This window comes from Pinus tabuliformis, chromosome 1_1, assembly GCF_031772625.1.
Source record: "Pinus tabuliformis cultivar Carrire ecotype Pingquan chromosome 1_1, CPIR1, whole genome shotgun sequence".
NCBI lineage: Eukaryota > Viridiplantae > Streptophyta > Pinopsida > Pinales > Pinaceae > Pinus > Pinus tabuliformis.
This window is the reverse complement of record NC_142297.1, coordinates 825,919,499-825,991,587: the sequence shown is the minus strand read 5'-3', so window position 1 is coordinate 825,991,587 and position 72,089 is coordinate 825,919,499. Positions and strand designations below refer to the sequence as shown.

The 72,089-nt window shown below is 37.1% G+C and overlaps 1 pseudogene; it reads left to right on the top strand.

Moving 5' to 3' along the window:
- The first annotated feature begins 19,272 nt into the window (after nt 1–19,272).
- LOC149216652 (non-structural maintenance of chromosomes element 4 homolog A pseudogene) lies at nt 19,273–47,309 on the top strand (annotated as a pseudogene).
- Nucleotides 47,310–72,089: the final 24,780 nt, after the last annotated feature.

Below are 72,089 nucleotides of genomic sequence, written 5' to 3'. Positions count from 1 at the left end.
GAGGCAAAGGACTTTCCACAGATTTCTTGAATCAAACACTGGATCAATAAGTCATCTATACCTTGTGTTTTAAAGTTTTCTTTGTTTCTTATATCATCTATGTTTCATATCTGAATGATAAACAAAAATGAGTAATTCGGAATATGCTTGATTGCACTCTGTTTTCAAAAGTTATCATTCTCTATGTTTTCATCTGAAATAGAATAAACAGTGAAACCTTGATTGCTCCTGTTTTCTATTTCTTTCACTTTGATTATTACTTGAAGAATACTTAACTGCTCTTTATTGGTAATCAATTCAAGTTCCCTTTTTCAGATAGGTTGAAGGATTCTTAATTGCTCTTCATCCATTGTGAAACCATTCCATTTATTCCAACCCTTTGTTTGTTCTCTGTTTGACCATCTTGCTCTGTAAAACCATCCTTTGTTAAGAAACCAAGTCCAGTTAAGCCATCTTCCTTGACTCCATTAGCCCAATGGCCTAAACTAGCCAGTCCTACCCCTCTGCTATTGAATCTCACCACCCAAATTCAAACAAAACTCCTAAACTTCACAACTAGCCTAATATCTTTCAAAACAAAGCTAAAACTTAAAGAGAGAGCCCTCTCTGGATACAGATTGGATAGAATCTGTATTTAAAAGAATGGTTTGTGGTTACCTCGGACTCCTTTCCCCTTCTTACAATTTCTGGGAAAACCTGAGTGATAACATAATGGTGACTCCACTGGGGACCTGAATAATTTGTTTGTTACGATTGTCTACTTTCTAAGCTATAGACGGAGCCTGAAGTTAGCCAGGTAGCCTTTGAAATGCTTTTGCTTTGCAATTGCAGAAGTAAATGAATGCTGCTTCAGTCTATCTCCAGTCTAGGTTATAGAGTAGACATTTGGTTTCAAACTCTTGATCAGTCCCTCTTTCAAATAAGTCTTTAAGAAAGTTCAAAACCCACATCTGAAACCTCTTAAAGAAATTGTTGAAGTTGTATTGTCAAAACCATTTAGAGAAAAACCCAAAAATATACCTGGAAACCTGGCTTCAGAAAGGATTCGTTACACAAGATCTAATCTTGATCCAAATCCACCACCTGTGTTTGAAAATCCTAATCTGATTCCTAGGATTCTTAGGAGGCAAGAGAGCCAAGACAGTTTTGCTAGTTCTCGGCCTCTATACAGATCAAGATCCTATCCTGTGAAGTGGATTTACCTTGAGGACGAACCTTTTGATGAGTGGTTTGAAACCCATTTATTTGTAACCTTTTCGGAATTTGGGTTAGCCAACACAGTTCATGATCCAATATTTATTGAAAATTTGCAACTTGAAGTTGTTACTTCACACCTTGACAGACATTTGCATAACTCCATTCAATCAGAGCTTACCTCTGAAGGAACACCAAACCTTTCTGTGATCACTACTGCTCCTCCAAGTCCATCATCAACACCTCAGACTTCCCAACCTCAAGCTACCCCTTCCACTCCTCCATCCACAACCCATATTCCCATTGTTATCCCAACCACACCAGTTGTTACATCTATTCCTACAGCCATGGCAAACAGATACACTCCCCTGAACTTACCTGCCAACTTGGGTGCTATGCCCCAAGACTATCAGAGTAAGATTACCCCATTTGATGGCACTGGCACTTATACAGCTCAACAGCATACTAAGAAAATGACCGATTATTTTGAAATATATGAGGTTGATGCTGATGATGTTAGAATGAGAGTATTTGTCCAAAGTTTGACCAGAGAAGTTAGAACATGGTTTAGAGCCCTCCCTGCAAACAGTATCAATGACCTACAAGCTCTTTACCAAACATTCTTGGATAGATGGGAAAAGAAGAAAGATCCTCTCCATATTTTATCAGAATATGAAATCCTGAAAAGAGGCACCCAAGAAACTGTCCAAGATTACTGTACCAGGTTCAATAATGTTTACAATGCTATTCCTCAAAATTTAAGGCCTCCTCCAGATTTGGCCTTAAACAAGTTCCCGGATGGATTTGATTATGATATGGCATACCAACTTAGGGAAAGAGCTCCTCGAACCTTAGAAGAAATGCAAAGTATAGCTAATAGTGTTGAAGCCAACCTAATATCTAAACGAGCTAGAGCCAGAGCTAAAAGGAGGATACCTTTCAAAGATGAACCTTCTACCCTTGAATAGAAATTAGATGCTATTATTAAAGGAATGGATAGGCTTGCTGATAGAGTAGAAACAATTGAGAGAAAATCCCCTTAGGATGGTCAACCAAGAAATATTGAGCGAAATCCAAACTTCAGGAAGAACCAAAACCCTAATACTGGAAAGACTGGGCCTAACCAAAACATTAGGCCCCCATTCCAGGAAAATTATGTTGAAGCCTCAACTTCTGATGAACCAACAAAAGACACTCAAATTAACTTAATGGGACTCAATAATGAACAACAAGTTTTCTTGACCCAAGAGGATCAAGAAGCCCACAGGCTTAAACAATTCCATACTCAGTCAGGTGAATCATTTGACTTTAGGGAGGGATATGATACAGCCATTTATGAAGTCCACAAGCAATATAATCTGAGGAGCAGAAGAATAGATGTTCCTGAAACCAACAAACAGAAAGATACCAAACAACCCAACAAAGGTAAGATCAATACTACTCCTGTACATATTCTTTCCAGAACAAACCCTAATCCAAATAACCCAATTATTGAAGATGTATCCGATAATCAACCACATCACAGACAATCTTCCACTTCTATTCCTCCCAAAGGAAACGTAGAAGAACCTCCAGAAATTGATTTGGAAACAACTTCAGCCCATAACCCCACTCCTGAAAAGGAGAGAAACACAGATAATACAAAAAAAGAGAATCCAACTGTCCGAAATACAAGATCTCAAACTGAAAAACCTTTTAATCTTGAAATTGAAGTAGGAAAATTAAAGATAGTTGTTCCATTGTCAGAGTTAGCTATGCATGATGTCTACAGAGGTCAAATCAGTAGATCACTCCAAATTTTTGTGAATGAAGATTCAGTAAATGTTTTTGATGACCAGCCTGAATTGATTTTTGGCCCTGAGGTAAATGGAAAATCAGTAGATGGGGGGGTTTCTCCTTTCTATGTAAGTCTGAACATACATGATAAAATACTTCATAATGTCTTGTTTGATTCTGGTGCTTCCCATAACTTAATGCCTAAATCTGTAATGGAGAAACTAGAACTAGACATTACTATGCCATACAAAGACCTATTTTCTTTTGATTCAAGCCAGGTTAGATGTCTAGGATTGATCAAAGACTTATGTGTATCACTAGTTCAATACCCTGCCAAAACCATTTTAATGGACATAGTAGTAGCTGATATTCCACCAAAGTATGGCATGTTATTGTCTAGATCTTGGGGTGCAAAGCTTCAAGGATCTCTACAATTGGACATGTCTTATGCTACTATTTCAGTGTTTGGCCAACCTAAGAAACTGTACCGAGAAACTTTAATGAAATATGTGGTAAATAGCCAGGAGAAACCTCAGAATTTCCCTATCTACTCCATTCACTCTGATATGGATTCTTTCATTCTCTACAATGCTGAAATTGATCCTCCAACTAAAGTAAAAGTTTTAGCAATTGAACAAGAAGAAACTACAAATGAAAAGTCTAGTGTTCAAATTCAAGAAATTTCTGAGAACAATGATACATCAGATACTCAAGAGAAACCAGATGAAACTAAAGAACCAGATCTTCCTATTAAACAAATCCCTAAGACTCCTGATACTAACTATGAACATAAGATTCTTTGGTACTTAGAATTTGATGGTTCAGTTAATAAATTAGGAGCAGGAGCAGGAATTTGGGTGCACAATCTTGAAAATGATCATGTTGAAGGTCATGCCTATAGATTAAACTTTAGATGCACTAATAATATGGCTGAATATGAGGCTCTGTTGCTAGGACTTAAACTGGTCAAAAGTTTAGGTGCAATTAGGGTATCAGTTCTAGAAGATTCTGATTTAATCATTCAACAAATAAAAGGGAAATTTCTCACAAATGATCCCAGATTAAGATCTTATAGAGGAACAGTGATTGAGATTCTCAATACATTTCTAGAAACTCAGCTTGCCAAATTCCCAAGAAAACATAATTTGCATGCTCATAGTCTTGCAATGTTTTCCAGCACCTGTAAATTACCATTTGAGCCCAATCATCAGTTCACAGCTGAGATTAGACACAGGCCAGCCATACCTGACAATGTAAAGAACTGGCAAGTGTTTGACAATGATATTCAAATTAACAATTTCTTAACCCTAGAGGAAGAGTTTTCTAGCACTAATATAGATATAGATATTGTTAGTGAGTTTAATCAAATAGATCAAATAGAAACAGACATTTCAGCAGAAAGTGCAACTCAAATGCTTCACCCAACAAAATTTGCCAATAAAGAAATGCAGGATCTTAAAGAAATGGACGTTGATGAAATTATTGAAGGAGAATCTGAAGTTATTAATTTGAAAGATAATCAGTTGCCTAAAGGATTAACTCCTTTGGAAGATCTCTTTGATTTCAATGATATTCCAAAGAAACCCAAGATGCAACCTCTAAAATCAGATATCGAAGACTATAACTTGGGAACTGAAGAAAATCCCAAAATGGTAAAATTATCCAAATCTTTGCCCCTTGAACAAAAACTCAAATATGTTGAATTAATGAGAGAATTTCAAGATGTTTTTGCCTGGAGCTATGAAGACCTAACATCTTATGATACCTCTATAATTCAACATACAATACCTTTAAAGGAAAATAAAAAACCATTCAAACAAAAGCTTAGAAGAATTAACCTTGTTCTGCTTCCCTTAATTGAAAAATAAATCAAACGAATGTATGAATCAGGGATAATTGCTCCTATCAGGTTTTCAGAGTGGGTGTCTAATTTAGTACCTACTAGGAAGAAAACTGGAGAAATCAGATTATGTGTTGATTTAAGGAATGTAAATAAGGTTTCTTTGAAGGACAATTACCCTTTACCTAAGATGGATCACATTTTACAAAGGGTAGTAGGTGCCTCTAGGATTTCACTTTTGGATGGGTTCTCAGGCTACAACCAGATTCTGGTTCATCCTGATGACCAGGAAAAAACTGCTTTTACAACACCATGGGGAACATTCAAGTATGTTAAAATGCCATTTGGACTTAAGAATGCAGGGGCAACTTTCCAACGAGCAATGGACATAGCTTTTGCAAAAGAAATTCATGATTTCTTGGTTATATATCTAGATGACCTGACTGTTTTTTCAAAATCAGATCAACAACATTTAGATCATCTAAAACAAGTATTTTTAAAATGCAGGCAATATGGCATTTCCCTAAATCCTAAAAAGTCCCTATTTGGTCTAGAAGAAGGCAAACTCTTGGGCCATATCATCTCCAAAGATGGCATTAGAATTGATCCTGCTAGAGTAGAAGCCATTCTGCAAATACCCCACCCCAGAAATGTCAAAGAACTTCAAGCTTTCCTAGGAAAGATTAACTTTTTAAGAAGGTTTATATCTAACTTAGCTGAATTAATTAGATTGCTTAATAATATGTTGAAAAAGGATGCAAAAGTTAAATGGACAGTAGAAGCCAAACAAGCATTTGAAGAAATTAAAATGGCTTTGACTAGAGCACCGGTCTTGACAAGTCCAAAGTTTGATAGAGACTTCATAATATTTTCATTTGTATCAGAACACACCATTGTTGTTGTTTTACTACAAAAAGATGATCAAGGATGTGAGAAACCCATAGCCTTTTTTAGTAAAGCACTTAGGGATGCACCATTAAAGTACAAAATCATGGAAAAACAAGTTTATTCACTTGTGAAAGCTATTAAAGACTTTAGAGTCTACATTTTATACTCCCATGTAATAGCTTATGTGCTAAATGTTGTTGTCAAAGACATATTGACCCAGGATGGAATTGAAGGCAAACGAGGTAAATAGATTGCTACTATATTGGAGTATGATATTGAAATAAAACCCACAAAGCTTATAAAAGGACAGGGATTGGCCAAACTCATGACTGAAACAAATTGCCAAGCCCTTGATATTAATGAACTGGATAATGAACAGGAGATGGCGACTCCACAAATCAGCCAAGCCTTCTTAGATTCACAGTGGTATGCTGATATAATTTATGTATTATTAAACCTGCAGGCCCCTCCAGGGTTATCCAGAACAAAGAAAAGGTTTTTAAAGATGAAAGCTTCAAAATTTTTTATTTTAGATAATGCTTTCTTTTGGAAAAATCATGAAGGTATTCTATTAAATTTTTTAGTAAAAGAAGAAGCTGACAAGGTTCTCAAAGAATTTCATGCAGGAGACTGTGGTGGACACCTTTACTGGAAATCAACTGCAGACAAAATCCTCAGAGCTGGATTTTACTGGCCAACCTTGTTCACTAATGTAAAGAAATTTGTCACTGCTTGCCACAAATGTCAAATTTTTGAAGGCAAGAGGAAACTGTTACCCTTACCCCTGAGACCAATTTCCACTGAAAAGCCCTTCCAACAATGGGGTCTGGACTTCATTGGAGAAATCCACCCTCCCTCTTCTGGCCAACATAAATGGATTCTAACTGCCACAGACTATTTCACCAAATGGATAGAAGCCATTCCTTCCAGACAAGCCAATGACACAGTCATTATAGGATTCTTAGAAACCAACATACTATCTAGATTTGGCTGTCCTGAAAAGATCATCACTGATAATGCTGCTGCCTTCAAATCCAAGAAAATGATAAGTTTTTGTAACAAATACCATATCACTTTAGGCCATTCCACAGCCTATTACCCTCAAGGTAATGGTCTAGCTGAGTCTTCCAATAAAAGCCTAATTAACATCATCAAGAAATTATTGGAAGAGAACAAGAAAAATTAGCACAAGAAACTTACTAATGCATTATGGGCAGACAGACTCACTACAAAGAAATCTATTGGAACTAGTCCTTATGAACTAGTCTATGGCATGGAGGCTGTATTTCCTTCATCTCTAGGAGTTCCAGTAATGAAATTACTTCAGGAAGCTCAAGTGGAGCCCAATGATATTCAAAGGAGAATAAACCAAACCATCCATTTGCAGCAGACCAGAGAAGAAGTGTATCAAAGATCCCAAGTAGTACAAGAGAAACTTAAGAAATTTTTTGACAAAAGAACCAAGGCAGAAGATTTCTACCTCGGAGACAGTTTTATGATGGGATTCCAGGAGAGAGAAAAAAGGAAAACATGGGAAGTTTGACTTCTTATGGAAGGGACCTTTCATTATCCAAGCCTTACAAGGGAACAATACTTATTTTCTGAAGAACCTAGATAGTACAGAAACTGAAGAAGGGCCAGTTAATGGTCGGATGTTGAAACACTACTTTGATCCAACTTTTTAATGTATTCTTACTTTAACATGTACATACTTATCCTTGGTAATGTCACAGTTTGGATTGGATAGTAACTTGTTGAAGTTGAAGCCCGAAGATAAGGCTCTAAGCTTCAAAAGTGTTATTGTTATACATATAATAAAGCAACCAGCAGAAAGAGATTTCAGAGCACAGTCAAACTCATTTAGAAGGCCATCTAACCTACTATTCTTGACTTGTCACCAGGAAAGCCATCCCCAAGTGGAGCCAGTGTTATGCTCCTATACCAATAGGTGTCATTTCATGATTGACTTGATGAGCTCTGTAATATGTTCATATCTTTTCTTGTTGCAAAGGTTTTCCATATTGTCAAAAAATCAAAAAAATTAAAAAATGTAAAGAGGGTATACCCTAAAAGAAAAATCGAAGGGTAAAAAGAATAAACTGGTCAAAAAAATGAAAGAAATGAACCCCAAACAAAGAAAGACCAGGAAAGTGTGCAAGTCTAAATGCCACTACTATTTCATTTTCTATAATAAGTAATTTTGTGCAGCTTGTTAAACTTATGCCACAATTGATGAAGAGTCAAACTGCTTAAACTTGGCTTATTCATCTTTCAATTTCATGTTTCAGAGATAGAGAATAAATATTTGACCAAACAGTGTAAACTTGGCAGATGAGTAGATAGGTAGAGTAAATAAAAGGAGCTCAATAGTTTAATCTGAGCCCTTGGATGTAATAAGTGCAGACTTAGGTAGGCTTGCCATGTAAAAGAAAAAGAAGATTGATAAGCGTTTGCCAGTCTAAGTGCACCCAAATAAAGAAGAAAAAATGTCACGCTAAAGTAGGTAGGGTAGGTAGATGGTGTTGTATAATAATATCTATGATGAATCATGTCTCTAAATGTGTTAATCTTTACTTTTTCCACAAGTGCAAGGCAGATATCACACTTGATGCAGTTCAAGCAAGACCAGGTTAAATAACTAACTTCCATTCACATTTTTCCCTAAAGATTTCACTAATTTTCCCCTAAGTATTAAGGTCTTTGAAAATCAAAGGGGCTCAGAGCATTTCTCTGACTTCTGAAGGGACCGGACCCTCGGCCCAATGATCTAAAAGCCCAAGTACTCATAAATCATCCATAAGTCATTCATTTCATTTCATAAAATTTGCCTAAGTGAAAAAACCTATTTTACTTAGGAAATGCATAATATCACTTGGAAACCCCTTTTCCCACTTTAGCCTAAGTTTTAATGTGAACTTTTAACATTTGCTTAGCGCTTATTTTCATTTTATCTCATATTAACTTTTAACTATTATTATATAACTCCCAAAGAAATTTTAACCCTTCCCATATTATGTAATTATATGTAAAACCCCGACATTTTATATAATTCCCGCCCCAGTTAAATATAACCATAAACACTGCTTAACAGGGATTAATAAATTTATCTGAAATTTATTAATAACCTTTCCCCACCGCATTACATGGGATTAATTAACCCTTTAGGTTAATTAATAACCAACCCCAACTAATAGAATTTACCCCGATATGATTAAACACTGATAAATACGTCAGGCCCGCCACAAATTAACTCCCCACCATCTCCAACGCCTGTCAGTCGTCCGATCTCTACCTTTTCATCCAACGGTTGACGGCGATATTGTGCCCCCCATGGTGACCGCGCTTTAACTCGTGATCACCAGGTTGTTTTCCGCCCGTACCTCCGCCACGCGTCGCGCTGCCAATATGCTCACTCACCTCCGGCCCGAAACCACCCAGCCTCAAAAGCGGTGCGATGCAAACCGCTTACCACCCTCCGCGTAACGACAAAACGTCACATTCCGCTTACGTCATCTGCCCAATAAATGCAAAAAAGACCCACCAAACTGAATTTTGTTAAATAAACAATAAAATGTCATTTTCGCTATAGTTTTCTGTGTCCAGCTCCCATGCAAACTAACGACCAAGTCCACTGTTCCAGCTTTTCAACCGCCACCTGACCAGAAAGACTACAGCAACGAGCTCCGCAGCCTGCCAACCAACCTGTCATTGTACGGTTTTCCTCCTTCATACAGGTATTTACCCAGTTTACCCGGCAACCCTGCAATTTCTATTTTTTACTGAGAATTCTACCAGAGAAGGCCAAATTCAAGTTAAAGAACAGTTTGTAATTGCCATAAAAAGACCCTAAACCTGTTGTTTAGTCCATTTTTCCACAAAAAGCCTGAATTCCAGTTTGAATACACAAGAACCAAATATGGAAGCCTCTATAGCCCTGAATGTCGCGCCCATGAATGCACCCCATAAAGACTTAGAATATCTACCCCTGGCTGACAAAGATTTCCAAATAAAAGATCTATCTGGTGATAGGGACCATCTTCAGGCCTTCTGTCAAGTCAGAGATAGCTTTCTAAACAAGTCTGACATTTTTGGAATGTGGGAATCTAACCTTCCCATGTATTTCCTCCCCTCAGTCCATGTTTTCCCAGACATCATTCATCAATGTTGTGCCAATTATCACCCTGTCCATAGAGCAGTTATGTCCCCATTCCAAACTGTGCTTTTTCCCATTACTGCTAAATCCATTAATGAGATGATACAGTTCCATTCCACTTAGCCACTTGCTCCTCTTTCCATAGGATACCTTCTTGAAAAAGCATCTCAATTACACAAATCAGAGATAAGCCGTATTGTTCAAACCTTCATGTTACCAAAGTACCAGCCTAAAGGTCCACCTCCTTATCTGCAGACCTTTTTCACTGAAACTGGCAGACTCATTGTTGACATGATATCTCTAATCATGGGATTTAACTTCAGTGAATATGTTGATGATATTACCCTAATTCTATTATCAATATTTACTCCAGGACAACCCCCTGCTTTTAGATATGACTATGCCACTTTTATTGCCAACAAAATCCATGATCAATTCACAAATTTGGATAGAGAATGCGTTTTCAAATACACTTCTTTTATATACCATATGTTGTTATATCATCAGCCAGACAACTTTCCTTTCCCCATCAGGAAATTGGACTCAAAAGGAAATCGAAGGTTTGTGATCTTTTGGAGTTCAGTCTTTCATAATACCTGTGAGTTACCTTATACCTATAATGAATTCATTGACTTATTTGTACATCCAACATCCACTCTGTTGATAGGAGTTTCCCCTCCTAGGATTATTGGTGATATGAAGAAGATTCTTCAGCTTTCTAAGCAGTATAGGATAGGTGACTGGTACCTGTACAAAAATCACACAGAGATCAGAATGTATGGGTGTGAACTTTGCCCTTTCAAGTTACCTAAGTATGAGCCCATGAGATTATTTGCACTAGAATATTTCAGACAGATCATCAATGCAGACTTAGTCCATTTTTGTAGTGCAAAGAAAAAGGCTCAGCTAAGAATCAAGAACCAGCTAGGCCCTTTTGTCATAAATTCTAGGGATGCATGGCAAGAAGCTGAAAAGATTTTAGAAGACCACCTTAGATTAAGAAAAAAAAATTGGTGGGTGCCATATGACCCAAACAGTTTTATATGTGACAGAAGAACAAAGAACAGGCTATCAGTTTATATACACCATAGGATCCCAGAAATTGAGCAGTTTGCAAATCAGGATGAATGGGTAGAAGGGACCCTAATAGAAGATATTAGTGAATAGGAAAAAATGGAAAATGCTATGAAAGATCTTGAAAAGACCCTTGACCTGAACTCTTTTGGACAGGTATCATTCAAGCTACCTCAAAGATCAGAAATTGGTACATCCTCTGCTGGAACTTCTCAGCAGCCTGCACAGGAAACCAACATACCAGTTACAAGAACTTCCAAAGGCAAAGAAGTAGAGACCACAGAGCAGCCTACAATGACAGATCAGCCTGGAATGTCCAAAGAATAGAGTCAAGTACAAATTCCTCCAGCCCGAGCTAAAGCAGCAGAAATTCCAGCATTGCAAACTCCTCTAAATGAGGAAAGAAACAAGAAGAGAGACAAAGAAACCACCACACCTATCAGTGGACCTACAGAACAACCTGGAGCAAAGAGACAAAGACTGAATCCTCTTTCAGAAGAGGAAATCATTGAGGAAACTACAGATAGTCTAAGAGCTAAAAGAGCAACTAGTCAGCAAACTCCCCCATTGGGAGGAACATCCACTAGCTCACCAAGGCAGGAGCTAGAAAGACAACACAGTGTAGAAGTATCATCCACCAGGCCACAAAGCAAACAAGCCTTAGACATTAAGAAGACATTTACAGAGATAAAATCCAGAAATGATCCTATAAGACTACAAATTTACAGTCAGTATTTGAAAGTATCCCCTACAAACCAGTAGAGATTAATGTCAGCCTATGACATTAAAGAAGTCAAAATGTTAATGAGTTATTTTAAACCAAAGGTGCAGCAACCCCAGTCGGCAGCAGATTACATTAGAACAAACTTGGAGGTCCTAGCCAAAGATATGCATCCTATGGACCAAATTGAACTTCACAAGGAGACTAGGGAAATGGTCTATTCCACACTGGAAGACAAAGCAATGTTGGCTCATAAGTTACAAAATTCCTTGGATAATACAACTGCTCAATTACATTTGGAGAAAGCCTCTTCTCTGGCCAAGGATAATAGAATCAAATCATCAGAAGAAATCATCATTGGATTGGGACATGATCCCAAAGATGTTAAAGGCATAGAGGCACTAATCAAGAAGAAAGAAGATGACATTGCTGCCTTGAGGAAACAGCTGAAACTACCTCCTTCAAGGCATCCACAGACTGTAGAAGTTATACAACAGAAATCTGAAGAGGAAATGATGGACTTGCTCTTGAAACTTAATGAAAGATTGAATGATACAGAGCAGGCATTAGAAAAAGCACTAAAGGAAAAGCAGGGAGAGTCGAACTCTCAACCTCCTGAGGTAATCCCCCTAGTCTCAACTGTAGTCCCCTCCACACTTGGAACAGCATTAGCTCCAAATGTCCCAGTTGCCACAGCAGAGGTAATCACAAGTACATCAATAGCAGGAACAACACTAGGCAGCGCTACTAATTTGAGCACAGAAGAGTTGATAAAGGCCATAGAAGAAATGAGATTACAAGTTACAGAGTTGAAACAGGTAAAAGAGCAATTGGCTAAGGTAGAAAGAAATTATGATATCTCCAAAATAAGTGTTGTAGAGAAAACCAGGGAGATTAAAGCCTTAGAAAGTAAAGTGAAAACATTAGAACAAGAGCTCACTTTTGATAAGCCCTTGGTAGAAATCAGGAAAATACTTTGGGCTAACATCATTCAGTCTATAAATGATTTGTGGCCATCTATCCAAGTGATCTATGAGTAGATCGACTTAGTGAAAACAGCCCATGGAGCAATTCAGCAAACAAGAGCACAATTAGGTAAAATGCCAGAGGAAGCCAATCGGCTTATACATTTTTTGAATAACAGAGAACAGCTGGAGGAACTTGGCATCTCAGACAGGACAGACACCATTTTGGAAATCAAAAGGGTTCTAACCAAGAGAACCTTGATGCAGAACTTAGAGAGAAGATGCCAAGATATGCAAGTAGAAATCAATTCTTTTATGGAAAAATTCACAGTTTTGCATAGTAAAGGGCTACCAAGTCCTTTGGTCATTAATGATAAGTTAATGAAACACATTGATTATGTAGATAAATTGAATAAGTATGCTGGCAATCAAGCTAGCTCATCATCAAGTGCATCAGAAGTAAAAGCACTTCCCACAGACTGAGTTCTCTATGGCAGCTTAGAGAACTTATTCTACATTGAGCATGAAGTAAAACACTTATTCACCAATTAGCCTAACTTTTTTAGATATACAGAGACTGATAAAACCTCAGAAAACTTCAAAAGCACAAATTGCCAGAACATAAATGGTGGGAAGACATGTTGGAAATTTTGTAAATTTATCCTTGGTAAAAGATAAATTTTGGGCCATTTACCATGGTGAGATAAACAGAGATGAATGGGGGTCAAACAGGTCAAAGTGTATCAGAGCAAGTAAAGAGTATCAGTTAAAACAGGGCAACCAGCGCGAAGTTACCATAGAAGACAGCAGCAAGCCAAATTCTAGGGCCTGCCTCCAGCACACTCAGAAAGAAAAGGAACAGCACAACATCAGTTTACCTTTCTCCTATCTTCGAGACTAGTTGTCTCTATTTTCTTGTAAAAAATGATTAGTCATCACTAGAATATATCTCACTCTGTTATGAGATATTTGTGTAAAATATTTTGTATAAATACCCCCTCAATTAGAGTATTGAGGGTGGATTCATATACATTGCTGTAATATTGGTTTTTTGGAATAAAAGTGCTGATTGGATCAAATTTTCGTATGGCTTGCTGGATAAAGAATTGAGGCAAAGGACTTTCCATAGATTTCTTGAATCAAACACCGGATCAATAAGTCATCTATACCTTGTGTTTTAAAGTTTTCTTTGTTTCTTATATCATCTATGTTTCATATCTGAATGATAAACAAAAATGAGTAATTCGGAATATGCTTGATTGCACTCTGTTTTCAAAAGTTATCATTCTCTATGTTTTCATCTAAAATAGAATAAACAATGAAACTTTGACTGCTCTTGTTTTCTATTTCTTTCACTTTGATTATTATTTGAAGAATACTTAATTGCTCTTTATTGGTAATCAATTCAAGTTCCCTTTTTCAGATAGGTTGAAGGATTCGTAATTGCTCTTCATCCATTGTGAAACCATTCCATTTATTCCAACCCTTTGTTTGTTCTCTGTTTGACCATCTTGCCCTGTAAAACCATCCTTTGTTAAGAAACCAAGTCCAATTAAGCCATCTTCCTTGATTCCATTAGCCCAATGGCATAAACTAGCCAGTCCTACCCCTCTGCTATTGAATCTCTCCACCCAAATTCAAACAAAACTTATAAACTTTACAACTAGCCTAATATCTTTCAAAACAAAGCTAAAAATTAAAGAGAGAACCCTCTCTGGATACAGATTGGCTAGAATCTGTATCTAAAAGATTGGTTTGTGGTTACCTCAGACTCCTTTCCCCTTCTTACAACTTCTGGGAAAACCTGAGTGATAACAGGTACAAATCTCTCTGATACAGATAATCTTCCATCTGCATCTTCCACATCTGGTAGTTTTGGCCATTGAATTTTTCGACCCTAAACCTACCATCTTCCGCCATTGCTCCCACTTGAACCAGGAACCCTTCTCTCCTACGAGTTTATCAGCCAAATAGACCTTCGGCTCTGATACTAGTTGTTAGGAAAATTATATATTACAGATCTACATAGACACAATACAATTCCCTCATATATAGTGAGGGGTTGCTTTCTAGAGAAAAAAACCATAAATTAAACCTAACTTCTATCGTCAGATCTCCGCTTAATGAACAGCCCAGATTGACTAGAAATTACTATACTTTTACAAGGCAATTTTACATCTATTCTTAGCTTCGGGGGCAGCGGGGAGGGGGGGGGCTCCCCAAAGGTAGCATCCCCCCCCCCCCCCCCCCCCGGGACCCCCCTGCAGCAAATATTTTACGGGTGGCATTGCCTCCCCATTTCGCACTAGGGTCCAATGCGGCGATACCTTTGAATACAGAAGATAATCAGGCTCCACACCCAACAAGAAATCACAGAAATAGATGACAAGGAATGGATCGATGATGAAGATGTTATTCAGCCTATATTTACTATATCATAAATTAGTGAAGATAGTCAAATTTTGAACACATTGGAAAATTTTGAAACATCTTCAGAATATGATCATGCACAATTCCAAGAAAAATCTAATGTTGAATACTTGTCATCTAGGCAGATGTCTCTTTATTCTATGGAAGAGTTTGGTAGCTCTACAATTGAAATTTTTCCAGGTAGGACATTGAATGTAAACAAAAACTTGGAGAAACTACAACAAGAAGAGCTAACCAAAATATTACAAAAACATTCTGCTGCATTTGCATGGGAGTATACTGACATGAAAGGTATTGATCCTAAGACTTGTATCCATCATATCTATATTGAGGAAAATAGTAGACCAATTAGACAACCTCAAAGAAGGATGAATCCAAATCTTAGGGAGATTGTGAAGGAAGAGCTCCAAAAATTACTCAATGTAAACTTCATTTACCCAATTTCAGATAGCCAATGGGTTTCTCCTTTGGTCATTGTGCCTAAAAAGAATGGGAAATGGAGGGTGTGCATTGATTACCGAGAATTGAATAAAGCAACCTTGAAAGATCACTTTCCTTTGCCCTTCATAGATCAAGTATTAGATACATTAGCAGGTAAAAAGTATTTCTCATTCTTGGATGGTTTTAGTGGTTATAATCAAATTCAGGTAGCACTTGAGGATCAGGATAAAACCACATTTACTTGTCCATGGGGAACTTTTGCCTACCAAGTGCTTCCTTTTGGGTTATGTAATGCACCAACAACATTCCAAAGAGCAGTACTAGGAATTTTTTCTCATCTAATACATGATTGTGTAGAGGTATATATGGATGATTTTATAGTCTATGGTAACACATTTGAAGAAGCTTTGGAAAATTTGGAAAAAGTCCTTAAAAGATGCAAAGAGACAAACCTTTCACTAAGCCATGAAAAATGCTTTATGATGTTTACAGAAGGTATTGTTTTAGGACATCACATCTCAGGAGATGGGATTAAAGTGGAAAAATCAAAAGTTGAAGTCATCTCTAATTTACCAATTCCAAATTGCCAAAAAGATGTTAGAAGTTTTCTAGGATTTACAGGATATTATAAAAGGTTTATAGAAAACTTTACGAAAGTAGCATCTCCACTCTTCAAATTTCTTACAAAAGATTGTGAATTCAAGTGGAATCCTGATTGCCAATTAGAATTTGAAACCTTGAAAGCAAAAATATCTGAAGCACCTATCTTAAGAGGACCAAATTGGAAACTTCCTTTCCATATTTCTACAGATGCTTCAGATACAGCTCTAGGAGCTGTATTGGGACAAAAATATTTGATTCCTTATGCCATTTACTACACAAGTAAAATTTTGACTCCCACTGAGTTGAATTATACTGTGATTGAAAAAGAATTCTTAGTTGTTGTTCATGTAATTAACAAGTTTAGACACTACATAACAGGCTATGAAACTTTTGTTCATACAGATCACTCTGCAATTAGATATTTGATGAATAAACCTATTACTAATGGCATAGTTACAAGATGGTTTTTACTTTTGCAAGAATTCAACATTACTGTGCTAGATAGACCTGGAAAACAAAACACAGTTGCTGATTTCTTGTCTCGGATTCAGAATATCAAAGAAGATTGTCCGGTTGAGGATAAGTTTCTTGATGAATATTTATTTGCAATAACTACTCAAACTTCTTGGTTTGCAGATGTTGGTAACTACTTGGTCACAGGGAAGTTACCTTCACATTTATTTCCTAGAGAGAAAAAAAAGATTATTCAAAATAGTGCAAGATATTCATGGATCACTAACGAATTGTATAAAACAGGACCAGATCTTATGATCAGAAGGTGTGTCAGGGAAGATGAAATGCTTGATATTCTCAAAGCATGTCATGATGAGCCATGTGGTGGTCACTTTGCTGACAAGAGGACAACCTATAAAATCCTTTATTTAGGATATTATTGGCCATCCATCTTCATAGATGCTAAAGAATATGTCAAAAGGTGCGACAACTGCCAAAGGGTAGGGAGACCTGCCCCCTCAAATGAAATTCCATTACAACCTCAGGTACTTATCAAACCCTTTGAAAAATGAGCTTTAGACTTTATTGGACCTATTAATCTTCCATCCAAGTAGAAAAAGTATATATTGGTATGCACTGATTATGTCACCAAATGGGTAGAAGCCAAAGCATTACTTTTTGCTAACGAAAAATCTGTAGTTAGTTTTCTTTTTTAGGATATTTTTACTCGCTTTGGTGTTCCAAAAGAAATTGTGATAGATCAGGGAACTCAATTCACATTCAACATGATGGAGAGACTTATGGAAGAGTACAAGATCAAGCATAGGAAATCCACTCCCTATCATCCATAAGCACATAGTCAAGTGGAGTCTATAAATAAAGTGATTGAATGAATCCTCACCAAGACTGTGCATCTACATAGAAGAGATTGGGTAGAAAGACTTCCTGAAGCCTTGTGGGCCTATAGAACTACATGGAGGAACACAACAGAACATACACCCTATGAACTTGTTTATGGGAAGCAAGCCCTGTTCCCCATAGAGTTCCAAGTCAAAACTTTCAAGATGGCAGTCCACATGGGGATGGATTTATCAGAAGCTCAAAAGCATAGACCGAAGCAGTTGAAAGAACTTGATGAAATCAGACAAGACGTTGTTCAAAGGACTGGTTTAGTTCAGCAACAGAGGGCTAAGTGGCATGAAAAGTACATCAAGGACAAAAGGTTTCAAGAGGGAGATTGGGCATTATTATTTGATTTAAAGTTTAAGTTTTCAAGGAAAGTTTCAAACTCATTAGCTTGGGCCATATGAGATTGAAAAAGTTTTCAGTAATGGAGTAATAAGAATCAAAACAATAGATGAGAATCAAACTCCTCTCCTTGTGAATGGTCATAGGTTGAAAATTTATCAAAAACCAATCTCAAAGGAGGAGTTCATCAAGATCTTTCAAAATAATTCTGAAATGAAGTTGGTGAAGAAGAATCCTTCTTCTCCACCAACTTAGTCTTTGTTCTTTTCATCATATCAAAAAAAAAAAAAAAAAATTGTATAAGGTTGAAAACCAATCACTGATTGGCATGCTTATATAGAAAATACAGGGTGAAAATCAGAAGACTCTGACACCCTATATTTTCCAAAAAAAATGGTGACTCATTATGCATTTTGAAAATTCATTGTTTTACTTCATTTCATTCTGTTTTACTTTTGCAAGTTTCACTCCACTCCACCACCATATTCCACCAATAAATTTTTCTTCTTCAGCATTTCTTCCATCTCCATTTTTCATTTCCATTTTGTCATATTTTCATCTACACAGTCATCTCCATTTCATTCATTCATAAAGTCACATTTTATTCTCTGTTTTACATTTCGTAGTTGTTCTCGTTCCGCAGATGTTCCAGTTCCATAGTTGACCCTGTTCTACAGCCAATCTGACTCTGCAGTAACAGTTTGATCATTAGTTCAAGAATAAAGAGGCCAATTCATAATAAATTTCATATGCAGGTAATGGAGGAGAAAACAACTTTTGAAGACATATCAACATCTAAGCACCTGAAGAAGAAAACAACAAAAGGTTAGCGAGCGGAAAGGTATGGTTCTAGAGGTAAGAACAAAAACTTATTTCAAATAGCAATACAAAACATAAGTTGTATAACTCGTATAATCACACTACTCCTTGACTTGTCATCATGAGATTTGATTGCCATGATTATTCCCCCATGCCTTCCGACTTAAATGCCTAACAGTCTCATAATTTGATCTCCGTTTTTAACTCATACTTCACTGTACTTCTCAAGAACACCTATTTAACGGCTAGATACATGACATAACCCAATTGGATATGGCTCTTCACAACCCTATTGTTCCTTTATTACATCGAGTTCCACGCTTATACTTCTGCAGCCTTCTTGTGTATACAAGCACTCGGATACATTGAGCACACAATCATTCATTCTGTTTCTGATTCTCTCTGTGTATAGTAGTACTCTGTTTTCCACACAGTTTACAGCCACTCCATTCCATATATCTTCTGCACTATTTCACGCATACAGCTTCTCTGTTTCATATACCCTATATGTTTTATCTCCTACTCATAGTCGTTTTCCTTCCACATACTCTGTTATTTCATCCCCATATCTATAACTATTTTTGCTTCCATATACCACTGCCATATACACAGTCTTCTTCACACAGACAGTGAAGGTAAATTTGAAGAAAAGCAGAGAATAGGAGTGATGGGTCTCATTGTTAGAACAGAACCTATAGGAGTGAAATATATGGAAGGCTATCCTCAGTTGAAAGGAATGTTGAAGAAAGTTGGTTGGCTGAGTTTCATTGAGAAATTCGATGGTCACCATAAAGAGATCACCAAGTCATTTGCTAGATCATTTGATGGGATGGACATGGATATTGGTGACATAAAGTTTACAGTGACCGAGTCTTTTATTGCTGCAGCAATCGAGCTACTAAAGGTTGGAGAGAGGTGGTTCAAGAATAAAGAATTCCATGATGAAACTTGGAAAGTCATTGTCCAAAATCCAGGTATGCACACTTCAGTTTTTAAGAGAGGAATTCCCATCTCTGCACTTAAGGGTAAATGGAGTAGCATGTTATTAATTGTACAAAAATTTATTACATGCGAGGGTAGATTCGGTTCCATGTGTATGTATCACATAAGACTATTGATGAATTTTCTTGAAAATAGAACCATCAATCTCCCATTCTTCCTGTTGAATAGTTTGAGGAGAATGGCCATTACTGTTTAGAAGAAAATGGAAGCCATAGAAACTAATCTTTATCACCATGGTCTCATAAAAATTCTAGTTGAATATCACTTAAAGATTGTAGAAGACAAATGGGAGAACTTTCTAATCATAAACTTTTTCCAAGATGCACCAGAATTACCTGAAGGAAGTTCTGTGAAAAGGAGTAGGAGAAGGAAAACCAGTCTTACAATTCAAAACACTCCTACAACTTCAGCACAGAAAAGTAGTGAAGAAGAGCCCATCTTTGAAACATTAATAAAGATTAGAAATCAGACAAAACGAAGAAGAAAGATGAAAGGAAAAGTTGAGGAAATCCATAGAAACACTCCTGAACCTCCACCAGAAGATGAACAATTACTTTCTGAAAGATTATTCAACATCAGGGATCAGTACAAGAAAGAGAAGGAGAAGGGGAAAAGAAGACAGGTTATGGAGGAAGAGATCATAGGCTCCCAAAGTTTGAAGAGAAGTTCTAGACTCAAGGGCAGAATGAAGAAAGAAAAATCAAAAAAGGCCCAGTTCATAGATTTGGGAGAAGAAACTCCAACTCAGTCCCAAGACAATATCTCATTTGAGCAAAGCCCACATCACTCTCCTCAAAAAAACTTTGAAAGAATCCCAAAGAGAGTCTCTCCAGGGATTGACCCAATCCAACAGTAGATTTATGATTATATTGAGTCATTGGAGCAAAAGAATACATCAGTAGATCAAGGGACTTCATCCAATCCTGGGCAGCTAGCTACATCACAAGAGACTTTGACTAGCTCACTTAAGCAGGAAATCTATGAGCTAGAGGTTTTAAATAGGCATATTCAGAAGGAAAATGAAGCCTTAAAAGAACAAAACAAGCTGGATAAAATTATCCATGATAACACTATGCTTCATTTGGGTCTGTGGCATAAGAAGAATAGAAAATTAAAGAGGAAAAACAAGAAGCTAAACAGGGCTCTCATTAACCTCAAGTATAGATTCCTCATGAGGAAGCCTAGGATGGCAGTTGTAGCAAAGAGAAGCAAGAAGAGGTTGGATGTTTTGGCTGAAGTCTCAGAGAAAATGCAGTGAAAGGAGGGTATTTACAATTTTTATTGCATGGGGACATGCAATAGTCTCGCAGTGGGGGTATGTTGAGTTCCAAAACTACCTCTCTCTTAAGCAACTTTCTCATCCTTCTTCCTTTGCTTTTCCATGAAAAATGCATCCTTAATCATCAAAATCCATTGCACATTTCCTCAAGGAGTATATTTCAGTGATTTACAAGTTATATTGTTATGTTTGTTATTTGAATAAGTTTTTGTCTTTCAGCTATAGAACGCAGCCACATTCCACAGCTAATCAGCTGTTCCGCAACCATCTCCACGCTTTTGTATGTTACAAGTGTCAATAGAGGAAAGGGACCACATGGGTACCTTGGAAAATGTCAGAGCATGGATTGCATCCTATCCATTTGGCCTAGATCGATGAGGAGGACTCCAGTCAAAGGGAAGTCAACTATAAGAAACCTATGGAAAGTAGGACTATGTTTTTCACACGATTCTCAGTGATGGATCCGAGGTAGTCTCCTGAAGCCAAGGACTTCATCTTCCACCTGCACAAATAAAATCCAATAGCCACTATTAGAAGATTTATGTTTCAAGGCAACCGAAGACAAGAATTCTGCATACATTACCTGTCTACGTGTTTTGCTGTAGCTGATTTCTCTCTTCAAATAGTTGTATATTTTTTCCTATAAATAACAGTGTAGAATACATAACAAGTTCAAGTTTTTGCTTATGTAATAGTGCAAATTTCCGCTTTGTAGTGTGAAAAAACCAGCTCTCTGTTTTAATATAAATGCTCTATTTTCAATGGATACCTGAAGCGCTTGTGAAGTGTCGATTCCATGTTGATAATCCGAGACCTTGCAGAGGGCCCCTGCGTGGTCAAGGGTACATTTCATTTTTGTTTTGTATTTGATAGTTTAGTTGTACATTCATTGTGTTTTTCATTATGTTTATAATTTTTTTCTAACTCTGTTTGTAAATGCAGCTTGTGTTATCTTTTCACTAACTCAGAGTAGTTGTATTCCAGTGTAGAATAGTCCTTTGATTTTCATTGCTCTCTAGTTTCTTATCAGTAGTTTTAAGTTGATTTTAGTAGCATAAATTAGTTCATTTTATTTGCTCTTCATTAGTTTCTAGATTTTAAATTAAGTTGTTCAAATGCCATTTTCTTATTAGTGTAGTAACTCATGATATAAATGAATATTTCCAAAAGCCTTTCAGTTGATGGTTAATCCTAAAACTAAGTGGTGAAATGTTGCATTTATGAATGAGTCTTTCATTACAATTATTGTTCATTAGTTTTTGAGTTAAGTTGTTCAATGCCATTTTCTTATCAGTTTAGTAACTCATGATATAAATGGATATTTCCAAAAACCCTTTCAGTTGATGGATAATCCTAAAACTAAGTGGTGAAATGTTTTTTTTTATGAATGAGTCTTTCCTTGCATTTTCATGTTTACTTTTCTTAGAATTATGAAGAATGAAAACTCTCAAATTGCTATCATAAGGAGGTAGTTCTCCCTAAATTATGTAGCAGAGTGACAACAATACTTCATTTAGCCTTGCTTTCATGATAGAATAGTTGCAATTTCATTTTTAGTTTTTCACTTAGTTTAGCTGCAGTTCCATCTTCAGTTGTTCATTAAGCTTTAATTCTACACTAGATTAGAAAGTAGAGGTAATCTTATTTCCAGTATTTCATTTTTGGTTTATCATAGATAGCTGCAATCTCATTTTCTCATTTAAGCTTTGGTTTTGTAATTGGGTAGATAGTAGTTTTAAGTCCTTTCAGTTCATGTTTTGGAAACAATCATAATAGCAAGAAAAGAAGCTTTGTTTTCATTTTCTTGTTTACAAACTTTACTTCCAAATTTGGCCTAAAAGAACTTTTAGATCTCATTTCATTTTTCTAGCTTCTTAGCAGCAGTAGATTAAGATTTTGTAGACTACATTGCAGAACATTAGGAATCAAAAGTAAAAAACCCCAAAACAATCCTAAAACTCAAAAACAGTGAGGTAAGAGGGTCATCTAGCACATATAGTGCACTACACTTCATCAGTTGACGACACCCAGATTGATAATTTATGTAGCAATTTAGGACAATAAATTGACTGAACACCCTCCTTACTCCATTTTTGTCCTCAGTGGGTTCTTCACCTTCTAAAAAGTATTTCCTTTTTGCCACCTCACTGTCTCCTTTGTCTTCTTTTCTGCATGGAATTCTTAGGGGAAGCGTGTTGACTCTGCTAATGAGCTCTGGGGTGAGATCTATAGCGAGGCCCCTTACTACAACAGTGGCATGGATTCTGTTGTGTGGAGTAAGAGAGTGAGAAAATTCTTGAGCCACTTCATCATCATACCATGTGAATTTTTCGAAAAACCCCATCCAGTTTTGTCTTGTAAAGATTTCAAGCACATGGGGGTGTTGTTGGATTCTCACAGTGTTTGTGGGCTCTCTCCTATTAAACTCTCCTGTCATCTTGCTGGTGAAGCTTGAGGAGAAAATGAAAGGGTTGACACAATTTTTCAAATGTAGGAGCAAAACAGAGTTGACTGTGTATGTAATTCACTTCTCGCAGTTGCTAAATTCACTAAATTTTAGAGTATCCCTGGTTCATTTGTTTGCAAAGGGGGATGAAATTTTAGAGCCTACCTCTTTAGAATGGTTGCAGTGGCCAATTCCCGTGATATCCCCTCTTGAAATCTTCTCTTCCTATCTTGTAGACTGTCTCTATGCATCCTATAGACAGTCTCTATGTATCCTGTAGACTGTATCCTGTAGGAATTCTTGTGCATGCTCCTGTAGGAATTCTTGTGCAGAATGATGGATCTTTGCTTCTAGTGGGTGGCTTGGGTTATGAGAGCGACTTGAGTGAGGGAGTTTCGAGGAGGTGAAATGCATGAATGCATGGGAATGATGTTTTATTTCCTCTTATGGTGATTCGGGGTGAGGTGTTGTGCTGGCAGCAAAGGTACGTTGCCATTTTTTGGACCATTGGTCCCCACTACCACCTCATCATTTCCCAATCCTCGTAATCAGTTTCCACCTCGTAGATCTGTATTTTAACCACTTTTTTTCCTACTCCTTCTCTGTATTTGAGTTGACTGTAGCCACGTGTGAGAGGACACCTGGTTCTGCATGTGCTGATTGAACGAAGGTGACTAAGTTAGCTGGCCACGTTTTCACTTATAAACCAAATATCTCGTAACCCTTACAAATTTTGACTACATGATGCATATGAGTGAGCGAGCGGGATACTTACTTGTGGTTTCGATGCCATGTTACAGTTGTCGAAGACCAGAGGTGTTGCGTTGTTTATTTGTTGCATGCCATTCTTCTTCCTCCTCTTGTTGTTTGCTAATGGTTTCTTTGCTTTTGTAGGTATCTGTGGCTAAAGATATAACGTTGTTGCTGCTATGGAGCTCCTGGATCATCCTAGTGAAGACCTACTACTGGTGTGATTGGCATTCTGTGGGATAGGCTGCTATAGGATTTCCTACAGGATGTCCTGTAGTTGCTTCTCCCTCAGAATTATTTAATCATGTTGTTGGCTGGGGCTGTGAGGATGGTGTAGTGAATGGAAAGGAGTAGAAGTGTGTAGAGCAAAGGATACTCAGGTAATGCTCTTACTCCTCTCTATTTTCCCTTTTTTTTAAGACTGGCAAAAACTGTTGAAACTGATTTTTTTTTTTAATGATGAGTGTAGGGATGATGATGGTGGATGAGGTGAGGTGCTAGATCATGCATAAGGTGAATTTTAGGGACCTAAAAAACCTATCATGTGCCTTTAGATTTCTTCTTGTAGGTTTTTTGGGTCACTGTAATTCCTACAGGATCATCCTATAGGTTTTCAGGTGATCCTATAGGAATATAGGGGATCCTGTAGAAAACACAGTCTTTGCATAAATTGAAGCAATGGAGTGGAAAAATGATAGAAATGATGGAGGGATGCATGGCAAGGAGTGGAGGAGATGAATATGTGAGAGGCAAGCTTCCCTTTGGATCCTCTTTTGCTCCTTGACTGTCTTTCTCACCCACCTGCAAATGAAAATTATATATTTTTCTCTTTTGTTTTGTTTTGTTTTTTTTTTTTTTTAAACAACTAGGCCACCTCAGAGAGGCTTTCACCCTAGTTGTTTTCCCTGGGCGCCTCAAGGAAGGTTATCACCCAGGGATCTTCTTATTCTTTTTTCTTGTCCTTTTTCTCTTTTTTCTTTTTCATCTTCATCATTGGGCCACCTCACAAGGTTTTCAACCCAAAGATGGGACTCAGGCACCTCATGGAGGTTTTCACCGGAGTCCTTATTATTTTTTATTTTTTTATTTTTTATTTTTCAGTGACTTGATGAGAGAGGAGCTGGAACTTTCTCCGCCATCATCACTATTTTATTGATATTATAAATGAACTCTTGTTTTGATAAAGGTCTCTTGTAAATTTTCAATCGGTGTTCATTAACAGGCAAAGGAATGGCTTCTTCATCTATAGTTCTGATTTGTGCTGAACCATTATCATGGCATCTTTCCACAACATAAGGTTCAAGCCATCTTGTCCTTAACTTGCCCTTGAAGTCTTTATACCTAGAATCATATAACAATAACCAATTTCCCTCCTGAAATTGCTTCTCCTTAATATGTTTATCATGCCATATCTTCCTCTGAAGTTGAACTATCTTTGTATGTAGGAGGGCCTGCACTCTGAATTCATCCAAGCCATTTAATTAGAACAATATCTCTTTCTGTGCATTACTGAGATCCAAATCTAGTTGGACTGCCATCCTTAATGTGTTATATTCAAACTCAATGGAAAACAAGGCCTTTTTCCCATAGACCAACTCATAGGGTGTGAATCCAGTGGTGGTCTTCCATGTGGTATTATAGGCCCAAGTGGCCTCAACTAGTCTTTCTGCCCAATCCTTCCTGCTGTTGTTGACTACCTTGGTTAAGATGCCCTCCAGTACCCTATTGGTCACCTCCACTTGTCCATTAGCTTGTGGATGATAGGGAGTGGAGGTCCTATGCTTGATCTTGTGATGGCTGAGCAGATCTTCAATCATGTTGGAGGTAAACTGGCTACCTTGGTCTATGACTAGCTCTCTAGGGTACCCAAACTTGTAGAATACATTCTCCCTTAGGAACTGTTATCACTCAAAACTTTTCCGTAGAAGTTTCCAGAAGAAGGAAAGGATCGAGGTAACCACAAACCAACTTTTAAGCACAGGCTCTAGCCAACCTATGGCTCAAAGACGGCTCTCTCCATATGATTTAGCTTTGTTTGCTGGGATTTTAGGCTAGTTCTGAAAGTTCAGGGGGTTTTTTATTTGTATTGAAGGTTGGATGGTGGAATCCTTAACACAAATGGATAGAATGATGTTTTTGGACCATTGGGATATGGAGTCAAAGAAAGGCAACAGAACTGGAATCAACTCACTAAAGGGAGTGTTCAAAGGGCAAGCTAGTAGAGTACAATGCAGGTCTTTGGGCCAGATGGGTGAAATGGTCTTAACCAGGGTGAGAGAGAATTTAAGAATTCTCGGACCAGGATCAGAATGAGGAACAGAGGATAATCAGAAACAAAGGGCAATTAAGAATCCTTTGTTATAGATTACAGGGAGACAACCTAAACTAAGGAGCAATCAAGAATTCCTTAACTTAGATAATTAGCAGAAAACATTTAAATGCATAATAGTTAAAACAGAGTGCGATGAAGAAAATTCTGAGATATCATTCCACATTATAGCATTCAGATTTCAGAGATACATTAAAGATTATGGAAAAACTTCAAGAAAGATAACAACACAAGAGAAAATACTTGTCTGCACTTCGCATTACACATGAATCCTATGAAATGTCTTGTCTTTATTCATTAATCCAGCTTGCTGGTCCAATCAATGATACAATACCTTACAGTCTTTTGATAAAAAAGGTCTATAGAAATTTCTAAGAATCCACCCCTCATACTTCGAATTATGAAGTATTTATACATAAACTATTATGAAATATCTCAAACTAACTTGAGATTTAATCTAGGAAATACAAATATCTTCTTACAAAAAGATAGAGACAGCTATTGAACTGTTTCATGTTGTCCCTTTTATTGTGGTGTTGCTGGCTTTTATGGTTGGATTTGTAGCCCTTTATGCTAGCTTGTTGTTGTGGTCTCTTACGCTGGAATCTTCTTTAACTTTTATCTTTCACCTGATACTCTTTGACACTGATACACTTTATACATGATGACCTGTTTTCATCTGTTTACCTGGTTGTTTTACTTTTACTATGTAGTAACCTTTTTTTTTTACTGTAAATTTCTTACAGTAAATCAACCATCTTTTCCCACCATTCTGCATCAGGTAATTTAACATTCATAATCTGCCTATATGTCTCTTCAGCCTCAGTATATTTGGCAAAATTGGGTTTAGTGATGAACAAGTGTTTTATCTCATGCTGGAGAAAAAATAAGTTCTCAACTGTATTATACAAAACTTTGCCTATTGCCAGTGCTTTTATAGCTAAAGTGCTAGCTTGTTCTTTAGCCAACTACCTGAGTCTATTATCATAGTCTAGCTATGTCATAAGTTTTTCATTAATGACCAATGGACTAGGCAATCCTTTCTCCCTCAAAATTTGGAATTTATCCATGAATCTATCAATGGCTACCTGCATGTTGTGGCACTTTTCTTCCAAGTTTAGCATTAGGTTCCTCTTGGAAAGGACCTTCTTTATTTCCAAAATGGTTTCAGTCATGTCTTCTATATCTAGCTCGTGAAGCTCATACCTGTTTTTGCTGTTAAGGAAATGGATGAGTCTATTGGCATCCTCAAGCATGTCTCCCAATTCCTCCTTGACCTTTTGGATAGCTTGTGTAGCTACTTTTATCAATTCTATCTGCTCAAAAATAACTTGAATAGATGGCCAAATATCATTGATGGAGTCAATGATATTGGCCCATAACAGTTCCTTGGCTTTCCCAAGGGGTTTTTCCAATGCTAAGTCTTTCTCCATAGCTTTGAGCCTTTCACTCATTCTATTGGCCTTTTGTGCCTCCTCCTTTTGCATAATTTGGGCAAGTTTGTAGTCAGTTTCTAAACTTGCCACCTTTTCTTTCAGTCTGTTCATTTATGTAGCCTGAATAGACATCTCTTGCATGGCTCTAACAAACTTTTCTGCTTTTTCTCCTGATGCACCTGCTATTGTGGACTTTGTTGTGACTGGCAATGCTGTAGCAAGTGGAGTTGTAGGTGCTAGTGAAGCTGCTAGTGTAGAAGGGATTGTTGTAGATACTGTAGGGATGACATTTGTGGAAGTTGTGGCTATGTCAGTTTGTTTTAATTGGATCAAGCTGTCCAATTCTTTCTCTGTCTCCCTTAGTTGATCATTGAGTTTCAGGACCAGGTCCATCAATTCCTCATGTCTAGTTTGGCTCTCTATGACTTCAAGTGTTTGAGGATGTTGCAGCTAGGGTATTTTTAATTGCTTCTTAAGTGCAGCAATATCATCGTTATTCTTCTTAATGAGCTGATCGGTAGCCTTTATATCTTTGTGATGATGTCCCAACTCTATAACTAAGTCTTCCAAAGACTTAATCCTGGTATCCTTGGCTTGTGAGGAGGCCTTCTCTAACTGAAACTGTGCGGAGATGTTGTTCAATGAGTTTTGTAGCTGATGGGCAGCTATGGCTTTACCTGTTAGGGTGGAGTATATCATCTCTCCAGCCTATTTATGCAGTTCTATCTGGTCTATGGGATGAATATCCGTTGCCAACACTTTAAAGTCACCCTCTTGAAGTCTGAAGATGTCTTGGGCTGCTGTGCTGTATGTTTGACAAAGGACATTTGAAGTTTTCCCTCCTTGATGTCAAAAGCTGACATTAGTCTTGTTTGATTTGTGGGAGTGAGCTTCAGATATTGTGCATATGTTTGAGCTTTGAGCTTCTCATTCCTCATTTTAATGTCTTTGTACCTATTCTTTATATCTTGGTCTTTGTCAGCAGGTCTACTCAATGAAGACACTTCCACACTTAGCTGCCTTTCCAACATCTGAGTCTGTGATGTGGACGGCTCTTGTATGTCTCCAGATGGAGTTGTGGGCCTGCTTCTGTCTACCTCTGTGTTGGTCACCTGTGCTGATCCTTCTGTATCTTCCTTTTTAGAGGCAGGATTTAGCCTTGGCCTCTTGCTTTGGCTTGTTTCTTGCTGCAGATTAGAGGTGTCTATTCCTGAAGTGGAAGCTCCCTCTCTATTTCTTTTCAGATTTTTCTCCTCATTCTAAGGAGTCTGCATGATAAGAGGGGTACTCATGGTGGCTTCTAGTTGTTCAGGTACCTACAGAAATGAATTCTCATCAAGTTGTCTCTCCAAATCAATCAAGGTATTCTCAATTTCTTCCTTTGTACTATCTCTATCTACAAGAGTGTTCTCCAACCACTCAGATTGATTGGCATAAGCTTCTATTTCAGGTATGGGGTGATGAATGTTAGGCCCCAATTTGGCCTTTTTCCTAAGTCTGGTCATGAATCCCTAGGGGTCATATCTCCACATGAAACTCTTTGGGTATTTCATCTCTTGAAATATGTGATATGCTTCCTCCCCTGCTTCTCTTGAATTACAGATGAAAGGGCCCAATTGATCTTTGACTTTAAATTGGGTCTTCTTGGCTGAAACAAAATTTACTTCATCTGAGTTCACTATTTGCCTATAATACTCCAAAGCAAATAACCTCATGGGGAGGTATTTGGGTAGTTTATATGGTGCAAGCTGGCACCCATAGATCCTTATCTCTGTGTGGTTTTGGTACAGGTACCAATCTCCTACTTTGGTTTGTTTGGATAGCTGGAGGACCCTTTTTATTTCTGGACTTATCCTAGGTGGAGGATTTCCTGTAAGCATAGCCATGATTGGATGTACAAAAGAGTCTATAAAATCTAAATAAGTGTATGGTGATCCAAATTTGTGGAATAATGGGGTCCAAAAAATGACAGACCTGGGCTGGCCCTTGGTATCAAGCTTCTGGAGAGTGAAAGGAAATCTGTCTGGTTGGTAGTACAAGAACATATGATAGAGGACAGAGGAGTATTTAAACACTCTTTCATTGCTCATTCTAGTAAACTTCTCATGCATCCTATCAGCTATAAACTCAGCATAATTGTACAAAATAGCAGGAGGTTGTCCTGGGGTATAAATGGACATGAAGGAAAGTATAAGCTCATCAATGTATTCACTTGTAGTGTAGCCCAAAATGCATGATATCATGGTCACAATCTGCTTGCCCCTTGTAGAGAAAATGGCTGACATATATGGAGGGGGATCTTTAGGAAGGTGTTTTTCTTCTACAATGAAAGTTTGGAGTAACTGGGCCAATCTAGATGGATTTAACTTGGTGTACTAGTCTATCAGATCCCCAATTGAGAGTGGGGTTAGATTGGGTCCTGGTTGAAAATGTAAGATTTCATTTATGGATTCATCTATGATGGTAAACAAAACCTTTTGGTCATGAGACATGATAGTTCTATGGCTAGGGACGTAGCATGCATGGCACATGTGGACAATTTCTGGGAAGACATGCACTTGGGGGAACTGATATCTGGGTAAATTGGACTCCCAGAGGCTAATATCATCTGAATGGTTTAGGTAGTTGTCTCTGCTCAAGCAATGAATTTTGAGCAGGAGGTCTGATGCACTGGTATCTTTTATTTGGAAGTCCTTGTTAGCCAGGGGAAGGTGGTCTAGGTCCAAATGTGGAGTTGTCACAGGTCGGACGTCCATGGCAACAAGGGTAGCCCTTATTCAGTTCTTGTGGATTTGAATTAGGCATTGGGGGTTTATTCAAAGGTTTTCAATGAAAGGTGGAAACTTATCAGAGGGTTTGGCTACATGTTTCTTTGAATTTAAGGTATTTTCAATAAATTTGACTTAATGAAAATACTTAACAAGCCGATTTTTTTTCAAATGTGAACAGGGAGTGGTATTCTATGGTGAAATACCTGGATTTGGGTGGATTAGCTTCGAATCAGTGTTTCGCGGTAGCTGTAGAGGTTTGTACGCTTTTGGTACGGACAGGGAGGACAGTCGGGTTGTTTGCAATGTCTTCTGTAGCGAATTTGGATGTCTGTTGGTCAATTCAGTGTTTGCAGAAGTCGCAAAGGTTTTACAGTTTTGCAGAGAAAATGAGTGAAAAGGTTGAAAAGAGGGATTTTCGGCCTTTTATAAAATAACAATTTCTTTTTGGCAGGTTAATTTACAAATGAACAGTTGGTAGTTTTTTCGATTAAGCAGGGAAGCAGTATTGGAGGGTCGTCGCACCGCTTTTATGGCGATGGTGCTTTTTAGGAGGGGTTACTCGATGTGCTTTAGAGCGTGACACATAGAATTCGGGGGGTCAGGGAAAACTGCTTTATCAGGCGGGTAAAGGTCGGCGATTGGGTTCGGCCAATATGGATGTAGGCTGTCGGATGATGGAGGCAATGATCATACAGTAGTCAGGTGGAGAAGATGCGCGGAGGAAATGAACGGGAATTGAGGGGTGGCCCAGGGGTTTTAATCACAATGGTTTGGGATTAATTTAGGAATTAATCCTAGGTTAAGTGATCGGGCGCTGCTTGATGACTGGTTTAGGCGATCAGGCGGGGTTAAAGACGATATTAATAACTTTTGTCCAGATATGGGGTAGAGTGTATAGCTTATAACTAAACTAGGGGTTGGGTTATTTACATAAAGGAATTAATTAATATGGGATAATGGAATTTCGAGAATTTATATAATAAAATTAGAAATTAATATGAAATCTAATGGGCGGAGTGGGTTTTTCCTAAGTAAAAAGGTAAAACATAAGATTTTTGCGCACTTTACATACATTCAATACTTAGGATAAAATTCTTTTGTGGGTTTATTGAATAAAATAGAATTTGCATGGTGGTCTTTACTTTCCCTAGGAAAATGAAGTTTTTCCTTAGGAAAAGGGATTTTATTGAGCTAATGAGGGGAAATGAAGGGGATTCTAACACTTTTTGTCCATAAGTCATCAAGTCGAGGCTCCGGTCCCTCCAAAAGTCAAAGAAATGCTCTGAGCCTCTTTGACTTAATGGATTTAAGTACTTAGAACTTATTTATGGGAAATTAGTAAGTAGAGGGGTGAAATGACTGAGGGGATGTTAAATAAACCAAGTTGTAAGCCATTGTCCTTGCTTTGTTTACTGCTTATGCCCACTTGAAAGATGTATTTAAACATGACACAAGTGCTTTTTTGTAATCACTTGATATTTCTGCAACCTTTCTTCTACTTACCCTACCATTTTTTCTTCATTTTATTTGGGTGCATTTAGGCTAGCAAACCCTTATCAATCCTTTTCTTTTACAAAGTAAACTATCTAATTCTAACCTTATATCATCCAAGGGCTCAGATTCAACTGATGAGCTCCTTTTATTTTATCTACCTATCTAATGATCTGCAAAGATTAAACTGTTTGGTCAGATTTTATTCTCTAACTATAAACATAAAATTCAAAGCATGGTATAATCAAGATTAAACAATTTGATTTCCATGAATTGTGGCATAAATAACAGGCTGCACACAATCATTATTATGCATAAAAGTAAATAGTAGTGGCATTTTGACTTGCACACTTTCATGGTCTCTTTTGTTTTTGGGGTTCATATATTTTCATTTTTTGACCTTTTCTTATTCTTTTTGTCCTTTGATAATTCTTTTAGGACACACCCTCTTTACATTTTTTAATTTTTTAATATGGAAAACATTTGCAGAAAGAATAGGCATGTACAATATTATAAGGCCTAACCTTAGTCATTAAAAATTATGACTCCTATTGGTATAGGAACCTAACAGTGGCTCCACTTGGGGATGGCATTTTCTAGTGAAATGTCAAGAACTTTCAATATTAGTGGCCTTTGAATGGTTGTTGATATTACCTTGCAAAGTGTTCCTCTATGCATCTGCATTATTGATACTTATGACAGTAAATCTCTAAATCTTAGGGCCTTCTCTTCGAGCTTCAACATCAAAAATCACCATCCAATCCAAACTAGACTTTTGAAAATAGAATATGTACAAATGGGAAGTGACAATTAGTAACTAGGTTCAAAGTAGTGTTTTAGCATTCAACCATTCACTGGCCCACCTTCTACTTCTGTACCATCAATTTCTCTTAAAAAGAAAGCATTATTTCCTTTGTAAGCATAGATGACATAAGGACCTTTCCATAGGAAATCAAATTTCCCATGTTTACCTTTGTCTTCCCTCCTTGAATCCCACTTGAGCACCTTGTCACCAAGGTAGAAATCTTCAATCTTGGTTCTCTTATCAAAAATATTTTTAACCTTTCCTGCACAACTTGAGACCTGATATAGACCTCTTCCTTGGTTTTTTGAAGGTTAATAGTTTGATTGATTCTTCTTTGGACACTATTTGGTTCAACCTGCAATTCTTGAAGTATCTTCATTACTGGTACTCCCAAAGAGGATGGAAAGACAGATTCCATCCCATAAACTAGTTGATAGGGAGAAGTACCAATTGATTTCTTAGTAGTCAATCTATTTTCCCATAAGGCATTGACTAATTTCTTGTTCCAAGTTTTCTTATTGTCCTCTAGTAACTTCTTGATGATGTTTACCAGGCTCTTGTTTGAGGATTCTGCCAATCCATTTCCTTGAGGGTAATAGGCTGTAGAATGGCCCAAGGTGATAAGATACTTATTGTAGAAATCTATCATTCTTTTGGATTTAAAGGCTGCTGCATTATCAGTAATGAGATTAGTTGGACATCCAAATCTTGATAGAATATTGGTTTCAAGGAAGGTTATGATAACAGTGTCTGTGGCTTGCCTTGAAGGTATGGCCTCTATCCATTTTGTGAAGTAGTTTTTGGCTGTGAGGATCCATTTGTGTTGGGCAGAGGAGAGTCGGTGAATTTCACCAATGAAGTCTAAACCCCATTGTTGAAAAGGTATTTCAGCAGAGATTGGCTAGAGGGGTAAAGGTAAGAGCTTTTTCTTCCCCTCAAAAATCTGACATTTGTGACAAGAGGTCACATATTTTTTGACATCAACAAACAATGTAGGCTAGTAGAAACCAGCTCTAAGGATTTTATCTGCAGTGGTCTTTCAGTAAAGACGTCCTCCACAGTCACCTGCATGAAACTCTTGCAAAACTTTGTCAGATTCATCTTTTAATAAGAAATTAAGAAGAATACCTTCATGATCTCTCCAAAACAGAGCATTGTCTAATATAGAGAATTTCAAGGATTTCATCTTTAGAAACCTGCTTTTAGTCCTAGACAATTTAGGAGGATCTTGTAAGTTCTAAAAAACATAACTAATATTAGCATACCAAGGTGATTCAATAAAGGCCTGGCTGATTTGTGGAGTCACCATCTCCTCTTCATTATCTATTTCTGCAATAAAGTTTATGTCCAAGGCCTGACATTTTGATTCAGCCATGAGCTTGGCTAAACCTTGGCCCTTGATTAACTTAGTAGGCTTGATTTCTATATCATACTCCAAGATAGTAGCAATCCACTTTCCCTTCTTTCCATCAGGACCCTCCTAAGTTAGGATGTCTATGACTACTAAATTTGGAACGTAGGCTACTATATGAGAATATAAGATGTATACCCTGAAGTCCTTAATGGCTTTGACTAAAGTCAATGCTTGTTTTTCCATTATATTGTATTTCAAGGGGGCATCTCTTAGGGATTTGCTAAAGAAAGAATTGGGCTGTTCATAGCCCTGGTCATTTTTCTGCAATAGAATGACAGCAATTGTGTGCTCAGAAGCAAAGAAAAACGAGATGAAATCTCTGTCAAAGTTAGGACTGATTAACACAGGTGTTTTAGTTAAGGCCAATTTAATGTCTTCAAAGGATTTTTTAGCCTCAATAGTCCATTTTATGGTCAAATATTTTTTCAGCATATTGTTTAGTGATCTGATTAATTATGCCAAATTAGATATAAATCTTCTAAGAAAATTAATTTTTCCTAAAAAAGCTTGTAACTCTCTAATGTTCATAGGGTGTTGTATTTGCAAGATGGCTTCTATTCTTGCAGGGTCTATTATTATACCATCTTTTGAAATTATATGTCCTAACAACTTTCCTTCTTCTAACCCAAACAAAGACTTCTTGGGGTTCAAGGAGATTCCAAATTTCCTGCATTTAATAAAAACTTGTCTTAGATGATCCAAATGTTGACTGTCAGATTTTGAAAATACAGTAATATCATCTAGATATATCACAAGGAAATCATGAATTTCTTTTGCAAAGGCTATATCCATAGCCCTATAGAAAGTGGCTCCTGCATTCATTAGCCCAAAGGCATTTTCACATACATGAATGTGCCCCAAGGATTAGTAAAGGCAGTTTTGGGTTGGTCATCAGGATGAACCAAGATTTGATTATAACCAGAGAACCCATCCAATAATGAGATTCTGGTTGATCCAACTACTCTCTGTAAAATGTGGTCCATTTTTGGGAGAGGGTAATTATGTTTTAGTGATACTTTGTTGAGGTTTCTGAGATCCACACAGAGTTTGATCTCACCAGTTTTCTTTCTAGTTGGCACCAGGTTTGAGACCCTATCAGAAAATCTGATTGGTGCAATTATTTTGGCATCATACATTCTCTGAACTTCTATTTCAATTGAAGGTAATAAGACGGGATTAATCCTTCTGAGTTTTTGTCTAAAAGGCTTTTGATTTTCTTTAATAAGAATTGTGTGTTGGATGATGTTGGTGTCATAGGATTTGAGGTCCTCATAACTCCAAGAAAAGACATCTTGAAACTCTTTCAATAACTCAATGTATTGTTGGGTTGTGTTATATTCTTTCCATGACTAGCCCACGTAGTTAACTGGGGGGTTAGAGGGGGGGTGTAGCCCACCTTCGTTGTGTCGATTGTGTAGCGGGGGGGGGGGGTCATAGGGGGTTTGAGGTGTACTCGTAACCCCACTTAGGGGGGTCATAGAGGGTTTGTGGGACAAGTTAGGGACTTTGTACCAATCTAAGTCTCTGGTGAATAAACTATTCCTGCGGAAAAAGCTGTATAACTTGAGGATGAAAGATGGAGACTCGGTGACAGAGCATCTGAACACATTTAGTACTCTAGTAAGTCAGTTAGCATATGTTTATATTAAAATTTCAGATGAAGATAAGTGCATCAGTTTGTTGTGTTCTCTACTAGATTCGTGGGATAGTCTGGTTATTGCAATAGGTAGCAATGCAATTGCCTTGTAGTTTGATGAAATAGTCTCATCCTTGCTGAAGAAGGAGATGAGACGGAAAAATATGGAGAGCTAGAATGGTGATGCCTTGTATGTACGAGGACAGTCCCAAAACATAAACAAAAATAAGTCATCGAGTGGGAGATCTAAATCTAGAGGGAGATCTAAATCTCTAGGAAAACCTATAAAGGTGGTGTGCTGGAAATGTAGAAAGGAAGGGCACTACAAAAGGGATTGTAAATCTAAAGCTCCTGATAAAGGAAAGGGATCTGATGATGCTCCTTCCGCAGAGGCAAAAACCACCTCAGATGAAGGTGAGGATGTGTACTTGGCCTCTTCAAGTACACATGTAGATCATGAGGCATGGTTGATTGACTCAGGTGCATCCTTTCACTTCACTCCCCATAGAGAGTGGTTCTGCAAGTATGAGAAATACGATGGTGGTGATGTCTTCTTAGGGGATGATAGGAAGGCTAGAATCATTGGTCGCGGAAAAGTAAAGTTGAAGTTGCAAGGTGGAAGGGTTAGAACACTTTCGGGTGTTCTGCATATTCCTGCATTGGCTAGAAATCTGATTTCTGTAAGTAAGCTAGATGATGCAGGTGTAAAAACAGTGTTCGAGAAGGATACCTGCAAAATGGTTCGGGGAGCACTAGTATTGATGCGGGGAGTTTGAATTGGAACTCTGTACAAGCTGCAAGGTAGCACTGTTATTGATGGGTGCAACAGTTCTGTGGTTCATGAAAGTGGAGCAGAAAATCTAGTGGTCTCTAGAGAGAAGACCATGTTGTGGCATGAAAGGCTTGGACATATTGGAGAGAAGGGCCTTCGAATACTTCATGGTAAAGGTATGGTAGAAGGTATGAGTAATAGCTCTCTGGATTTTGATTTCTGTGAAAATTGTGTATATGGGAAGCAGAATTGGGTGAGTTTCCCCTCTGGTAGTAAGAGGGCGAAACAGACATTAGAACTTGTTCACAATGATGTGTTTGGACCTGTGAAGGTTCCATCACTGGGTAAGTCTGTGTACTATGTATCATTTATAGATGACTTCTCAAGGAATACATGGATATGTTTCCTTAAGAAGAAATCTGAAGCCTTTGATAGGTTTAAATAATTTAAGGCTCTCGTGGAAAATCAGACAGAGAAAAAGATAAAGGTGTTGAGGACAGATAATGGTGGAGAGTTTTGCAGCAAGGAATTTGAAGAATTTTGTAAGAAGTGTGGTATAGCACGATAGAAGACTATTCCATATACACCTCAGAAAAATGGAGTTGCAAAAAGAATGAATAAGACATTGATGGAAAGGGAAAGAAGCATGCTCATTGGTGCCGGGTTAGGACAAGAATTCTGGGCAGAGGCAGTGGATACTGCATGTTACCTGGTCAACAGGTCACCTTCATCAATGTTGGAGGATAAGACTCCACAAGAGGTACGGATTGGTAAGAAACCCTCTCTTTCACATCTGAGGGTATTTGGATGTGATGCATATGTACATGTTCCAAAGGAGAAACGAACCAAGTTGGATAGTAAATCTGAAAGGTGCATCTTTATTGAGTATAAGGATGGTTTAAAGGGATATAAGCTTTGGAACCCAATCACATGGAAGGTTGTGTACAGCTGAGATGTGGTGTTCAGAGAGGTAAAAGATGTTATTAAACATGAATTCCAACCAAAGGAACTTGAGAAGATAGAGTTTGAGCTTAAGGAGGAAGAATTAGACTCTACAGTAGAGGAGGAATCAGAAGATGAAGAGCCACAAACTCCGGGTGTGAGAAGATCAGTTCGAGAAAGAAGGCAGCTAGAAAGGTATAGTCCATCTGCTTTTTGTTCAAATTTTTCTTTATCTATTACTGATGATGATCCTAGAACTATGAAGGAAGCAGTAGATTTAGAGGATGGAAAACTCTAGAAAGAGGCCATGGTTGATGAAATGGAATCTTTGCACAAAAATGAGGCTTGGGATCTAGTGGAGTTGCCGGCTGGAAGGAAACCCATTGGCAGCAAATGGGTGTTCAAGAAGAAGACAAATGCAGAAGGAAAGGTGGAGAAATACAAAGCTCGGTTGGTAGCAAAAGGTTATTCCCATGTGCCGAGAATTGATTTTGGTGATATTTTTTCTCATGTTGCCAAGGTAACTTCTATTAGATTACTTTTATCTGTTGTTGCTGCTTTTGATTTTGAGGTAGAATAGATGGATGTGAAGACAAAATTTCTTCACGGGGATCTGGAAGAGGAAATATACATGAAGCAACCTGAAGGCTTTGCGGTGAAGGGTAAGAAAGAACTGGTATGCAAGTTAAAGAAGTCTCTATATGGGTTAAAACAGTCACCAAGGATGTGGTATCAGAAATTTGATACATTTATACGGGGACTTGGCTTCACCAGAAGCAAAGCAGATCACTATGCGTATTTTAAATTAATTGGTGATCGTGTTATTTATCTAGTATTGTATGTGTATGATATGTTGCTGGTTGGAAATGACAAAGAAATTATCCAAGATTTGAAGATCCAATTGTCCTCCAAATTTGACATGAAAGATCTTGGTGCTGCAAACTATATTTTGGGCATGGAAATTAAAAGAGATCGGGGAAAGAGGAAGCTCTGGTTAAACCAGAGGAAGTATGTCGAGACAATACTGCAGAGGTTTAATATGCAGGATAGAAAACTGATGAAGGTTCCTATCCCTGTAGGTGTGAGGTTATCTGCTGAATAGTGTCCCAAGACACAAGAAGAGGAAGAGGACATGTCCTGTGTTCCATATGCAAGTGCAGTCAGTAGACATTGCACATGCAGTGGGAGTACTGAGCAGGTTTATGTCAAAACTAGGGAAGGAGCACTGGACAACAGTGAAGCGGGTTTTTAGGTATTTGCGTGGCACTAATGATTATGGTTTGTGCTACCAAGGAAGATCAGGATTGGATAGAATGTTGGATATTCATGGCTTTGCTGATGCAGATTGGGCTGGAGATCTGGATTAGAGAAGATCTACAAGTGGGTATGTGTTTAACCTATTTGGAGGTGCAGTTAGTTGGATGAGTAAGAAACAATTTGCAGTGGCACTATCAACTACAGAGGCAGAATACATGGCAGCCACTCATGCAAGAAAGGAAGTAGTTTGGTTGCAGAGATTGTGTTCAAGTATGGGGTTAGTACAGGAAGCTATAAGGATAGATTGTGACAGCCAAAGTGAAATTTTCTTGGCAAAGAACCCTGCATATCATTTAAAGATAAAGTACATTGATGTTCAGTATCACTTTGTGAGGGATATGTTAGAAGACAAAAAGGTGTTGCTGGTAAAGGTGGACACTTTGAAGAATACTGTAGATGCATTGACAAAATCTGTGAGCTCTGAGAAGTTCTCTTGGTGTAGAGAGACAATGGGCATTTGAGGGCTGGAAAAATGACTAAGCTCTCTTGTGGCCCCTTGTGGAAAGAAAACAACAAGTGGGAGAATGTTGGGTTGTGTTATATTCTTTCCAGGACTAGCCCACGTAGTTAACCAGGGGGTTAGAGGGGGTTGGAGCCCCCCTTCATTGTGGCAATTGTGTAGCGGGGGGGGAGGGGGTCACAGGGGGTTTGAGGTGTACCCATAACCCCACTTTATGGGGTCTGGGGTAGCGCCCCGGAAAATTTTGGTTTTGGATCCTATGTTAGGTTGGGCGGACCCACCTATGGTTTTGTGCATGATTTTCGCACATGTTTTTTGGACGCGATGGTTTTCGGTCCATGGTATTGGACGCGATGGTTTTTTGTCCATGGTATTGGATGCTTCGGCATGTATAAATATGTATTATAACATTGAAAGGAACATAATGAAAAATCAAGTTGGTAGTCCCGGTTTTGGGATCCAGGGGAAATATCTGTGTATATGTGTTTTATGTGTTATGCTCTCGCATTGTTTATTTTCCATGTTTTAGAATTTGTATGTAGGTAATTTCTGTACAGGGTTAAAACCTACATGTATTTCACTTTTTCAGTTGGAGGTAATGATTTTGAAAGTTTGAACAATTTAGGATTTTCATCAATGCCTATTTTACATTCCTCTATATCGGACTTCAAAGGTTCCATTTTAGGTTTCCTAGGAACATCATTTGAATTAAATAAATCTTCCAGAGGGGTTAATCCCTTAGGTAAGAAATTATCTTTGAGATTAATTACTTCGGTTTCTTCACTGATTATTTCATCAATCTCAACTTGCTCTAAGTTATCTACATCTAACTTAGTGAATTTAGTAGGGTTAAATCTATCTATTTCTTCACCTTCTATCTCATTTATTTTGATTTCACTCTTAGTGTCAAGATCTATTGATGTGTCAGTATCTATATTGTTATTTACAAACTCTTCTTCTGAAATTAAAAAGTTATTTATCTGTTTGTCATTGGAAAATATTTGCCAATTCTTCAAATTATCTGGAATTGCAGGTCTGTGCCTAACTTCAGCAGTGTATTGATGGTTAGGTTGGAAGGGTAATTTGCAGGTACTGGAAAACATTGCTAAACTATGAGCTTGCATATTATGTTTTCTAGGGATTACTGCAAGCTTTGTTTCTAGGAAAGTATTAAGTATTTCTACAATAGATCCTCTGTAACAGCTTAATCTAGGGTCCTTTGTCATATATACAACATCTATTTGTTTTATAATCAGTTCAGAGTCTCCCATGACAGAGACTCTTTTTTCTCCTAGATTCTTAACTAACTTAAGACCTAAAATCAATTCTTCATATTCGACCATATTATTGGTACATTTAAAATTCAATCTATATGCATGGCCTTCTGAGTGATTATTCTCCAAATTATATATCCACACTCCTGCTCCTACTCCAAACTTATTGATTGACCCATCAAATTCAAGATGCCATAATATCTCATGCTCATAATTTTCACTATTAGGTGCAACAAACTTTTCATCATTTATAGCAATTTGACCATCTTATTCATTGAAAAGTTTTGAAGTTTGGCTAGTTTCATTTTGTTTAGAAATTGCAATTTATTTTGGTTGTGTATTAATACTATCTAAAATTTCTTCTGGTGTTTGATCAACGTTATACAGGTTAAAATAATTGATATCTGAGTGTATGGAGTAGATGGGAAAGTTTTGAGGCCAATCCTGGCTACTGACCATATATTTCATTAAGGTTTCTCAGTATAGTTTCTTAGGTTGTCCAAACACAGAGATTGTTACATATGACATATCTAGTTGTAAGGATCCTTGAAGTTTGGCTCCCCATGATCTGGATAAAAACATGCCATACTTTGGTGGGATGTTAGCAACTACAATATCCATAAGGATGATTTTCGCAGGATATTGAACTAAAGTAACACACGGATCTTTAATCAATCCTAGACATTTTACTTGACTGGAGTCAAATGAGAATAAGTCTTTGTAAGGCATTTTAATGTCTAGGTTTAATTTCTCCATTACTGATTTGGGCATTAAGTTGTGGGAGGCCTGGGAGGCCCCATAATCCAACATTGCATTGTGTAGAATTTTATCATGGATACTAAGACTGATGTAAAAAGGTGGAACTCCTCCTTCCAATGGTTTACAATTAACATCTCGACCAAAATGAGTTCTGGTTGGTCATAAAACAGGTTGACTGAATCGTCATTTTCAGCAACGTTTAAGGTCTGGTTTATTTGTGATTTGTAAGTTTCATTCTTGATTAGTTCTGTTAAGGGAACTGAAACCTTTAGCTTTGCTATCTCTGCTCCCAGATTAAATGGCAAAGAGGCTTTTTCTGTTTGAAGGTTTTCAACTTTTGCAGTAGGGACTTGAGTGGACTTGTCTTCTTTTCCTTTAATGGGGATCTCCTTAGACGGATTTTCAAATCTAATGTTTTGAGCTTGGTCCAATGGTTCCTTGGGTGGAATTGAAGTGGATGGTTGATCAGTAGAATATTGATCTGAGCTTATATCTACAATGGTCGGACCAAAAGGATTTGGGTTCTGCCTAGGGAGAATTTGGAGGATCTTTGAAACAGGGGCTTCTTTTATTTTCTTGGGTTGATTTTTTACCATTCTCTTGGTTTGGTCAGGGACATCAACATTGTTTTTTCTTCTTAGGTTATACTATTTATGTACATCAAAGATGGAAAAATCATACCCTTGTTTATAATCAAATGACTCTCCAGAGTGGATTTGTAATTGCTGCAACATATCTAATTCTTGCTCATCTTGAGTTAGAAAAACAGTTTCCTCATCATTTAATCCCATTAGGTTAATCTGTGTATCTTGTTCTAGATCTTTTGGCTGGGATGTTTCTGCATAATTTTCTTGAAAGGGAGGCCTAATGTTCTGATCTGGTCCATTTTTCCCAATGTTTTGGTTTTTTCTAAAATTTGGGTTTCTAACTGGAGGTACTTGTTGGTTGTCCCATTGAGGTTTCCTCTCCATATTATCTATTCTATCCATTAGTTTTTCCACTTTTGGCTAAACTATCTATTTTAATGTCAGAGGGTGAAGCTTCATCCTTTGCAGTTCCTCTTCTTTCATTTGTAACTCTAGCCCTCTTAGCTAACAAATTAGCTTCAACACTAACAACTACACTTTTCATTTCTTCTAATGTTGGGGGGTTTCTTTCCCTAAGTTGGTATGCCATATCTGTGTCAAAGCCATCAGGGAACTTTATTAATGCTAAGTCAGGTGGGGGTCTAAGATTAACTGGAATGGTGTTATATATACTATTGAATCTAGTGCAGTAATCTTGAACAGTCTCATTAGGTCCCCTTCTAATATTCTCATATTCTAAAAGGATTTGTAGGGGATTCTTTTTCTTTTCCCATATGTTCAAAAAATGATGGTGAAATGCTTCTAAACTATCAATACTATTAACAAGCAATGCTCTAAACCATTTCCTAACATCACCAGCCAAAGATTGTGCAAATAGTCTCATTTGAACATTATCTATGTCAATCTCATGCAACTCAAAGTAATCTGTTATCTTGTTGACATGTTGTTGTGTAGTGTAATGTCCTATGCCATCAAATTGAACAATTTTACTTTGGTAGTCTGCTGGCATTGCACTAAGCTGGGTAGGTAGAACAAGAGGAGCATATCTATCTTCCATGGCTGTAAGCTAGGAGGGGCTAAGATGTGGGGTTGAGGTACTTGGATATGATGCAGTAGTGGATGAAGAATCAAGACTATTAGGTGGTGAAGAATGGGCTTCAGAAGGTATTATTGATGAAGTTGAAGGGAATAATGGTAATCTCAAAGTAATGGACACTTGTTTGGAAAGCTCAGGGGTTGTGGTAGTATATATACAATGTCAAATCCAAGAATATATACAATGTATGTGGGATCATGTACTCATCTGGAAAATGCAAAGGTTAACTCAAACTTGAATTCGGTGCCAAGTGTTTCTTCACTATTGTATTTGCCAGCCTAGAGGATCAAACATGGGTATTCAAGAATGGCTTATGTGAGAAATGGAAGATTTGTTGATCACTATATTAAGGAATGGAAAATGTGAGCAGCTAAAGCCTATGAGCAACTACCTATGAACCATAGTATTTGAGAATGTTAATGATGAATGCATGGCTTTATGTTTCATATTTTCTTGTTTTTTCTCTCTCCTCGTTTCTTGAATGTGAAACAAATGCTTGGTTGTATGTTTCATATTTTTCTTGTTTTTCTCTCTCGTTTCTTGAATGTGAAATCTCCAAACTCCGTTTCTCATCTTGTTGTCGTTTCTTGTTCTGTTTCCACTTTTTGGTTTCTAGTAACATAGATTTCAAGCCCTTCCTTCTAGCTTTGGTTGAATTTCTGCATTGCTCTCAACTCCAAAAGAAGGTGATAGAAGGGATGGGTAGAAAGCTTGGTACCCGAGATAGAGTTAAAGAGGAAGAAACATTGAGTCAGACAATGCAAGATTCCTCTCGTGGGGTTAAAGGATCACAACAAGGCCATAGTAAGCCCCCAAGAGAGAACGAAGATGCTACCGCATGCAGTGGTAACAATCAAAGTATGGTGTAGCACCGTATATTAAGGTCCACCAATGACATCATCTTAGCAAAAATCTAAGCATGAAAATAGATTGAAACAAAAACAAAAGGGAAACCCTCACTAACTTGTCAGGCCCTTGCTCAATAATTGGGCAACATTTGGGTATGAAAAATCAGGGATCCCTTCTTCAAAGTCCCTGTTTTCTTTTATAGATCTCTTCATATTGATGGATGGCTTCAACCCTCCTTGAATGGCTATTGGATGAGTGTTGGGCAGTTGCATTCGTTAAACTTCCTAGCAACTGTTTGAAATTTTTTTAATTTAAAACTTTTATACAGAACTTTGACTTTCACATTTTGTAATTTGGTGCATATGTTTTCCGCTCATGCCACATTTGTTTAAATAAACTACATATTTATTTTCTTTTGATTACGTTTCTCAATATTGCCATGGATTTATCCTGGACAAGTAATGAAAATAAGATATGTTCTAGGGAATTGAACATATGTTTTTTCATCACTTGTATCGATATACTTTGACAGCACAGGCATGGAAACTCGAACCCATCGCTTCATCACACTATGACCGATAGAGACTTTCCTAGCTGTTGAGCACAACACATAGCCCATATCATTTGAAGATATACTGGTGTTATTCTTTCACCTTGTGATGGATATATTTTTTTTTTATTGCAACAGCAAACAACCGCTACATTACGATACATCAACTATACTCAAAGGCAAAAACTATTTTTCCTGTACAACCACGTTGAGGGTAATAAGTATCATCATAGCAACAAATTCCCTTTTTCTAATTCATTGTGTTTCTCATTCTAGTGGCTGCCATTATTTTGCAAGTTTCTCCTGTCACTTTTTCCCTCCATGAAAGTTGATAAGAAAATGCTAAGACAATGCTAAATGTGAAATTTTAGCAGACATTCTGAAAACCTTTTTGATCCATTTTCTAACATGGTCCACAATATGCTTTGATAATACTACGATGTATCTCTTCCAAAACTTGATTGTCTTTCATAGCTGGGCAACTAATTTGATAAATGATCTCTTTAATCTGTCTTGGACTCAAATGTTATTGGATGTTCTTGAAGATGGGCCAAGTTTTCACCCAAAACGTCCAAACATATCAATAACAACACATAGTGTAACAGAAATATTCATCCTCATCCAATTATCAAATGCAGAAATATTCCTCTAAAACCCTGGATTTCCCATACACTGGGGCTATTACTTATATAACCTTTGGCTTTAGTTTCTCTTGCATGTTTGGCAATTCAATTGGTATATATAAAGTTCCTTATTGTCTTCACTCCAACTTCTTGGATGCCATCTCAAAGAAAGGCTCAAAGGATATTCCAAATATTATCTTTAGAGGTGGCCATTTCGACCCGAAAGGCCGAGTATCCATGCCATCAGTCACACTCTTATATGCATGTGTACATTACCAAGCAATTTATCATCAATAAACATTGTTGCAAGATAATAATTGTTCAAATAAATTTCTGAGACATTCTAGATATCTAAAGAGATTTCCTTATAAAGCTCAAGTTCAGAAAAGCATTTAACATATGGATCATGAAACAATGGATCCTCACACTAATATATTCACCATGGGACTGAGACAAAGATATACAAATTGTAAACTCCCTCATGTTTATGAGAAAGTGGTGTTGGAAACTCTCCACGTTAGAATTGACATTCTTACCATATTCAAATGGTGTCCTTCCTCAATGTAAACAATTCTTCAATAATATGGTTACTCTCCCACATGTGTCACTTTTCCCAATCCTCATGCTTAATTGGCACACTGCACCTACACATTTCATTCAACAATGAGTATGTCTTGGGACTTTATATCCATTGTAGTGGGCCTTCATCCCTCTTATATTACAAAGCAGACTTCTCAAGGTAGGGGAAATCACAACTCCCTGCCCTCCCTCATTTCAATGCAACACGAAAATATTTTCTTCTCTCTTTCCATTTCACAGCAATCATTCAATCAGAAATATCAATTTCAATCCCTTCCTTCCATCTTTGGTTGAATATTTCCATTTCTATCAACTCCAAAAGCAGGTGATAGAAAGAATGGGTAGAAGGCTTGGCACCCAAGCTAGAGTTAAAGAGGAAGAAACATTGAGTCATACACTGGAAGATTCCTCTCGTGGGGTAAGAGGATCACAACAAGGCCATAGTAAGCCCCCGAGAGAGAAAGAATATGCTACTACATGCAGTGGTAACAATCAGAGTATGGTGCAACACCGTATATTAAGGTACCATTATCATCCCCTCAAGACTTCAATTGCTAAGGAGAGAGAAAATATTTTAAAAGAAAAATCTGGAAAATTTGAGGCTATAATTAGCAAAGTGGAAAGCTTGCACAATTTTGTTTAGAGACCTTGTGAGCAAGTTACAGATGCTGATACACTCTTTGATCTCACATCCACACTCCTCGCTACTATTAACAGATCACAAAACAATGATGGTGATACTCCAGTTGATTTTATTAGTAGTGATATTCTAAGAAACTATAGTGACCAGGCATATGGAAGCAGGTCTTTGGAGGGAAATGACGATCAAACCCAAATATCATGGAGAAATATTGGGCTTTTAGCTACTTCTGTTTTCTAGCATGTGGCAGGAATTTGCACTATGCTTGGACCAATGGATAATGAACCCAAGCAAAGGAAAGCTATAGTACAGAGAAAACAGACTAAGCTGATAGAAAGCACTCAACCTGAAGCAGTGAAAGAGTCCTCGGAAGATGAAAAATTAGAAACAGACAAGAATATGGCAAGCATATTTAACATTTTTTGAAAACAGAAGTAAGCCAGATTAGAGAATTTGGTTCTAAATAGAATATCATTTTCCCAGATAGTAGAAAACATCTTTGCGTTATCATTTCTAGTAAAGGATGGTAGAGTTGAAATAAATGTCGATGAAAATGGAAAACATTTTGTTGTCCCCAAAAATGCTCCCAAAGCTACAGAAATGGCATCTGGAGAAGCTTCTTACAGCCAATTTGTTTTTCGGTTTGATTTTAAAGACTGGAAGTTGATGATGGAAGCTATTGAAAGTGGTGAGGAGTTGATGCCTCACAGAACCAATCCACTTATGATTCCTTGTTTTGAGAAGGCTGCAGAGACTCCTATCAGAGAGATTTCAAGAAACAGGGGCAGAGTGGTACCTGCAACTCTTGAGGTGCAGGAGGATGAATGTGGAAGTGATGATGGTGGTGGAGGTCTTCAAAGACCAGCACCGAAGAAGCGAAATAAGTGTCTCCTATGAATTTTGCTACTTTTTTGGGTGCTTTTTGTTGGAAACTATCTCTGTTTCTATCAGTGCATTGTAATTCATACAGGAAACTAATCTTTAATTTAAGCAATCTGGTATATAAACAATGCTATCTTATTCTCATAATTAGTTATAATTAATTTTACTGGCAGTGTAAAGCCCGGTCATGTACTACACCCCTTTAGGCATGGTTCCAAGGCCTGGGCAGAAGACTGGCATCACGTAAAAGGAAATTGTTAATGTAAGATGTCAAGTTTGATCTGTTAAACCATGATTAGTCTCCTTGTGACAGTATGTTGTAAGTTTATGTTTGAAAAGTATTTTGAGATACCACACAAGAACAAAGTTTCCAATTTTGTAGTTGGTTTAATTTGAGAATACATAGAGATGAGAGTAGGGTAAGGCTAGGCGAAAATAGATGTAAATACAAAGGTTCAAAAAACTAGATAGCAAGCCTTACCATACCCAAACCCTTTTATTGGAACTATAGGGATAAAGAGATCCACCCAAATCTGTGTGGAGAATAAGTAGGGATATGCATGCTTTGGATTGACTAATTGCTTGAGCCTAGCTCAAGTAGACGCAACTAGTAGATGGCAAGAGATTGGAAATATATATCTATTAAGTATGTGTATATGAAATTCATTATGTCCCCTTTTGATTTTCAAGGTGGGAGGAATGCAATGGAGAAATGGAGATTGTATTTTTCCTCTATATCCCACCTATCAGGACACTAGGATAAGTCCCAATAATAAGAGTTGGGTTCACTCATAAGTATATGATTGTAAAAGGCCATCATGAACTTTATTAAGCTAAGTCATCCTTTAGTTGAGTTTCATCCTTTAGTTGAAGCTTCAAGCAAGATACTCGGCCTCTTTTCAACCCTTCAGTCTTCCTGGAATAGCTACAGAACAACCCTATTTAACCCACGTTGAATGCCTCTTCTTGCTATGATCTTAAACTTCAAACTTCGGCCCTTCTCCCTACAAGATCACCCAAGAACAACACTCTAAACAACCTCTCTTTCACACGTTGTACCTACAAACACATATTTCATCAAAATTGGAATTAAATAGTGGATCCAGAATTTCAAAATAACCAAAGAGCTCAATTCTAGTGATGTCCTTGTAATAAAAATTTTCCAATTTTAATGAAATATGTGTTTACAGCAAAACATGAAACTTCCACGTTGCTTCTAGGGCTTCTTTCTTGTTGTCTTATGGATCCTTCTTGCAGTGACTAGGGCCTCCCTTTGACTATGTCGAGGGCCTCTCTAAGTGTTGCTTTAGACCTTCCTTGACTGCGACTATATGATTCTTCTTGATGGTTGATAAGGGCCTCCATCTTGCTATAGATTAAGGCCTCCTTTGCTGTGGATAAGAGCCTTCCTTTTGCTGCGTATCTGGCCTCTCTTGACTACGTCTTTATGCCTCTCTTGACTGCATCTTAGGCCTCTCTCTAGACTACATCTTAGGCCTCCCTCCTTTTTACTGTGGTTAGGGTTGCCTTTTACTGTAGCTAGGGCTTCCTTTTCGACTGTGGCTAGAGCTCCTTCAAGATTGTGTCTAGGTCTCCCCTCATGACTGCAGCTAGGGCTCCTTTGTGACCGCAACTAGGGCTCGCACTATTGCAGCTTGCTAGCCTCGCGCTGCCTGAGGACTCCTGCACTGTAGCACTCTCTGCTGCTTCATCTGCATCCGTCTCTACCCACATCCGCCAGTCCTACTACTCTCTCTTCGGGGCTCCCGTAGCAAGGTATAATCCAAGAGGTTGGGTACCTCAAGTATCTGCCCCTCATCGCTTGTAGTCCTCCTGACTACAGCTCGATGTCTCCCCACCTCTTCTCTAGATGTACATGAGCACTCCCTGTAGTCCCTAGCATGACCTCAGACACTACGCCATGAACACTAGTGCATTAACTATGCTAAAAGGTCACTTTCTTGTTAATTTGACCATGAATATCTCTTCTACAAAGCAATATTTCTTAGCTTTGTTTATGTTAGTGGTTTGATAAGAACATTTCTATAGTCTCTTCACTGAATTTCTTAAAGTTTTTACATTTATGATTTTTGACAAAAAAGGGCTAACATTTTACCCTAGCTAAGTAAGGATTCTTTAAATAACCTTCTAGCTTGGTTCCTTTTTGTTCCATCTAAGCTTGGAAAAGTGTCATGAATTTACATTGAACAATGTAAGAATCTAGTCTTCTCCAGAAACAATCAAGCCAACTCTTTCATTTTGCAAATTACCTACCAATTCTGGACATATTCTTTGAAATTTCTATGCTGAAGGTGTTGGATTTAGGTAAGTGATGCAGAATGCACACCTACAGTTCTATTGTTCACCTATTAGACCAGTGAAAATTATAGGCAAAATTGGAAGGGTTAGACATGAATGTTCCAACCATACTCTTATTGGCCTACAATACATATATTCATAACACATACCTACAATACTATTGTTCACCTATTCTACTAGTGCATATTGTAGGCAAACTATTAATGTTGGACTTTGTTGTCTCAAGTTCACACACCGGCGCTAAAGATGCAACGTATTGTGTGCATCCTTAGATATGTTTGACATTGCAAGCTAACTGTTTAAATAAATGCATGTATAAAACTTTTGTGTTAGCAAAATAACCTTCAATATTTTATTCTAGAATTTTGGGCTGAATTCACAATAGTATGCTAAAAAGTGTCATTTCAGTGTCTGGAAATTAGGATATATAAATGTGAGATATATACTCTACATCTTTGGGTTATCTCCTTTTCAAATCTGAGTTTTTTTAGGCTACATGTTAATTGTTTAAACTTTGAACTTTAAATAAATTCCTGAATGGACTTCGTAAATACTTGAATGAATGGACTTCATAAGGCAATGGTACCATAAATTGTGTTATTTCAAAGATTTGACTTCCATATTTTCACAAAATACAATGTCCTCAATAGATACTTATGTTTAGGATTATATATGGGTTGGAGCAATTCCTTTATGTATTACTATAATCCTGATGCTGACAAGCTTTAGCTGACTTTTTTCATCAATTGTTCATAGAATATGCAAAAGATTTCATTGTCAAAATGTGGCAAAAATTACATTTCTCCTGATTTTTTTTTATTGTTCATGACAAGATAATCATGTTGCGGGAATGAGGTATCCTACAATCTGTTTCAATTTGTGGATTTTTTTTTTTCCTCCCATTGTTTTACAAGGATGTAGATTTGATTTTCATGTTGATGGTTTTTGCATGTATCTTATCTAGACCCAAATGCTGGTAATGGCTTGGATCTTGAGAAGTAGTCATGGAAACAGACTATCAGAGGTTAATGTTACAATACCACTTCCACTTGGTATCAACATTTTTTTAATGGTAAGTGACATAAAGAAGAGTTATTTAACGACAGGGTTGAAAGGGCATCACCTCATGTCTTAGTTCTAAGTAATTTATTTGTGTTTCTTAGCTCTAAGTCATCTATTTTTTAGCTTTACCAGATCAATTATTTCACTAATCCAATATGCATGGATTGCATTTCTCACCCGATGTTAGTTACTTGACATGGTTGATATAACATTCAATTCTAGGCCACTTTTATTTTAAGTCAGAGATTTTATTGATTAAAAGGATGTTCATATTTTGATTGGTTTACTTGGAGCTTGATTTTAAAAAACTCTAAATTCCACGTGGATGTTATTTTTTTAGGGTGAGCTCTTTGCACCAGTAAGTTCAGATGAGTCCTAGGACATAGGTATACAACAAGAACATCTTTGGCCTTCGTTGTGTATCTGTTATTCTTTATATCATTGATGGATGGTTATTGATTATGTAAAACAGAGGATGGGAAGGTCCTACTAATTCTCTTGACAAAACAAAATAAAATGGAGTGGTAGAATTTTGTTTTAAAGGGTGAGCCAGAAATCAGTACTTGAAAGGTAGAACTTGAGAATGGCAAGCTATCTGATATGGATCTAGAGACACAACAGACCGTGGAAAAAAAATGATGGTATTGATGAGTCTTCCCGGAAAATAAGCTCTAATTGTTATACCACTGCCCAAATTTCAGTTATCTGCAATGGAAATAGTGACTCTAGCTTTATTTGTATGAATAATGACTTTGGCCATTTTCCTATTCATTTCCTATGAATGATTTTGATTTTCAAACTCCAGCTAGTTTTTTGTTAAATTAAGTAAAGCTTTGATGACAAACTTATAGTTTTCAAATCTCTTTTCTAAATCTATGTTCTTGAGCAAATTTGTCTTTTTACTTTAGGTACTGTAGATTGATATTGTGTGACATATGATATGATATAATTGCCTGGATAAATAGACAAAAGTGTTGTACAACATAGTCTTTTTTAAATCTAAAGAAACATCATTTCCAAATACAAAGTTTATTAATTAAGAACATCTTTTAGACTTCTTTGCTAAGTTATGATTATATTTTAGTAGGGGATTTTGTGTATGCTAATATTGTGTTGTCTCTTTGGTTTTTGTCAGGTAACAATGGTTAATAAGGAATGTGTTCTTGAGCAACAGGCACACATCTTATTCTACTATCAACAGGAAACTCCATGGTTTTCAGGCATGGCAACAAAAACACAAATGTTAGTGGGATATCCAAAGTCCGTGTTGGATGAATTTAATACTAGTGATGATTTTGATTCCTTGTTAGATAAAGAATGTCATGAGTCAAATTCAAATAAACAGAAGCAGCTCAAGAATGAAGGTGAAGCTATTGCTTTCTGTCCAAGTCAATTTCTTTTATTTGTTGGTTGCTGTCATGTTTTGAGTGTGGACTTGTGAAATTCCAAATTGCATGTTGGTTTGTGTAAAGGGGATATATATATAATTTTATCATATGTTGGTCATGGTTTCCAGAGATCTGTATTACATTTGCACAAAAGTTTAGATATAATTCAGGTATCTAAACACCAAACAACAACAACATTGAGATTTTTTCTTTCACTCAACCTATAACATATTGCATCTGTCTTCATCAATGTTCCTCTTCCATATGTTATCAACTTATGACATTTCCTTTGCAATATTTGGTGCATTTTTTAGTTATAGGTCATTTATAGATTATAAATGTCTTCAAACTTTCACTTCTAATTGAGTATTCAACTGAACATATTGATTCTCTTATACATAATTATTTTTCCCTCCACCCACTTTTCATAATTTCCATAACCATTAGGTAGGGACCTGTAGCTTCGATGTTGCTTTGCTTGTTTAGTAAAATATTGTCGAGACTTTAATTTATTGAAAGTTGTATAATTTACAATTTATGAAGTTTCAAGGTCTAATTTTAAAAGTCTAATTCTTTAAAGGGTGCTAGCTCAATGGAAGAGCACCTGCTTTACAAGCAGGAGGTTGGTGGTTCGATTCCATCGTGCCATGACATGATCCATATGGAATGGGCTTTTGACCATCACCAATGAGCTTTGGTGACATTTTTCAACCGTCACCAAAATATGAAATGGTGACGGTCAACGAATGCCACCATATATATGCATCAATAGTGACGAACCTCAAAGGTCTGTAACCATAAATCGTTGTTGTTGATATGAAATGGTGACGGTCGATGTCCGTCATTATAGTCATTATTCATGATGAACCTTGAATGTCACCACAACACCTATACTTATGGCAATGCGGATTTTGGTGAGGGTCAACGAACGTCACCATATATATGCACCAATAGTGACGGCCATGAAAGATCCATCACAATAAATCATTGTTGTTAATATGAAATGGTGATGGTCACGATCTGTCATTATAATCAATATTCGTGATGAACCTTTAATGTCACCATAACACCTATACATTTGGTGACATTCAGTTTTTTGTGACGGAGGCTATGGTCCATCACCATTGCTCATATGAAATGGTGATAGTCGCTATCTGTCATTATAAATCATTATTGGTGATGGACTTTGAATGTCACTACAACACCTATACTTTTTGTGATGCCACCTTTGGTGACGTTCAATTTTTGGTGATGGAGGCTATGGTCCGTCACCATTTCTCATATGAAATGGTGACGGTCACTATCTGTCATTATAAATCATTATTGGTGACACACTTTGAATGTCACTACAACACCCATACTTTTGGCGATGCCACTTTTGGTGACGAAGGCTCTTTTGACCGTCACCAATGAGCTTATGGTGACATTTTTCACCCCTCACCAATGTCCTTTTTTATTGTAGTGCTAGCTACCCTAAAATGGTTTCTAAAGATAGTCTTAATATCCTCATAGGGTAATTGGTAGATATCTCCTCCTACTAACATATGTAAGGTATCCAAAAGATCCTCCCTTACTCCTTTAAGCAGGACCAGCTTCAGTGACTCAGGGTCAAGTGTGCACCTGGCCCTTTTATAACTGAGCTAGAATCTTTCTTCATAGTCTTCTAAGGATTCATCCTGGCCTATGGTCATCCTAAAAATTTCTTCTTTAGTATCCTTTTACCTACAGTATTCCCTATATTTGTTGTTAAAATCATGTTGCATTTGAGCCCAATTTGTGATGCTATCTCCAGATAAACCCATGAACCAGTGCAATGCTACATCCTTAAGGGTAGATGGAAACATTTTTAACTTTTTCTCATCATCTGTATAGTCATAGGTTTGGCATATAACAACAAACTCAAATAGGAAAGTGTCAAGGTCCTCTGTGGTCAAGCCATGGAAATGAAGTAGACAAGAGGGGCTTATATTCTTCATCTTTGTGTCCCCATTGGTTTCCCTAATGTGGAAGGCACCCTCAATTCTCTCTCTATTCCCTCTGCCATTTCAATTTTCAGCCATTGGTTGAGTAGGAATGGGTTCTTTCTCTTCTTCTTCCCATGTAGGTTCTTCAAATATGTAAGGTTGCTCACCTAAAGGGTCTTCCAATTCACAACCACCGAAGAAGAGAGAAGGTTGACTGTTGGATGCAGTGGGGGTATTTGACAAGAATTTCCCTAAATTGTCCCTATTCCTACAAGGCATGAAAGGAAATGTTTTTGTAAGATTTTGTTAAAGCTAGAAAGTACTTTGCTGAAATGAAATTGTTGATTGAATGAAAAACTACTGGCAGAAAGAAAACTACTTGCAGAATGAAATTGTTGATTGAATGAAAACCACTAACAAAAAGAAACTACTTGTTGAATTGAAATTCTACTTGCAGAACGGAAAGGAAAGCAGATAATGACAAATGAAAGAAAGGAAGCTACTAGATTACTTTTGCAGAAATAAACTAATGGAAGAAAATTAAAGACTAGAAATAGAAGAAAAGAGCAGTAATCACATTCTTCTTTGACACCTCCCTGGCAACGGTGCCAAAAAGTGATGAGCCTAGGTATTGCAACAAGAATGCTGCAACTCCTAGGGCTGCCAGCTTTACTTATCAACCTGGGGTTCATACAAACTTGGAGGTGACAATGCTATATGCACAAGTACAATTGAAGGTCTTCCCTGTTGTCACTGTTCATCTGGCAAGAGACCCTAAGGGTTCTAATCCAGACATCTATAGGGTCAAAAGAAGCTTGATTTTGATGGAAGAAGAGCAAATATATTCTAAGGGAGAGCTACTCTACTACAATAATGAAGAAAACAACATGTAATGCTAAATCACAACATACCCTAGCTAACCGGTTAAACAACTATGCTAAACAGAATTGCGAAATCAACACTAACCTAATGCTGTTATCTAAGTTGCAGAAGTAAAGAGCATCAAAACCAGACTAAGTTGTAAGCAAGGAAACTAAGCTAAATCGGCTTTCAAGCGGAAGAGCAGTCAGATATCGAAATTGGTGAAAGGAGGATGTGAGGGAGGAGCAATGCATAAGTACTGTTGGATTAGTCGGGTTAACAGAAGATGAATGGTGGAGATCATATCACAGGAGGTTATGTAGATTGATGGGTGAACAAGGTTAATGAATAGGATGAACGACGGAGATCTTATCGTGGGCAGTTTGGTGAATAGATGAAGGAATAGGGTTAACACGAGATGAATGGCAGAGATCTTATCGTGGAGATTAAGTCAAGAGATGGATGGACAGGATTAATCAGAGGATGGATGGCGGAGATCGTATCGTGGGAAGAAAACGTGTGGAAATGATGGAGCAGGTTTCGAAGGTGGTAAGCAGTTTCTCACGCGCCCTCAAAGTTGTAAGCTGTATTTCTGAATTTCATGTGATTAGCCTAACTGAGCGACACGTAGCACGGGAAAACCACTTTTCTCGCATTCTCTTGGTCGGATAACGGTCACGCAAGAATATGCGCGAGATTGTGCGATAGCCGTCGGATTAGGCTAGACAGATCGGCTGTGGAGATTAGCCAAGCTAGTTGGTGAGCGGGTGACGTGATAGCCGATGGATCAGGCTAGACAGATCGACGGTGGAGATTGGAGTGCATAAAGTATTGATGTGACGCGATAGTCATTGGATCAAGAGACAGATCGACGGTGGAGATTAGAGCGCATAAAGTAGGTGGAAGACTTCACGTGCGATGGTTGTTGCGTAAACTAATGTATCGTACAGTGATTGGTCAGGTTTGTTGTGGATCAGATGGTGATGAAAACGATGCATGAAGAACGTGCTGAAGGAGGTTTCAAATGAAAACGACAGAAAAACCAGTGAGGGTGAGGGTGGACCAAGAGTGAGGGAAAACGACGACAGTGAAACGAAACAAGTAACTGCATCAAACAACAAACTCTAAAGCTCATGTGAGAACCAGAAACCTATGTTTTTGGGGTTGCTGAAGGGTCTCTTCCTCAAGTCATGATCCCAGAGGGAGGAGGTGAGGCCGAGACACCTGCGCACAACCTTATGGTGATATTTTTCTCCTAGCTAACCTGCTAATTGAAAGAAGGCACAACTAGAAGTAAACTAAAGTACAACTAATCTACTCTACACTACTGTAATGGGAATGCAGCCACTTAATCAAATGAATAGTTAAACCATAAATTTATGCTATACTGTTGCAATGGAAATGCAGCTACTTAAGAAAATGAACAAAAAACCAGGAAGCTACTTAAGCAAATGAACAGAACCAGAAATCTATGCTATATTGCTGTAATGAAAATGCAGCTATGTAAGCAAATGAACAAAACCAAAAATCTATGCTAGCATACATGTACAGTAAAGAGGATCTTTGGCTGATCGGGTTGGGCCCTAACCCAAGAGCTTCAGCCCTCTGAGTTAATTCAGTGCTGGCTTAAAACAGAACTCATCCTTATTATCAAAACCATGGATTACAGAACAAACTGTCACAAGTCTTGCAGCTCAGAAATAAAGTAGAGTTTTACAATAAAAATATGAATCCTATTGAGGTCCTAAGCCTCTCTACTTATACATCTGAAGTCTCCAACGACTTCCTTCCAATTAGGGAGGCTTGGCTTCCAACTCAAAATAAACTGGTTTTTGTCACTTTCACTTGCTCGGTTGTCTTCTAGTCCTCATGATTTGGTTGTTTGCACTCCGAGCTGATGGAGGAATATTCGAATGGAGGGGTAGTAAATGAGGAGGACTTACCCCCTATTATTCCTCTCCCTTGTCCCATTCGAGTTTTTACCAAGGTCTTTGCCACCGTTCCTTGCTTTTATCCTTTATTCTTGCATTACATGCACATTAGACCACAAAGAAAAATATCCAAATCTAACTCATCTCATAAACAAAATATAATCCAAAGTATGCAATAAGTTGTGAGAATAGTTGGCTTGACTAAGCTAGGAGGTGAATTAAGGCCAATTAAGGCCCATATAATTACCCAATGATGAGGCTCATAAAAAATATGGGGACAATACGGGCACTAAAATAAGAATAAGGGATACAATGACAATATAAATGGGGGAATCACTATTATTATAAGGACCTAACAGTTAAACGATGCTTAAATGAAGAAGTTAGTCTGAGTAACAACATATGTTTTGCTTTTATGCAATGATCTCGTGTGTGGGAAATGGAAATCTCAAGCATGTCAACAAATTCCTATGATTTGAACTTAAACAGGAGCACAAAAAATTACAGATATAACCATAAACACATAGATGTAGCAGAAATAACACTTCATTTCACTAATATCAAAATATTGAAATATGCTTACAAACAGAATGGAAATAAACTAGCTCGGGCGATGGTAGCTTATCTTTGAGAAGAGATGTGGTGGCTACATGCCTCTGAAATATGTTACAATGAGGCTAAAGGGCTTATTTATTATTGAACAACAAGGGAAAACCATAAACAACCAAAACCCTAACCCTAAGAGATGGAACGCCAAGAGTTTGTGAGCCCAGTTGGGGTTAGTTGGTCAGCCAACTTCTAAGGGTCATAACTTGGTCATATTATCGCTATTTGGCGCGTATGATACCTTGTTGGAAAGGTATTTCCGAGTACTAAGGGATTTGTAGTAGCCTACCCATGACTATGGGCCTCCTGTGGACCTCAAAACAACACCATTTAGGGGAACAAAAATGCTCTAGAAGTTCAGGACGCTAAAAACAGCTAAAAATAGTAAATGTTGCAATAAACAAGGAAACAGATGAAATCGACTTGAGTTCTAGGTGGAATAGGTGGGTGGCCACCAATATCCGCCTGGATCAATCCTCCCTCCTTGGGAAGTAATGGTCCCCATTGCGTACAGAGCCTCCATGAGGTGAGAAAATTTATGTTGAACCTGATCCCTCGTGAACCACTTGCCTTGGTGAGGGAGTTGGCCTGATTTGACAAATCAATATAGCTAGATCCTCTATTGGTGAGTTTTCTTAATCCGCGTGTCCATGATCTGATTAGTTGTGGCATGTTCCATGCAATTTATTTTTAGCTCTATTGATGTGATTTGTTCTGCAATGTCGAATGTGTCCAGCAATGGTGTAAAGTATGGCTGAAGGCGGTCTACATTGAACACTGGGTGCAGACCAAGGAACGGTGGAATGCTAAGCTCGAAGGAATTATACCCTACAATGTTGATGATGGCATATGGCCCATATCGGAGCGGGCAAAGCTTGCGGTTTGGTCCAGCGAGGCTCTCCTTTCGAAAATGTAGCCAAACTTTGTCGCCCACTTGGAAATTGTGTGGCACTCAATGTTGATCATGGCGCTACCTGTACTTAGCATTAGCTCTATCCAATATATCATGGACTTGCTAGCAGATGTGTTGAATGAACTCAATGAAGTTGTTATCCATGTCGGCTTCAAACTGGATGTGTGTTGAATCTGCCTGAGTAGTTGCAAATGGTATGGCCACATCAATGGGACATAATGACTGAAATCCTAACCCTACCTGAAAGGGGTTGTGGTCCGTTGAGCTATGGAGAGCTCTGTTGTATTTGTGTTTGACATAGAGGAGGATTTCATCCCTTATGCATGCATGCTTTGAGTTGTACATGCACAGAATGTGTGCGATCATCCAGTTGACGACCTCTCTTTGGCCATTAGTTTGGGGGTGGAATGTCATGGACTTAGTAGGTTTGGTATCCAGCATCGATCAGAGACTTGACCAAAATGCACTTAACAATATTCTATCCCGATCTAAGATAATGGAGTGTGGGATCCAAAAGTTTACCCACAATTCCTCAAAGAAGAGCTTAGTAGTGGCCTCTGTTGTGATACTCTTCTTGTAGGTCGCCATGATGGCCATCTTAGAGAATCTATCGATGACCACGAATACGCAGTCATTGTCATTCTTAGTAGAAGGAAGGCCCGACATGTAATCCATGGAGATGGATTCCCATGGTCGACTAGGAGTAGGCAGAGGAGTATATAGGCATTGCTTCTTGATGGTGGTTTGACAATGGCATAGGTGGTGCAAGATCTAATGTACTTCCCAACAACCTGACAAAGATTCAGCCAATAAAAGTACTTTTGCAATACTACCACTGTTTTCTCTACTCCAAAATGTCTAGCGACCTGAATGTGGTGTGCCTCCCAAATCATCTTGGCACACTCACTTGAAGGAACACATATGTATCCCAAGTGGCATAACAATGCATCCTAGAGGTGAAAATTTGGAACTTTCTTACCTTCCAGGAGTGTTTGGTATGTGCTGCTAAATTCTGAATCGCCCTTGTAAAGATGCAGCCACCTCGAAGTCTCGTGCCCACAGGAGTCGTGCACCGTGATTAGTGCCATGACTGGTTTTTGGCTAAGGAAGTTTGCAACATTATTGGTGCTTCCCTTCTTGTACTTAATGTTCAAGAGGAAATATTGTAGGTATGTTGACCATTTCTGATGGAAATCGTTCTGCAACTTCCCTTGTGTTTGTATGAACTACAGGGGTTGATGGTCTGTGTGGATGATTGTTTCCTTCCCCATAATGTAATGCTTCCATTGACAATAGGCCTGCACAATGGAATACATTTCTTTGTCATAAGTCAGATACTTTTGGACTGTGTCTAAAAGTGTCTCACTGCGGTAAGCCACTAGATGCCCCTGTAGAGTAATAACTGCACAATAGCATAGTCGAAGGCTTCTGTCTCAATCTCAAATGGTTGTTTCACGTCTGGTAATGTGAGCGGTGGTGCATAGCAGAGGTGATGCTTCAACTCGGAAAACGCCTTCCATTAGGGGAGTTTTGAGGTCTAAAATGGGCCTTCTAAGGAAATTATAAAATAATAGTGGAAATAATAAAATAAGATTAGATTACATCATCAAATTGTAGAGGGAAAAAAGAAAAAACTATTTTTTTTCAACTCGTATTTTCAACGTATCTCCCTATGGGTTTACTCAAATTTCGAGAGGAAACACTCGTTGGATGTGTAATTTGATTCTTCATCCAAGAGTACCCATGTTGCATACTTTTGATAGAACCTGCTACATGAAAAATGAGAAATACGTGAAAAATGTAATTGTAATCACATTTTTTCATGCATTTCTCATTTTTCTTGTAGCAGGGTCCATCGAAAGTATGCATCATGGCTACTCCTTGGATGGGGAATTAAATTTTGCATTGAACGAGTACTCCCACTCGAAATGTGAGTAAAACCTTAGGGAGATAAGTTGAAAATACGAGTTGAAAAAGTAGTTTATTATTTTTTTATTTTTTTTTATCTTTTTACTTTTTGACTCCAAAAATGGTGAATCATCCCCCATGGTTGACATCATCATATTAAATCCTATTGGTTCTTATAAGTATTATTTTGGTTGTACATTTTTCTTAGGAGGCCCATTTTAGACCACAAAATTCCCTTAATATTATTGGGTTTCAAACCAAATTATTTTTCTTTCGCTCCGCCCTTAATGACTTGACTTAAAGGCCAAATGATATGAGAGAACCCCAACATGAACCTGCTATAGAAATTGGTAAGACCCAGAAAGATGCGAAGCTCTGTTAGAGTGGTTGGGGATGGCCAATCCCGAGTGACTTGTATCTTGGCTGGATCCACATGCACACCCTTCTCATCAATGATGTACCCTAGATATTGAACCTGGTTCATGACAAAAGTGCATTTCTCCAAATTGGCACACAACTTGTGTTGTCCCAGGGCTTGAAGGACTTGTTTAATATGGTGGAGGTGCTCTTACCAACTCTGGTTGAAGATCAAGATGTCATCTAAATACACCACCACGAATGAATTGGTAAAGGGTCACAAGATATTGTGGGATTCCTTGAGAAATATTTTGAAAGGATCTCCTACCCCCTCATCTTTATTTTCTTCCGCCATGGGAGGTCGTCAGGGTTTGTGAGGCTGGTCTGGCAAAGGCTCAACTAGTTCGAGCCCTAACTCCTTATACACTAACCTCGTTGGGGACATGCAAAGAAAAACAAAGAAAGAGCAGACCGCTCTGATACCACTGATCCGAACTTAAACAAGAATGCAACAAATTACATATATAACCATAAATACAGAGATGTAGTAGAAATAACACTTCATTTCATTAATATCAAAATACCAAAATATGCTTACAAATAGAATGGAAATAAACTAGCTCGGGCAATGGTAGCTTATCTATGAGAAGTTATGTGGCAGCTACATGCCTCTGAACTATGTTAGTATAAGGCTTAAGGGCCTATTTATTATTGAACAATAAGGGAAAACCCTAAAGAGCCAAAACCCTAACCCCTGGAGATGGAACACCAAGAGTTTGTGGGCCCTGTTGGGGTTAGTTGGGCAGCCAACTTCCCACGGTCATAACTTGGTCATATTATCTTTGTTTGGCACGTACGTTACCTTGCTGGAAAGGTCTCTCTAAGTACTACAATATTTGCGGCCTACTACGAACCTCAAAAAAATGTAGTTTAGGAGGCCAAAACTGCTCCAGAAGTTCAGGACCCGAAAAAATGCTAAAAATAGTAAATGCTGCAATAAACAAGGAAACAAATGAAACCAGTCGGAGGTTTAGGTGGAATAGGTAGGTGGCCACCAATATCCACCTGGATTAGCCTAACATTAATGACACCAAATTATTGATTATTTGAAATATGGTCTATAACGTCCATAAAAAATAAAGTTGATATAGGTTGTCATGCTCATATGAAGTCCACCAAACTAGACCACAAACAATAGGAGAATGATATGTTTTGTAAATTGTTAAAATTGGAGGATGACATAATTCACGGTTGAATAAAATTGTGGGAGCATATATATGCATGATAAGCCAACATGATGAGAGGAAAACCACATTTGTTAAAGTGTAATGCATCTTAACCTATATTTATTAATTTTTGAGGATGATATTTGATTGGGATGATATCCATTTGGATTCCAAAAATTATAGAGGGTGGATTTGATTTGGAGATCTAGTGTAGACTACGGTCGAAACGACATTTCCATTATTTCACAAGTGACACTATAACATAGGATACATTTCATAGGTGAGTGGTGATTCAGTGATACTATGACAACCCTTGACCTAGATGTAATGTGCCTAGGTGGCAGTGCCCTTCAGGAACTTGACATAAGGTATTATTAATGTTTTCTAATAAAAACAAACCATTGAAAACACATTTTTCACACTTCAAAACACATGACAAGAGACGGTCATGTAAATTTTTGTAAACGTATTTGAAGGGAAAAATTCCCATCAAATTCCAACTCTGTCTGCAACTTTAATATGTTGTGTGTGGTATTCTTCTAAGTTATTTTTAATTTGGTTTATCAAAGCTAGAGAGCAACTCTAATATGTTGTATGTGGTATTCTTCTAAGTTATTTTTAGTTTGTTTTAACAAATCTAGAGAGAAACTATAGTATGTTGTGTGTGGCATTCTTCTAAGTTATTTTTAGTTTGGTTTATCAAAGCTAGAGAACCAAAGTGTATCCAAGGTAGAAGAGAAAAGCTCAGAGCTAAGGTTATATGACTTTTTTGTTGTTGTGAGCCTACAAAGCCATGACCATATTTAGAAGGTGACATGAATCAATTCCATTTTGAGAGGTGCAATCATCTCTCCAAAACTAGCCACCATTGTTTGTTGGAATTGAGAGAAGGAAATAATCAAGTCCTGAAAAATGTTAATAAAGCTACCATTATGTGTTGAAGGGGTATTTCCACCATTATGTTCTTAAGAAGCAATTGTTTTCTTCAAGAGCCCCCATTTTTTAAGTAATTGTGTTGCCACCATCAAGACTCACCTTTGTTGCTGAGGGCATAGGGTCAATGTAGTAATATTTTTAAGAAGTATCTTCTTAAAAGGTATTCAAGTATGACATGGCTATCCTTATCCTAATTGTAGATTTTGGAAATATTCTAGAATCTGATGCACAATAGTGACATCAATTGCTTGACCTCGTTGCTTACCTTTGGATTCTAGGATATTCTCAGAATTTACAATTGGAAAAAGTTTAGTAGTATGACATGCCATATGTATTCACATGACATGTACACAAAGTTGATTTTTTAATTGGGAGAGAATATCATTTTAAGGTCAAAGTTGTTCATTAAAAAATAGGTATTCCCCTTATTTGTTTTAGAGATATTTTCAAAGTGGTTTTTCAAACTATTGCATAGAAATAATTAAGAAAGGTGATTGAGCTATATTTTTTAAAAGTTTTTTTAATTAGTATAAAGAAAAATAAAAAAAAAAATTATTTTAAAAAAGAGAAACAAGTTTAAAAAAGGGGTAAGAGAAGGAAACATAAGAAAAAAAGGGGGTTATTTCCTTTAAGAAAAGGTTTTCTTTTTCATAGTTGATTTTAAAAGATGATTGAGTTCTCTTAAGATTTAATGAGTATTGATTTCTTCGATAGTTCTTATTTTCTATAACATATTATTTTCTCTGGTAAAAAATTTGAATTTTGGGCAATTAAAATTGAGAACCATATTATGAATGGATGAGTTATGGTATATTATTGTGTACGGGTTTTAAGAACTCCCAAGTCGAGAAAATTATGAGGTCATAAAAAAATATCAAAGGGATCAACTATAGCCAAAAGGAAGAATGATGCAAAAAAATTATTTCTCATTCAACAAGGTTTGGATTATAGTATTATTCCCAGGATTGCAGTAACAACCACATCCAAAAGGAAATGATATTCAATGAAAGGAAGAGAAATACCACTCAACAATTAATTGCAATTGGTAATGAAATTACTTTCCTAATGGGAGAAGCGGAAGATTTTACATCACAAAAGTAATTGGAGATGTTATGGAAGCGGAAAAAAAGTATCAACATGATACAAAAAGTGAATCCCATTATGCATATACATGTATGGAAGATGAAATTGAAGTTGAAGTGTTGAAATTAAAATCACATTTGTAGCGAAAATGATAGGTGTAAAAAACCTAGTAATGAGTATTGAGCTTGACTATGAGATTGAATTAACATTTCCTGACGACAAGATTGCAAAGCCCAAGTGTGATGGAGATGAAATTTTGTATGAAAAAGCTACAATCACTACAACAATAGAAGGAACAAAGAAAATTAAGGAAACCACCAACGTTGTTGAAGTTATTGCAGTAGTGGAAGAGGAGATAAAAGAAAACAAAGATGCTTCTTTTGATCTTATAGTGATTGACAAAAAAGTTCAATCACCAATAGTTGAAGTACAGGAAAATGTGAAATAAAAATCAAACAAAGAAGACAAAGAAATATTGAATAACAAGACTAGAATAAAGCTTAAGATGAATTCAAAGAAAAATTACACAAAATATAAAATTTGGAACAAAATAAAAAAAGAAAAAGATTGTACAACATAGATTTGAAGACAACCTACACCAGCAAGAAGAAGTAAAACAAGCTTTTGACTCGATCTTAAGTATTGTAAGGCTAGCTAAGACTTAGACCAATAGGAAATAGTGGTCATAATTAAGGGTGAGCGTTGGAATGTTTTAAATACTCCCAGCTAACTCATATTTTCTTGTAGCTTTCATTGAGTCTAAACTTAGGAAGTGTCATTGATGTATGTTTGAGCGATTATTAGCATAACTAATATTAGAAATTTTGAGTATATTTAATCATGTAGCTTCAATCAATTCAAGTGATAGAGTTGTATCTCTAGTATGTTTTGTGTGGTATTCTTCTAAAATATTTTGAGTTTGGTTTCCTCCTTTATCCCATTGTTGGTATTTTGGAGTTATTAACATTCAAAAACAAGAAAGAAATGCATAAATATAGAAACTGAAGTCACACAAGTTAACACAAGAAGTTACATGGTAAGGAAACCTCCATGAGGAAAGGGATTGGAATTCTTCTTGCTCAAAATGACTCTCCAAGTTACATACAACCTCTCGGGTAATCACTAATTAATATGGGCTATTTCGTTACATAACTTCCTTTCATTATAAAAACTGACTAAACAATAAAATATATTTTCCCAGATAATTATATTATTTACTTCAGTTGTTGTCATCCTTTTAACAATCTCCACCTTGACAACAATTTTCCTAATCCCTTGCACATGTCCATTCATCATCTCTTTTGCAAGCCAAGAGAAGCCAAACACCATCGGAACTTCTCTACTGAAACTGGCTTCGTGAATATGTCTTCACGATTCTCTTGTGTAGGAACCTTCTTAAGAGCTACTTTTCCGCCATCAATCACATGTCTCACAAAATGGTACCTTACATCAATGTGCTTAGTCTTGTTGTAATAAGCTAGATTTCTTGCCAAATGAATAACACTCTGACTGTCATAGAACACATTCACTTTCTCCTCATTTCTTCCAATCTCATCAAGTAAACCTTTCAACTAGATTGCCTCTTTACAGGCATATGAAGCATCTATATACTGTACTTTAGTAGTAGACAAAGCAATTGTTTCTTGAATCTTTGACATCCAACTAATGTCTCCACCTACAAGAGTAAAGACATATCCTCTAGTAGATCTCCTCTTGTCCAAATCACCTGCATAATCAGCATCCACATATCCGCATACCAAGGAAAATTTTAAGGATGGAAAATTTTCTTGAAGTTTCAAACATTGGCGAATCTCACTAATCCCTAACATGCAAATTATAAATGTTTATTGATATATTTGTAAAATTAATCAAATTTATAATTATTTTATATATAGTCTCTCTATAATGTTGGCGATTTTTAAGGTAAAATAATTTTATATTCTAAAATTTGGGCGAATCGTCTTTTATAAAATTGGAAATTGGCGAATCTTTTTTTTGGAAAAATCATGGAAAATTAGCCCACTGGGCGAACATTAGCCCCTAAAATTTTCCATGCCGCATACTAAACCTTCACTACCATTATAGATGATATAATGGTCACTTTTTCCTCTCAAATACCGAACCACCCACTTCACTGCTCGCCAATGTTCTTCTCCTGGATTTGCCATGAACCTGCTGAAAACTCCAACTTCATGTGAAATGTCAGGTCTTGTAGATACCATCACATACATTAAATTTCCTACTGAATTTTCATATGGTACATGAGACATATAATTCTTTTCTTCGTTAGTTCTAGGACTCAAAACTAGAGAAATCTTAAAGTGGGAAGCTAGTGGAACATTAACAGGTTTTATATTGTTCATACTAAACTTTTCAAGTACTTTCTCCACACACTTCTGTTGTGATAACCAAAGATTTCCATTTTTCCTGTGTCTATGTATCTCCATGCCCAAGATATTTTTTTCTGCTCCAAGATCCTTCATATCAAACGTCTTAGAAAGTTGAGCCTTTAACTTATTGATCTCTTCCATGCTTTTGCTCTCAATAAGCATATTGTCAACATACAAGACCAAGATAATGAATATGCAATTGAAACTTTTAAAGTACACACAATGATCATACTCACTTCTAGTAAAGTTTTAGCTCACCATGAAGGAGTCAAACTTCTTGTACCACTACCTGGGAGACTACCTCAAGCCATATAATGATTTCCCGGGCTTGCAAACTAACCTTTTGTTGCAACCTTGTACAAAACCTTCTAGTTGTTCCATATAAATATCTTCATCCAAATCTCCATGAAGAATTTTTTTTTACATCTAACTGTTCTAACTCAAGATCAAGTAATGCAGTTAGTGCTAACACAATTCAAATAGAAACAAGTTTTACGACTGGTGAAAAAATATCATGAAAGTCATTCCTTCAACTTGAGAATACCCTTTTTCTACCAGCCTTTCCTTATAACTTTTGATACTTCCATCAACATTTCGCTTCAATTTGAAGACCCTTTTGCATCCGAAAACACTTCTCCCTTCAGGAAGTTCTACAATATCCCAAGTTTTGTTCTTGGCTACGGAATCCATTTCTTCATCCATAACTCTTTTCCAGTTTTCGCTATATACATTATCCACTTCTTACTGATAACAAGAAGGTTCCCCATATTCAATAATCAATGCAATAGATGAAGAAAAATCTTCATACATTTTGGGTGTTCTTCTCTCCCTTGTAGACCTCCTTAGAGTTACTGGTTGTTGAACTGGTTCCTAAGTTTCTACAGTTTCCTTTATATCTTCTTAACCTTTTTCTTCAGAAGTCTCTCATTCCTTTTGACTTTTTGAAAAAGGTTTATCCTCCATCTGAATTTGTTGATTCAGTCATACATGTTCTTGTTAAACTTTTACAACATTTGATTTTAAAAGAGAAGATTCATCAAATGTTACATCTCTACTAATGACTATTTTCCATGAAGAAGGACCCCACAACCTATATCCTTTCACCGCATAGTGATACCCAACAAACACATAACATTTTTCTTTTGGGTCTAACTTTGAACGTTGATTATTTGGAATAAGAGCATAGGAAACACAACCAAAACTTCTTAAATGTGAATAATCACAAGACTGACCCGACCAAACTTCTTCAATAATTTTACAATTAATGGCATCTGAAGATGATTTGTTTACCAAATAACAAGCAGTAGATACTGCTTATTCCCATAACTCCTTCTGAAGGTTAGCATTGCTTATGATGCTTTTGGCTCTTTCCATAAGAGTCTGATTCATACATTCAACAACGCCATTTTGCTAAGGAGTATAGACAACAGTTTTATGTCTAACAATCCCTTCATTCTTACAATATTGTTCAAATTCTAATGAAGTAAATTCACTATAATTGTCAGTTATTAAACATTTAATTTATTTGTTTGTTTTCTTTTCCACCATAGATTTAAATTGTTTAAAAACATTAAATACATCGGATTTCCTTTTCAACATATAGACCCAAACTTTCCTGGAGAAATCATCATTAAATGTTACGAAGTATAATGCGCCTCCATAAGATACAGTAGGAGATGGTCCCCAAAGATCAGAATGAATATAGTCCAAAATTTCTTTACTATTATGACTTCTAGTTTTAAATTTATGTTTACAATATTTTCCATATACACAATGTTTACAAAAATCCAACCTCAAGGATTTCAAATTAGGAAGCAATTTGCGATTCATCAGTACCTGGAGTTCCTTCTTGCTCATGTGAGCCAGCCACTGATGACATAGACAAGTATCTTCTTTTTCCTTATCAGATACAATCATTGCCTCACTAACCCGCGTACTTCCTTTGAGTATATATAGGTTTCCAATCTTCTCTGCCTTCATAATAATTAGAGTGCCTTTTGAAAATTTCAGCACTCCATTTTGACCTGTAAACTTGTAACCTTCTGAGTCCTATACTCCCAAGGAAATCAAATTATTTCTCAACTCAGGTACATGTCTAAAATCAGTCAATGTTCTAACTGTATCATCATACATTTTAATTTTGACATTTCCCATCCCAACAGTCTGACAAGATACATTATTTCCCATAAACACATAACTACCATTCACAACTTCATATGAAGTGAACCAATTTCTGTGCAGACTCATGTGATGAGAAGCACCAAAATCTAACAACCAATTTTCATAATTCTAGGAAAAAATGCAAATAGGCAAAGCTTCATCTACCATACCTAATTCAATAGATAAAAGTTCATCAATCATACCTTACTCAAATTGATTTGATTCCTTCTTTGGGTTTTCAACGGACTCTTTTCTTTTCCAACAGTCTTTCTTGAGATGCCCTATTTTGTTGCAGTACCAACATTTAGCTTTACACTTCTTTCCTTTTGATTTTGATCTGGAAGAACTTCTTGCTTTCTCCCCTCTTTCCTTGGACCGACCTCTTACTACCATGGCTTCTGGTGCAGAAGTTTCAATGTTGGACTTCCTCTGTACTTCTTTAGATAACAAAGCTCCCACAACAGAATCAAATTCCAAAGATTCGGTTGTGCTCAAACTGATAGAAGTCACAAAGTGATCCCAAGACTCGGGCAAGGAACACAACAAGGTAATAACTTTGTCTTCTTCTTAAAATTTAACTTCCATTTATGATAATTGACAAATAAGTGTATTAAAAAAATTTAAGTGTTCTGCAATTTTAGTACCCTCCTTCATCCAAAGGCTATATAGTTTCCTCTTCAAATAAATTATGTTGGTTAAAGATTTGGTCATATACAATGTTTCCAATTTTACCCACAAACCTGATGCTGAGGTTTCTTCAACAATATTGAAGAGAACTTCGTCTACCGTGCACAACCTGATGGTACTGAGAGCTCAGGCATTCAAGTCCTTCCAATCCAAATTTGTTATGCCAGCAGGTTTCTTCCTCACCCCATCTAAAGCTTTCTACAACCCTTGTTGCATCAACAAATCCCTTAATTTCAGTTTCCACAATGCAAAAATATTCTTGCCGGTGAACTTCTCCACCTCAAACTTAGCATTAGTCATTTTTTCCATTTCTTCCTATTATTAATGATAAAATTTTGTTGAGTCCACCAACTAGTTTATTTTTATTATTAAATTTTGTCTTCAAATAAGGTTTCCTAAATTCCTTCAATTAGGGATTTTATGAATTATTTTCTTTTGGTTTCTTTAACTATAGTTTCTCTTTTTAACCACTATTTAAAAGAAACTTCATATCCCAAGAAACTTCAAATCCCCAACTTAAATTTGAGACTCAACTTAACTCTTTAGAACTCAAATTTCGTTTTCGAAACCCAACTTAACTCTTCAAAAAATTGAAAAAAATTCAATTTTTTTCTGCACAAAAAATTTTATTTTTGCTGCCAAAGAAATACAAAAAGAAATACTCAGACTTTTGCTTCAAAATTAGATGCAGGGGTTGTCTTTTAGTTTTCGGCATCAGTGTATGCGGAGCGGGGTTGCTAGCGAAGTTTTTCTCTTCGACCAGGGTTCCGACTCCTCTCTCTGCACAATACTTTAGACTTGGTCTTCTTCTTAAAATGTAACTTCCATTTATGATAATTAACAAATAAGTTTATTAAAAAAAATTAAGTGTTCTGCAATTTTAGTACCCTCCTTCATCCAAAGGCTATATAGTTTCCTCTTCAAATAAATTATGTTGGTTAAAGATTTGGTCATATACAATGTTTCCAATTTTACCCACAAACCTGATGCTGAGGTTTCTTCAACAATATTGAAGAGAACTTCGTCTACCGTGCACAACCTGATGGTACTGAGAGCTCAGGCATCCAAGTCCTTCCAATCCAAATTTGTTATGCCAGCAGGTTTCTTCCTCACCCCATCTAAAGCTTTCTACAACCCTTGTTGCATCAACAAATCCCTTAATTTCAGTTTCCACAATGCAAAAATATTCTTGCCGGTGAACTTCTCCACCTCAAACTTAGCATTAGTCATTTTTGCCATTTCTTCCTATTATTAATGATAAAATTTTGTTGAGTCCACCAACTAGTTTATTTTTATTATTAAATTTTGTCTTCAAATAAGGTTTCCTAAATTCCTTCAATTAGGGATTTTATGAATTATTTTCTTTTGGTTTCTTTAACTATAGTTTCTCTTTTTAACCACTATTTAAAAGAAACTTCATATCCCAAGAAACTTCAAATCCCCAACTTAAATTTGAGACTCAACTTAACTCTTTAGAACTCAAATTTCGTTTTCGAAACCCAACTTAACTCTTCAAAAAATTGAAAAAAAATCAATTTTTTTCTGCACAAACAATTTTATTTTTGCTGCCAAAGAAATACAAAAAGAAATACTCAGACTTTTGCTTCAAAATTAGATGCAGGGGTTGTCTTTTAGTTTTCGGCATCAGTGTATGCGGAGCGGGGTTGCTAGCGAAGTTTTTCTCTTCGACCAAGGTTCCGACTCCTCTCTCTGCACAATACTTTAGACTTGGTCTTCTTCTTAAAATGTAACTTCCATTTATGATAATTAACAAATAAGTTTATTAAAAAAAATTAAGTGTTCTGCAATTTTAGTACCCTCCTTCATCCAAAGGCTATATAGTTTCCTCTTCAAATAAATTATGTTGGTTAAAGATTTGGTCATATACAATGTTTCCAATTTTACCCACAAACCTGATGCTGAGGTTTCTTCAACAATATTGAAGAGAACTTCGTCTACCGTGCACAACCTGATGGTACTGAGAGCTCAGGCATCCAAGTCCTTCCAATCCAAATTTGTTATGCCAGCAGGTTTCTTCCTCACCCCATCTAAAGCTTTCTACAACCCTTGTTGCATCAACAAATCCCTTAATTTCAATTTCCACAATGCAAAAATATTCTTGCCGGTGAACTTCTCCACCTCAAACTTAGCATTAGTCATTTTTGCCATTTCTTCCTATTATTAATGATAAAATTTTGTTGAGTCCACCAACTAGTTTATTTTTATTATTAAATTTTGTCTTCAAATAAGGTTTCCTAAATTCCTTCAATTAGGGATTTTATGAATTATTTTCTTTTGGTTTCTTTAACTATAGTTTCTCTTTTTAACCACTATTTAAAAGAAACTTCATATCCCAAGAAACTTCAAATCCCCAACTTAAATTTGAGACTCAACTTAACTCTTTAGAACTCAAATTTCGTTTTCGAAACCCAACTTAACTCTTCAAAAAATTGAAAAAAAATCAATTTTTTTCTGCACAAACAATTTTATTTTTGCTGCCAAAGAAATACAAAAAGAAATACTCAGACTTTTGCTTCAAAATTAGATGCAGGGGTTGTCTTTTAGTTTTCGGCATCAGTGTATGCGGAGCGGGGTTGCTAGCGAAGTTTTTCTCTTCGACCAGGGTTTCGACTCCTCTCTCTGCACAATACTTCAGACTTGGTAACTCTCTCAGCACAATACTTCAGACTTGTGACCAGTCCGGTAATGGTTGTTGGCCGCAACATGCAGAGCTTCTCTCTGGTTTCTCTACTCATCCTTTTCACTCAATGACCGGATTCAAAAAATGATGTCTCTCCCCTTTTTCTTGGACTGGAATCTGCTCAGTGATCTTCACACAAACTCCCAATTGGCTCTTCTACCAGTGACTATGACTCATGTGGATACACTTACTTGTGCGAGCTTATTCAAATGATTGTTGCCTCCTTCAACATACGGTCCTGTGAAAAAACACCAGAATGCAGCTCTGTGGGTGCACACATTTTTTTTTTAATATTTGACCTCA